The 56,230-nt window shown below is 46.4% G+C and overlaps 4 protein-coding genes across 6 annotated transcripts; 1 reads left to right on the top strand and 3 right to left on the bottom strand.

Annotated features, from left to right (window-relative positions):
* The first annotated feature begins 6,798 nt into the window (after positions 1-6,798).
* On the top strand, positions 6,799-8,229 carry LOC120643622 (transcription repressor OFP8-like). Of its 2 annotated transcripts, XM_039920031.1 has the most exons (2): positions 6,799-7,364; positions 7,401-8,229. In XM_039920031.1, the coding sequence occupies exons 1-2, from the start codon at positions 6,987-6,989 to the stop codon at positions 7,815-7,817; spliced, it is 795 nt and encodes a 264-aa protein (XP_039775965.1). In that variant the 5' UTR covers positions 6,799-6,986; the 3' UTR covers positions 7,818-8,229. The 2 variants fall into 2 exon arrangements, with proteins under 2 accessions (XP_039775965.1, XP_039775964.1); XM_039920030.1 differs by having other exon boundaries at positions 6,799-8,229.
* A 3,138-nt stretch (positions 8,230-11,367) lies between these two features.
* On the bottom strand, positions 11,368-17,367 carry LOC120645336 (hsp70-Hsp90 organizing protein-like). The gene is made up of 6 exons (XM_039922137.1): positions 17,287-17,367; positions 13,044-13,169; positions 12,344-12,445; positions 11,964-12,140; positions 11,806-11,885; positions 11,368-11,532 (listed from the first exon to the last, which is right to left on the bottom strand). Exons 1-6 carry the CDS (start codon positions 17,365-17,367, stop codon positions 11,445-11,447), a joined length of 654 nt encoding a protein of 217 aa, XP_039778071.1. The 3' UTR covers positions 11,368-11,444.
* An 854-nt stretch (positions 17,368-18,221) lies between these two features.
* On the bottom strand, positions 18,222-23,567 carry LOC120643621 (protein CHAPERONE-LIKE PROTEIN OF POR1, chloroplastic-like). 2 transcript variants are annotated; one of them, XM_039920028.1, is made up of 5 exons: positions 23,274-23,567; positions 22,418-22,612; positions 22,213-22,313; positions 20,706-21,150; positions 18,222-18,630 (listed from the first exon to the last, which is right to left on the bottom strand). In XM_039920028.1, exons 2-5 carry the CDS (start codon positions 22,567-22,569, stop codon positions 18,480-18,482), a joined length of 849 nt encoding a protein of 282 aa, XP_039775962.1. In that variant the 5' UTR covers positions 22,570-22,612; positions 23,274-23,567; the 3' UTR covers positions 18,222-18,479. The 2 variants fall into 2 exon arrangements, with proteins under 2 accessions (XP_039775962.1, XP_039775963.1); XM_039920029.1 differs by having other exon boundaries at positions 22,418-22,571.
* A 13,699-nt stretch (positions 23,568-37,266) lies between these two features.
* Positions 37,267-39,083, bottom strand: LOC120643620 (transcription repressor OFP13-like). The gene has a single exon (XM_039920027.1). The coding sequence runs from the start codon at positions 38,715-38,717 to the stop codon at positions 37,539-37,541; it is 1,179 nt and encodes a 392-aa protein (XP_039775961.1). The 5' UTR covers positions 38,718-39,083; the 3' UTR covers positions 37,267-37,538.
* Positions 39,084-56,230: the final 17,147 nt, after the last annotated feature.

The raw sequence follows: 56,230 nt of genomic DNA, 5'->3' as shown, positions 1-56,230 counted from the left end.
AGCCTGCCTGAAGAGAAGTGAAGAAGATGCTTTTTCCGAGCTGCATCGGCCAACGGCCACCTCCTCCTCCTCCTCCTCCTTGCACAGTTGCACTGCACCCGGCTCCCAGAGTCACAGTAGAAGGCCCGGAATCTTTGGGCGAATTCCACACCCTGCTCTGCGACTGCGAGCCCCTGCTCACCCACTGACCCTCTGCTTGCGCTGCACATTTCTCCTCCGCTCGACCCGCCTCTATCATACGTGTACCTGCCTGCTCTCGAAATCTCACGATCCCTGCGTGGTAGATCTCGTGTTTTTGGCTGCCACGGCGTTAGCATGCATGCTCACCTGACCTGAGGCATCAGCAATTCAGCATCGCTCATGGCGCCGCCGATCAGGGAGAGACACCCATGACTTCTGCAGGCTCACATTGCTTTTATCTCTCTCCAGAAAGAAAAAAAAAACTCTCCAGGTTGAGCATCAGAAAGTTACCGTGTGTTTGGTTGTGGGATCAATAGATTGGGTTGGATCCAACTCGGATTTTGGGGACGGAGCCGACCCATTCATTGTTTGGTTGCACTTTTGATTTTGGGGACGGAGTGAACCCATTTCATGTTTGGTTGAAGGAATTGGGAATACGGGTTGGATGGCATGATAACACCGTTAATGAGAGTCCCACTTGCCACCAATGGACCCCACCTGTCAATCTCTCACATTTTTCTTTTTCTTTTTTTTTCTAACCCTTATCTTCTTCCTCCTGGGGGCACCGCGCCCGGACCCCTGTGCCCCCGGCCGGCCCCCCTCCGGCGGCCTGCGCCCGACCCCCCCCTCCCCCGCCGGCCGAGCTGCACGCCCCCGCCGAAGCCGGCCGCCTGCGCCCGGCCCCCCGCCGCCGGCCGGGCTGCGCGGCCCCTGCCGGCCGAGCTCGCCCCGACCCTCCGCCTCGCCCCGACCTGCGCGGCCCTCACCGGACTCGCCGGCCTGCGCCCGGGCCCCCGCCGCTGGCCTGCGCGGCCCCCGCCGAAGCCGCCCCCGCCAGAGCCGCCGTCCGAGCCGCCTCCCTCGCCGCGGAATCGGTCGTCGCCGGTGGAGGCATGGACACGGTGGAGTGCGTGGTCCACGCCGGCGGAGGCCGTCCAGCGCGGCGGCACGGCCTGCTGGGCGGCGAGGCCTATGCGTGGCGCGGCCGGGTCGCGGCGGCGGCCATGGGCGAGCGCAGTGCGAGCGGCGGCGGCCATGGACGAGCGCCGCGCCGGGGCACTCCCTCGTCGCGCCCCCGTGCAGCCCCCTCGCCGTGCTCCCTCGCCGCGCCGGCCAAGCTGCTGGATGTCTGTTGGACGGCGGGGCAGGAGGGCGAGGTGGAGCTCGAGGGCCGGGCACGGGAAGGAGACGGAGACCGATGGTTGAGCGACGGAGAAAATGGGGTTCGCTCCGTCCGCCAGATTTTGGCGGATGGAGCCGACCCGCGTATTAGAAGAATATTCGGTTGCTAGGTTGGCTCCAACCTCTCTCACTCTCATCCAAACATCATAAAAAGGGGTTGGCTCCATTCAGGTTGGACTCCACCACCCAACCAAACAGACGGTTATTGCGCCTCTGAACCTCTCCTCAATCCCCCATCTACTGGACCCATCTACTACCTGCATTGCGACTGTGTTGCTGCCAGGCTCTCACTCCGGGGAGGATGTCCGTAGATCCCTTGCCCTCGTCACACGCATGGCGTGGGCTTTGTGATCTGGGAAACCTCATGATTTCAGGGTCAGGAGCACGGTCACGCGGGCAGATCTCGCCATGCTTATCACTACCGCGGGCAAGCTTTGCCCGGAGCCCCGGAGCAGAGCAGAGCGCGCGGGTCCGTACAGACTTTTACTTTTCCTTTTCCTTTTCCTTTCCCTAAGGCAAGAGCTGAAGCTTGCTTGAGTGTTTGAGTATGAAACGGAGCCGCAGCATGCATGCAGCTCCCTCCTCCATCAGCAAATCAAAACACATCCGCTCAGAGTCACAGCCTCTCAAGATCTAGGCTAGGAAAGGCCAATGATGCTGCCGGCCAGGCCGGACGACTCCCGGCGAGGTCGGTCGAGCGCGGAACGTTCGTTTCAGCTAGCGATGGACCCCCTTCTTCTCCCGGGGAATGTCCAGCGCGTCCGTACGGCGGGCGGCCGCCGGTCGAGCTCGAGCTAGCCCCTGCAGTGTTCACATGTGACGGCCGACCGAGGCGATCCATCGAGCTGACGTACGTCGTTGTCGTCGTCTTCTCCGGCAGCAATCATCATCATGCGGTGGGCGGCTCAATTAGGGCGGCGGACCGGATTGAACGGCCGGACCGCCTAGCTTCTCACCGTCATGATTCCGGTCGAGCACGGTTACTTTTTTTTTTATTGAATGGACCACGGTTAAATGTTGCCGCGACTATTATTTGTAAAATTTAATCCTGTGGGTGAGGGGTGGTTGGTTACGGTGAAAACAGGCAGTGGCGGAGCTTGACCTTGAATTTTTGATAAATGAGGGGGGCACTCTTTTGCTACAGTAATGAACAGTAGCAATTTTACTATTCACGTAGTGGGAATTTTCATTGGCCGGGGGGCCCAAGGCCCCCCTTAGCCCCAATGAAGCTCCGCCAGTGAAAACAGGAGTTTCACCGAGAGGAGGGAGCGTCTTTTTTATTTTTCAAAAACATTTTTTACAGAAATATATTTTCGATTTCACAATTTACAGTTTTATATCTCTACAGCCCGGCAGGGACTTATATGTAAATAAAAATAATTTTTATTTACGTGGAGGCCCTTCATACCATAATTAATTGAAATTAAGATATGGACTATATGTCTACCGAAAAGTCGTGGTGGTGTCTGTGTTGGTTGAAATGACATCCCTGCAGCTGGTGCCATAGTACTAAACTGAGTCCCTCCGTGAGGTTGATAAGGTGGGTGTGCATCACCTGTATGGACTGAGAATTAATTGTTGGCTTCAAAGTAGGGCCAAGGGTCTACGCTTCAAATCGAAAATATATTTCTGTAAAAAATGTTTTTAAAAAATATAAAAATAAAAAAGACGCGAGGAGGGATGGGTGGGCTTGGGCCGGCGGCTGGCCCACTGCACCAGCTCGTGCAACACACGCACAACTCGAGTGGGCCCCGGTGGCCCGGCGATGACGGAGTTGGAGGCCGCTGCCAAAATCCTGCGCTGCTGGCCTGCTGCTGCGCTGAGCCTGCATCTGAATCCGATGATGAATGCGGCAGTCAGGAAGGACTCATTCTTTTTTTTGGCCGTGTTTGGTTAGTTTGCGCGAAACTACTGTAGCATCTTTGACCGTTAATTTAGAGTATAAAATGAAGTCTAATTACAAAACCACCTCCACAACCCCCGTGTAAATTGCGAGACGAATCTAATGAGGCTTTTGACCGCGTGATTAGAGAATGATTACTGTAGCATCATTGTAGCAAATCATCAATTAATTACCGCCATTAGATTCGTCTCGAAAAGTTACACCCATCCCTGAAAGGATAATGCAAATAGACTTCATTTAGTACTCCACGCATACGAGATTCTCTTTTCGAAAAACGTGAGCGAAAAATTTTCAATGTAACCAAACAAGGCCTTTACTAGAAAAAAGGACTCAGGTCAGGCAGCAGCTAGACTCTGGCCCCACACTGCGGCATTGCAGGCCCGGGCCCACCTCCTGGCAGCGCTTTGACTGCCGGTCCGGAACCTGTGCTACGTGCGTCAGCGTACGCAGTGCTAGCTGCTGCTCACCATGGCCGTCGAGCGTACGTACAGCCAACCGTAGCTTATCCGGAGCCCAGAAGAGCTTGGCGTGGCGAGATTACTGGTAGTAGATCTTTTCACTTCCCAAAGAAAAAAGAATTATTATATGTCTATCATGGTGTAGAACCACAAGGGTCGCAATACACCTAACAAAAATTAAAACACTTGTTGCAATTAAATTTTCACCACTTATACACCCTCTAAATTAGAACACATGCATCCTTTAGAGCAACCTATAGCTAACGGGGCAACCCCTCATGTTCGCTCTAGCTTCGCCCTGGTCTATTGGAGTTTGCGACCTCACCGGCGGGTCCGTCAAAAATTGTAGTTTTACTCTGTCAAGCCCGCAGCAAGCAGTCCGTGAGCCTAGGATTAGGATGGATCATCCTATCCGTCCGTTGGAGACTTGGAGAGTTGGAGTACACGATGATGAGCCGCCCTCAGCCCGAGAGTGGGGACCGGACCGGATGCGGATTCGATCCCCGCCGCGACCTCGGATCCCGACGCGGGATTAAACGCGCTCGCCAGGCTGGCCCTTGTTCCTCGCCGCCGCGCGCCCATGACTCGATCTCCCCGCCGGCGACCAGCCTGCCTGCCTGCATGCCTTGAGCTCCGGGCCCGCCGGCCGCCTAGCAAGGTTTGCGTGCGTTCGTACGCCTACGGACGGACGGCGCCGCCCTGCATCTCGCTATATAGTGCCCCCTGCCGGCGTGGTACACAGATACATACGGCCTCGAGTAGTACACACACAGTGCGTTGTGTCTCATTGTCTGGTACTCTGGCCTACTCCGATTATCAATCACCTACTGCCTGCTGCACATGCATACAACGCCTGCAGGTGCTGACGGACGGCATGATTATTGGTCTCTCTAACCTTGCTAGCTACACCGGCGGCCCCTGAGATCCCTGAAATTTCCGGCCGGCGGTGGACCGTCGCCGGGGAGAGAATTAACGATCGTGATTAAGAGCGCCGATCGGTGGCGGCACCGTCGAACACGATCTACCAAGTCAGCAAGCTAGCTAGAGCAGCAGTCAAGAAACGTGATGCTAATTAATTAATCAGCGTAGAAACATGGTATATACGATCGTAAATCAGCTCGCTTTGCGTAGAAACATGGCAAGCAACAGTCAGTGGATGCCATAAAATCATCAGCGATCGATCGAGTACGCGCACGTTCGTATACGTACGTAGGTATATACGACGATAATAGTATAATAAATCGTACGGGCAATGGCTTGGCTTGCAATAAAAACTCCTGATCCGGCTGTCATCCCTGCTGTCCAATGCCCATCAACCATCATCTCGCGATCTCTCTCCGTACACGTGTACCGATCGGTCGATCCCTTGGCTTGCGGGTCTCGGGGCCGTAACGCATGTGTGCAGGCCTCGACGGCCATTACAAGTTTACCGATCACCATCATCGCCACGTACGCGCTCGATGTGATGGGATATAGCCAAGTTAAACTAGTAACCAGCAGCCAGCAGCACTAGCGGCTGATCGAGCTAGCTAGTAGTAGCTACTACCTGCTGCTCTGTGCCCTCCCGGCCCCTGATGTATGATCAACTCGTGGAAGGAAACAAAAACACGGTCGCCGTCGAGGCAAGATTCATTTACTAGTCGCAGCTAGTTTTCTTTATTTCAAAAAAAAAAAGAATCCCCTTCCGCTAGCTACTAGTTTATTTGTGGCCCTACCGATTCATCGCCGATGTGGCGAGATATATATATGATCGCCCAATGCGAGCTTGCATTATTGCAGTGTATTTCCTTCCCAAAGAGTTGACGAATTTTTTTTTCGTACTACTCCGTAGCATGTACGAAGAGAAGGTACACGCGAGAGGATCAGCATGATACATTGACCACAGCCGTGCATCGAGTTATTTTGTAGTATATAAAATGTCCGGAATTAAAATGCCGGCACATTCATGTGCTGATGTGATAACACACAGGCATATATATAGTGTCTCCTCATCAGCTGATTGATATATTGTTATCTGTCAATCACCCGGTTCTCATTTTTTTTAATTTCGCCGGGCGTCGCGCCTGCGTTGCGCCGAGCAGGAAGCTGCGCGCGCCGGGCGTGGAGCCACACGCCCGCATCGCGCCGGGCAGGAAGCTGCGCCCCCGGCGGCCACGCTCGCTGCTCGCCTGGCATGGAAACACCGAGACCCTCGCTCACGGTCACGGGCATACAAAATATCTGTTGCGTGAACCCGTTTGATCTACTAACACATGGGATGTTCTTGTGCGTTGATTCTCAATCCAACAAGCCACGATGTCGACTGATGGATAAACAAAATTTCAATCGTTTGACAACAAGCAAATCTGATATATAATTGCGCAAACTTATTATAAAGCATGCACGATTTGTTTCCTTTTTTTGGTTTCCTCAAAAAAAATTTAAAAAAATTTCTCTTGTGTATCTAGTGCCCTTATTAAAAAGGAAATAAATTAAATTATAGCGTGCATCCATAGTTGGTTCAACCGAAAAATTACCTAGCTGTGTCATTTTTCTTTTAAAAAAAAGGTTATGCAACCCGAGTAGTTTTTCGTGTTCAACTTCCAAGTAGCCCATGTTCCACATGGTTCACTTGTTGCAAAAGTAAAAAAAATCGTTGGGAAATATAGTGGCCTTAACTTCCTATTTAATTTTCACATGACTTCAAGCAACTACGACTCCTAACAGTCTTGTCCTTTCTTTCTTTTTTTGAAATCAAGTCTTGTCCTTTCTAGGTTTTACAACTTTGTAAGCATTGGCGGGAGCAACAATTAGCTAGAGAGAGGACGAGGACGGTCAAAGTCAAGCCATTGGCATGGCAGGCAGGCAGGCAGCCGGGGTGAAGAATGATGAGGCCCACACATGGACACGGCTCACACACCCCACAAGCATGCCCCAGCTAAACCCCCACCAATAATCCACTCTTTAATTAGTCTTTATCTTAACCCACCTTGTCAAATCAACCATATATATATATATATATATATATATATATATATATATATATATATATATATATATATATATATATATATATATATATATAATCGCACACGGCCCTCCCCTTGCCTCATCGCCATCGCACACTTGCACCGTTGCATGCGAGGCAGGCAGCGGCCACATCTCAAGTTGCAGCAGCTCCACACACACACCGTGCAAGCAGCGGCTAGCGCGCGCAGGTAGAGCACGCACGCCATCGAATCCTCATCTCATCTCCCGGCGTTTATTACCGGCCGGCCGGCGAGATGTCAGCCAGAGCGCGCGGCGGCGAGGGCGGCGGGATCCAGTTCCCGGTGGGGCGGCGCGGCCGGTACGTGCCGGTGGTGGACGCCGGGTGCGGGTGCCGCCCGCGCCGGCCGAGGCTGCTCAGCCTGCCGTCGTTCCTCAAGCCGTGCCACCAGCTGGAGGGCGGCGGCGGCAAGGCGGCGGGGCCGAGGCGCGGCGGCGGCGAGCGGTACTCGTGCGCGTCCACCTCCACGGCCTCCTTCTCCTCCTCGTCCGCCGCCACGCACAGCACCGGGTACTCGTCGGCCTGCTCCTCCGACTACTACTGCCACCACCCGCCGCGCGTCGTCTACGGAGCCGCCGCCGCCGCCGCCGCCGCGACCAAGCATCAGCAACAGGCGCCGCCGTCTCCGCCGCTCCCCAAGCATCAGCAGGCGGCGGCGTCCAAGACGAGCTCGCCGCAGCCGAAGGCGAAGAAGGCGAAGAAGAAGAGGCGCGAGAGGACGACGGGGCCCGCGGCGGCGGCGGCGGCGGCGGCGGGGGGAGGCAAGGACAGCGAGGCGGACGGCGCGGGCGTGGGCGTGGCGGTGGAGAAGGAGTCGGCGGACCCGCGCGCGGACTTCCGGGACAGCATGGTTGCGATGGTGGTGGAGATGGGGCTGTGCGACTGGGACGGCCTCCGCGGCATGCTCCGGCGCCTGCTCGCCCTCAACGCGCCGCGCCACCACGCCGCCATCCTCGCCGCCTTCGCCGAGGTCTGCACGCAGCTCGCCGGCGCCGCGGCGGCCGCGGCCGGGCCTCCTCGTACTCCACAGCGGTCGCCGACGGCGTACCACCAGCACCGGCGCTGACCCCCCGCGTCGACGTCGACCACGCGCCCAGCTATGCCGGCTTGAGGTCATCCCGGCACCACGCCATCAACCTGCTTCCTGATGCTGCTGTAATGGGCCTGGTGGTGACACGATCTCATCGCACAGGAAGCTAAGTTACAACTTACTACAAGGGACAGCAGCTGCAAGTGCAAATTGACTGGTTGTTATAATCAGTAAACTAATTAAGCTAAGCATATATATAGTAGTAACAATAAAGTAAGAGGTGTGCTAGTGTCAGACTACCATGTGGCTGATTTCAGTATGTACTTGATGAGTGAGTTGTTGCTTTTGGTTTCCTAGCTAGCTTAGCGTCTGTAATCTTGCAGAGTAATGCTCCCTAATTTACAGTCAGTAGAATTCCAGTGAGAGGTTGTGCTTGCTTGTGTGTTGTGTGGCCTTTGGTCTTGCATGAATGTGATCCATCCATCCATGTGTGTGAGGTAGGATTAGTCGAGTCGTGTACCACTACCAATCTGTAGCTGTACTCTGTACACGTATGTGCGTGCGTGTGACTTGTTGAATTTGTACGCGTATGATGTTACGTGTTTAAAACTAGACCTGGTTTTGATGTACGGTGCTAGTCAATGAGACTCGCTAGCTGCAGCGAGCCACCACAATTATTAATTTAATTTAATTTAATTTACACGAGAACGAACTCTTCTCTTCCACGGAACGGAACGCGAAGATGGCGTAGTTGAGAGGGGGAGTCCATCGTCGTTGCGTGGTGCGCATGTGCAGATGCTGAAATTGCTGATGAGGTGCCTGTTCACACGCCACGCTCATCAGTAACAGTAAGGTTGTAGACTTGTAGTACGTAGTGTTTCAGACCAAATCTTAAGGTAACATTCATAGAACTTTCTTCCTTAGGCTAGTTTCAAACTTCAAAATTTCAATTTTTTTGTAAATCGCTTATATGATGTATTAAATGTAGTCGGAAAAAAAAATCGCATTACACAAAAAGACGGTAAATCGCGAGACGAATCTAATGAACCTAATTATGCCGTGATTAGATACTAAATTACTACAGTAAAGCTACAGTAAACATACTCTAATGATGAATTAATTAGACTCATTAGATTTGTCTCATAGTTTACAGACGAGTTCTATAACTAATTTTGTGATTAGTTTATATTTAGTACTTCAAATATGAAAAAAATTCCTTTCATAATTCAAAAAAAGGGGAACTAAACACGGTCTTAATTAGAAAAGTTGAATGAAAACCTGAGCTCGTTTTTAAAAGTTCAGTCGAAGCATCCGAAGAGATACTAATACCTAGTTTTTTTTCCTTTTTCCGGAAGACCCGGAAATTTTTTTTTCCCTGGGCCGCCCCTCTGGGCCGTGCAAAAGCCTCCGGCCCAACCTCTTTGAAATCGCTGATCTCGAGCAAACCCAGTTCCGTTTTGGGCCCGAGGGCCTTAAATATGCGCCGGGCCTGCTGCTGCTGACAGCCTTCCTGTGTTTTCCCCCACAACAGCAAGCGTACATATGACTGTGTTTAGTTCATTTTTTTTGGATTTTTAGTACTGTAGCATATTTCGTTATTATTTGACAATTAATATCTAATTATGAACTAATTAGGCTTAAAATATTTATCTCGTGTGAAACAATTATACCATTTAATTAGTTATTTTTCAACTGTATTTAATGCTTCATGCATGTATTAAAAAATTCGATGTGACGGGTACTATAGAAATTTTTTTGAGAACTAAACATGACCTCCTCGTCAGTTTCCTGGTCTCTGGTATGCGAAATCACTCATATTCCCCGTTTAAATCAAACTAATTTAAGCGGAACCAAATTTAAATTTGGTACCACCGCAGCAGTACTCCCAATCTAAATCAATCCAGCGATCGGTATATGCAGATGATGTGATCCTTTTCTCTTCTCCCAATGAAAAGGACCTTGCCGCCACTGTCACCATCCTTGAGATCTTTGCTCAGGCGTCAGGAGTACGTATCAACCCCCATAAATGTGCCATCACTCCAATCCAATGTGGTCTAGCTGAGACAACCGAGTTGCTAAAATTCCTACCGGGCTCCTTGCAGGCTTTTCCTATCCGATACTTGGGTATCCCTCTTTCTGTTCACAAACTGAAGAAGAGGGATCTCCAACCTTTGGTTGATAGGGTTGTGGCTGGGCTGCCAACTTGGAAAGCGGGGCTAATGACAAAGGCTGGTCGTGCAGTGCTTGTGAAGGTCAAAATGTCAGCGGTGCCGGTTCACACAGCTATAGCCATCTCTATTTCGCCATGGGTGATAAAATGCATCGACAAGCGTCGTCGTCCCTTCCTTTGGAGAGGCACGGAAACGGTGTCTGGTGGTCACTGTGCCCTGTCATGGCCGAAAGTGGTTCGTCCAACCGAGCTTGGTGGTCTGGGGCTGCCTGATCTGCAGCTGCAAGGGTTTGCCCTCCGCATGCGCTGGCTTTGGCATCAACGCACCGATCCCAATCGCCCCTGGTCACTATTGCCTGAGCGTCCTGAAAAATTGGTTCAAGCCATGTTTCATGCTTCCACTTCGGTACAAGTTGGAAACGGGCTGCGCACTCTCTTTTGGACAGATCGGTGGATTCAGGGTCGCTCTATTGCAGAGACTGCTCCAGCGTTCTGGAATGCAGTCCGCCCTGCGGCTCGCAATCGCCGCACGGTTGCGCAAGGATCGCTAAACAGAGCATGGGTACGTGACATCACAGGAGCACTCACAGTCCAAGTGCTCATCGAATATCTGCAGGTTTGGAATTTGGTGCAAACCAAACCTTGTACGATCCGGTAGAGGACCATTTCCTTTGGAAATGGACGGCTGATCACCAATTTACCACTGCCTCGGCATACCAGGCCTTTTTTATTGGTCAACATGCCATCCAGGGAGCGAAGCTGCTCATGAAAACCAAGGCACCAGGACGATGTAAATTCTTTATTTGGTTGGTTTTACATGATCGATGTTGGACAGCGAAGAGAAGAAAGGGACACAATCTTCAGGTTGATGACTCTTGCTCGGCCTGTTTGCAACTCTCCGAGACGATCTCTCATATATTGATAGGTTGTGTATTTGCAAGAGAAGTTTGGTTGACCCTGCTGCGCAGATGGAATCTAAACAGACTCACTCCTCAACCAGCTCAAGATGAGTTTGTAAATTAGTGGCAGCAGTCACGGAAACAAATCCGGCGTGAAGACAGGAAGGCCTTTGACACCTTAGTTGTTCTGACTTCCTGGTTATTGTGGAAAGCAAGGAATAATCGAATTTTCCAACAAAAAGCTGCTTCGGTTCATGAGATGGTCGCACAAGTGCTAGAAGAAGGAAGTGCTTGGGCTAGAACTGGTTTTATTTGTTTACAAAGAATGTTTCCGTTGGCAGTCGTTTCTAGGTCGCTAGATATTCCAAATGTAATAGTCTAAACTTTTTCTTCGTGTTGCGGGGGAGCTCGCTACTACCGCGATCCTCCTCTTGTACTTGAAAATTCTTCTTCTCCTCTTAATGAAAAACATGCTTAGGCACGGTCGCTAAAAAAAAGTAATCAGAATATAATGTTCAGAACCAACTGATAGCTAATGCAGAGAAATATTTGGTGATTATTGCAGATTAGGCGGGACACCGAAGCAGGTGGGGCCTAGTCTTGCATAATGTTCTTGTGGGCGAGGGACAACTCCAAGAGATTTGTTGTTGCGCGAGATATCTTCAAGGAGTTCAAAGACTCTCTGCATAATCAAATTAGGTCAATTACAGTATGCACATAAAGTGGACCGACTTTGCAATAACAAAAAAATAACAACTTCAGCTCCTCTTAATTCAACTAACAATGACCCACCATCCATATGAATTTAACCTAACCGATTTGAATTTATTCATATGCATGTTCCTATTAAAATAAAACTACAGATGACATGAGCTACGACATTTACATGGGGGGTAATTAATTAAAAACAAATGAGGTTAAATCGAATAAACAGAGCTGGGGATAGGTACGGTACTTGAGTGCCTCCTTCATTTCAGCATTTGCCGGGTCCAACTTCAGGCCATCAAGAAATGCATCACATGCTTTTTCATAGTCCTGAAAGGTGTGGTTTGCTAAGTCATAAGGATTACTAAAGCAACACAAGCGTCATAACATATGTTATGCTTAACTCACCTTCAAGAGCATATGAGCAGCCCCTTTCCGGTAGTAAGCTTTTGGCCAATAAGGCTGCATAACCCAACATGCTTCAGCGTGAAGCAGAGCCTTCTCTCCTTCACCCATTTTAATCAGGCAGAGACTCCTATTGGAGAACAATGTTGCATCAGGTGGACCGGCACTCTTCATTATAGCCTACACCATATCAAACCAACAATTAACACATAAATATATGCTAATTCTACCAATAAACATGCATCGCTGCACTTTTTCCTAATGTCACTACTACAGAAATTGGCACAGTAATGCTGGTACATTATTCCCCATTTTTAATTCTTAGTATAGTTTCAAAATGTTCCAAAGAGTGGGGATAAATGAGCGCATGGTGCAGCATATACCACGGAGTAGAGTTTTTCTGCAGTAGAATAATCTTTGTTCTTGTATGCCTTGTTTCCTTCTAGCTTCAAATCAGCCAGATTCATTTTGTACACAGGGTCATCCTGAAACAAAGAAGAGGAGCTTGTGACCAGATCACATCTTACTTGTAGATCCACACTGTTGCAAATTACACGAAGGCATATTACTTGTAGAGCAGAGCCAATAGGCACAACATATGAACCTGTAGCAAATGCTCTACGGAAAATGGAGACATCGATATTACAGTTACAGCATGCGGAAGAACCCTTAATATGCCATCTTTGCCTCCCAAAAAAAAAATAACCCAAGGAATAACAAAAGCCTGTTAAGTGAATTGGAGTTGGCTAGAGATGAAATAAGATAGTAGGTTTAAAAAAGAAGGCAACTGTAGCTATAAGTACGTTTAAATTCTGATTAAAATTGAAGACAATAATGGACAATAGCAACACATTTCACTGGATTAAAGTCCAGGTGAGCTGGAGATTAAGAGGAAGTAACACATAAAAAACATTAACAGTATCAGCCCCACAATTTCCCCATTGTTATGCACAACCAAGTCTAGTGTGAACAACAATATAAAAGAAAACTTTAATTCTAAAGCCAGCGAACAGACCCAAGATATGTGCACATGTCTCCATGTAATCTAATAAGTCAAATGAAAAATAAAAAACTAAGACTTACCTCTTCAGGAATGTTAGGATCACCACCAGCCTCAATTAAACACTCATAAAAATCTGTCAAGCCCTCATTTGCAGCAAGTATTAAGGGGGTGAACTTACAAATGCCTTTCGTCACATCAGCACCAGCCTGATACAGAAAATATCACAGATGCATCAACCCAATGCAAGAGTTCATTTGTATAGGGACTTGCTAAGGTACAACCTTAGGAGGTAAGATCTCAAATAAATCACTACTACAGAAATCTTAACCGAGACAGTCAAAAAGCATTAACTGAGGCAATTTTTACAAATGCCTCGGAGCGAAGGTCATGATTAATCATGGCATTAACCGAGGGGATTTTCGTGCCCGCCTCGGTTAATCCTTTAACCAAAGCAGTTTTTCTTAATTTAACCGCCTCGGATAATCAAATAAAAAAATAAACAAAAAATAAAAATCCGCCGAGCCCATCATGGGCCCATCGCCGTGCCTGGCCCCGCCCAGCCACCGCCGGGCGTCCTCCGCGCCGCTGTCCTTCGCGCCGCCGCGGCTGCCCCGCTTGCCGCAAGGACTGCCGCTCCGGGCCGCGGCTGCCCCCGCTCGCCGGCTCTTGATGTCGCAAGGGCCGCTGCACACGCTGGTCACCCCTGCTCGCCAGCCCCAGACGCCGGATCCGGCCACCAGATCCGTCGCTTGCCCACCGCAAGGTCCGCCAAAGAGGGAGAGGGAGACGGGCGCATGAGAGGGAGAGGGGAAGGAGAGAGAGAGGGGCGCCGGAGATTGTATGGTGGGGAGAGGGAGAATGGAGAGAAATCTAAGAGGAGCGAGATATCAAGCCGAGATGGACTGTTTGGGCTTCAAGTTGGACCTATATTTTCTAAGACGGGCCTTATAGTGTGCCCGCCTCGGTTAATCAATATTAATAGTTATTTTAAAACTGCCCACCTCGATTAATCCATTTTGTGAGGCAGTTTTTCAACCACCTCGGTTAATGAAGAATGACCGCCTCGGTTAATGCTGGTCATTAATCGAGGCGGTTATTTTTCCTGCCCGCATCCGTGGGCTTTTTTAAATGTCACGGTTAATATTTTTTTTGTAGTAGTGAACCTAGGCTTGATTTTTGAAGTGCGAGCAATAATTAATTAATCATTAATTAATATTTAGAAAAAATAAAACAAAAAACTAACAAACTAAAATTGTGCTTACTTTCCTATTTCTCCAATAAATAAATATATTTGGAGGTACCATAGCAAGGCTCTCATTTGTAAAATTACAACCTTGGCCGACATTAATCCCAAGAGGAATTAGTAAACTCAAATCATTTTAAGAAAAATGTTTATTACCTTAATCAAATGCTTGACGCAGTTCATTGAGCGAGCGTAAAGAGCAGTGAACAAAGGAGTAAACATGGCGGAAAATTCTTTGTTGCACTATCAATAGATTTACGAATATTATTACTTTTACAGAGAAAGTTTGCATTCAAGTTGTAAGCAACGAAAGAAAATAGTGGTTTGAGCCACGGTATGAAACTTCTTTAAGTGGTACATGCCAATGCGGCACAACAGTCAGTCATCAGTGAGGAGCAAATATCATGCAGAAATCAAAGAACAGTCCATTGTGTGCTGTGGAAGAAAGAAAGTTGGCAGTGTGTGCTGGAGGAAATAACAAGAAAAACGCTGCCAGTTACCACGTGTTCAGTAGCTAACGTCGAGTAGTTATTCATACTTGAGACTTAGCTCAGATAAATTCAGTTTGTGTTGTCCTGGTCCCCAGAATTGTCCTGGTTACCAGGTTGATACAGTTCATTAGTTAGTGGGCCAGTTACCTATTAGTCGTGAGCAAGAATCTAGGTGCAGTTAAGCTAGCTGCTAATTACTCGGCATGATTTTTCCTTTGTAAACACTCATTTATGAATAACAGGAAATATACACAGAAAGCTGCATCCTTTGCAGCACCAAACACTTGCGTGTTTGTGTGTACTTGGGAGTGTGTTCCTGTGATTAATAAACTACAAGCAGCAGCAGTGAGTGGAGAAGCTTACGAGGCACATGCCGATAACAAATTAAACACTCTCCAAATCACATAACAAGTTCTTAGAAAATTGGACCGGAAAAGGGGGTGGGGGGGTGGGGTTGTATACTATGCTCATGTTCTGTTTGACTTAGCAAATAACTCTTGAACCCAAGAAAATACAAAACGGAGTGAATATACTATCATTTTAATTTTCGACCGATAACAAGGATAAAATGGCAAGATTTGTTATATCAAAAGTAACCACCTCTATTTCACAATGTTCAGTTTTTTTACATAAGAGGGGCAAAAGCTAAGGAAGCTTGACTGAAATGGATCATGTTATGTTTATTAGATGTGTTATTGTTTTATTCAAGGTGTACAAGTTTCATACAATTTCATTAATGTTTCTCAAATATTGCCGCATAGCCATGCGAACCAGACAAGCATTGTGAAATGGATGGAGTACTAGATTTGTATTCCGAAATCTTATTATGAAAATATCAATTTATTAGTATATATGTATTGGTACAAACATATAGAAGTTAGTGGCAAGAGTTTAATTCTACTTTCTAGAAAACCAATAGAAAATAAAAAAACTAATAGGTAGTGCCAGTTTTACAGAAAATAAAGATAAAGGGGTATTAAAAACAGATTAATTAGTCAAACCAAATGGTCAAAACATATCAATAGTACTAAGAAATTGCTGACAAAATGTTAGTAACATTTCTTTCATGAACAAGGACAAAACAATAGCAGACATGGGTAACTGTATCAGCTCATGAGAACAAGAAATGTGCTTGTCATGTTTAAACCTTACACAACAGTTATTTTTCTGAACTTAAGTCACTTTCACGGGGTATCTACCTAAATAACAACCTGCCTCAATTGGTTGTGCAACCTCCCGCGTCATTTTGCATTCGACCCATGTGACTTTCTGAGCACTAACACTACCACAAAATGACACTAATAGTCTTCCATTTGAACAATCTATGCTCAAAACGTATATAGCTGGATTGGATATAGTAGATACCATAAAGACATTAAATAATTCAAAAATATATTAGAAAATTTTTATATTCATTCATGGGAATCTTTCTCAGAAAAAATTGGAACCAACAAAAGTATATCGTGAATGTGACATATCACATGCATTTCTTGCTTTAGGGTCCATGATGGAAAATCAGACAAGTCGTGTAGCATATTTCATGATCCTTGTAGAAGAAATTAATTAAGAAAAAATATATTAAATAAGTATTGGTGTAACCACATACTTCCTATATATATAATACATAAGAACAATGAGATGCATGCATGCACGATGTACACCCATGACCCGCAGGCTTATTTGGATCGGCATCATGATCAAGAAGATATCTCACAGCCTCCACGTTATTTTTGGAACGAACTGCACAGCTAAGAGGTGTATCACCTACGAAATCATCAAAATAAAGTTCAATAAATCAAATCTTCTCATAAGAAACATCAACGGTGAGTTGTTCTATGACAACATGCTTGTAAACAAATAAAATCTCTACTACTAAAAAGAACGATTGGGAGAAAAAAATTTGGTGCGACCCTAAACCCCTCCCCCTGGTGGCTCTGCCGTGCGACGATTGTATCCGTCTGATCGCTTCGTCCGATTCTAGTTAATTTGAATCCCAAGTTTTCACGCACGCACAACAAATTCAAAACGATTTTGACCTTTCCTAATGAGGACGACATGTTGTACTCGTGGGTGCATTGCACATCATGGTACTTTGTCTTCGTACGTACCACACGCTAGCAACACATCATGGTACCGGACATGCATTGGATGCGTGGATAGATCCTCTTGATGTTCAATTTCAAAAGTTGGAAATTCAAGACGCATGCATCTGGACAAATAGTATTTAATATTGCTTTAATTAGATGAATTTTACTACAATCTAAACAAATAGTTTTTGTGGGATAAAATTTAAAAGCTAAATGAACAATCTTTGCGGGACGGAGGGAGTACGTGGCCGCCAGTGCATGCATGTGGTGCAGCGTGGACTTGCCACCTCCTCGCGAGGATCTGAAGATGCACGCGCAGTACTTTAATTTGACGAGAGAGATCAAGGTTGAGAGACCCTAATCATGAAGTACTACATAAATAATGCCTATACGTTGGAACTATATATAACTTGGGGAATTATTATGGATGGTAGGAACAACTGCATGGAACAAGTCAGGACAGTCCCAAACAAGAACGCAACACCGACACTAGCTGCATAACGATGCGCCGTGCGTCCCCGTCGAAGAAGAAGCTGCCCGAGTCGGCGGCGTCGAAGTAGACCGAGTTGATCGTCTTGGACATCTCGTTGCCGCCCCGCCGCCGCCCGCCGCTGCTGATCGAGGACGAACATGTGCCGGCCGCTCTCCGGAATTGAGCCGGAGTACATACAGTATGTAGGAGCTTGTCCCGTCGCCGGGAAAGGGAGGGACGGACGGACGGCGGATCCGCGTGCGTGCAGCTACCTACAGGCTGGTCGCTTCTCAAGTCCCAACTCGGTGGATGTCGCTGACAAACACTAATTTCGGTTCCTACAGCTACGGCCTACGGTGCCGCACCACTGGTGCTCGACGCAGCGCGGCGAGGAGCAAAGCTGGAGTGGTCGGCCGGAGAACAAAAGGGTGCGACACTCGTCATCGGCAGCATGTGTAATACTCCGTTATAGCAGCCGTATACCACCAGCCACATCCAGTCAAGTGATGTAATGGCAATGGCCTGATGAGTACACCGGTGATCTGATACTAGGCCGGATCAGGCCACTTATTTATTAATAGTCTAATAACAAAGCCCCACCAGTACGACCTTTCAGAATGATCGCTGATTTGCTCCAGACATTATTGGCTCTGGGTCACGGGCTTGGCAACTCTGGCCGATTCCCCAGTAGCCAGTAGAGAGTGGATAGCCGGCTACGGATGACGATTCGCCTATCACCGATGCACTAATGAGCACATTGGTAGACGATAAAGCCGGCACAACAGCTCGAGAGACGCTGAAATCAGATCAGGCCTGGCAACCTATAAGATATTCCTCCAGTTCCCATCTTGCAAACGCAATCAGGCCAGTTGAGCAGGAGAATCCAGTGAGATTGGGTTGCAAGGCACCGAGGGGACGCGAGGTCCGTCCAAAGACGACGGTCGGGACAGAAGCTAACGCCAGCATTTCAATTCGGATGGATACTATCTTCTCGTGTGATCTAATCCAAAACCAAACCTTGTTTAATACACCGACCAAAAATGCCTACAGGAGGTTAACTGCTTAAGGAAGGGGCAGGGCGAAACAGTTTTGCATCTCAAATTACAACCTGACAACCGCTATCAACTCGCCAAAGAACAAGTATTTGCAACTCTGGGAAGAAACAGTGAAGGACCAGATGATTGTGGAGTTATCAGAAGTAGGATACCATGCTGATGACTCTCTTACTTCAGGAAGGTTGATGAGATGAAAAGGAGGGCATATGTAACACATGCCGTGCTCACTTCCAAGTTTCTCGGACCTGACAGTATTGGTGGAATTACAGATACCATCAAGAAGGTGCCAAGGAACCACGAAGCAAAGAAAGATCCAAACCTGAAAAAAACCACAGAAAAGTCCATTGACGAAAGCTAATAAACACCAAAAGAACCGAGAACAGTAAATGTTAATCTCAATAATAGCCATTATACTTAATTCACAAGAAATGTAGACGTGCCCACTTAGAACATGCTATTATCAGTCAACACTGCTACATTTCTACTGCTTGCATATCAATTATCAGTTCAAAAGGTTGTGATAATAACCTTAAAATGACCAAACCAAATTGAATGAGCGCTAAAATGTGCAAGCTGTTGCAGTGATCAATCACATATGACTAGCCTCTGGCCCACCCTGCTAGTCGTCTCAGAATGCATGAGCTGCATCTGCAAGCATTTGCCCACAACTTTTATATGCTTATGCTAAGTATTGTGATTTATCAATTGAACTACGAACTGGCATTATTGGCATCAGCAAGTAGATAGTCCTACAAACACTCCTGAGCAACCAGCACTAACCAGGCAGGCGGTTCTTAATGAGATGATCTACGTAGAAACATCATATGATATATGGGCAAAGAGACTTTCTGGGATCACAGAGATGATAAAACAAGTCCTCACGAATATTCTGGTTAAGCAAACTTTCATAATAGTATCTGATTAAAGTGGGAGAAATATGTTTACACCACAAGGTCACAGAGTTTGTGGTTTGCTTCAAATTATATATTACAAGGGAAAATTACCTGTTTCTACTCCATAGAATGGTCATTTAGGAATTGCAACTACCACAGTTGGAATCTATATTTTCCACTCCAAGCATTAGCCTCTTAGTTTCTATTGCTCAGCTAAAATCTTTACTCTTACAACACATATGTTAATTTAGCAATAGCAATCTACTTGATCAAAAGGAAGCATAGACGAGCCAATTTAGAACATGCTCTCATCAACCAACACCGTTATTCTGCCACTTAATCTCTATTATCAGGTCCATAAAAAATGTAAGCTGTTACAAGTATCACTCAAAGTTGGCAGTTTTCAATTCACCCGGGATGATGTAACAATCAAAACAGGTCTTCAACGAAATTATGGTTAACAAAACTAAAGCATTATAACAGAATTTTGATTAGATGAGGAATTATGCTCACACCACAGGGCAGATATAGTATATTCTATTAGGGATACTCAACCACTTGCCACTCAATAAAACGACCAATTAGGATTTGCAACTACTCCTATTGTGAACTATATTTGCCACTTCATAATTAGTGACATAACTTTCTATTTCACACCATCTTTACTTTAATTTGTAAATATCAAGATTGATCTGCAGTACAACCTACAATGCTAAAATGTATATGTTACCCTTTACTCAAAATGTTAGATGTGTTATAAGTTAACCAAGAAACCCATATTAAATATAGCAATTATTACACTCTAACTCGTAATCCAGACCTCCCCTCCAGTGATCAAGCTCTATCATTGCCCACTGCAATACAGTCTCTACAGATATAAATACAGCTCCCAGCATATTTTTAAGGATGCATGCATGATGTCATTTATCATTGCTATCTGCTAGAAGTTCATGACTCATCAAGCATTGATGAGAGATCATCTGATTTGCATTTGCTTGCCCATGAAAATGAAGAACTGCTTTTGTGTATCACATATATCTGTGGAAAGAAAATATGTGCCACTGCATATCTACCTTGTACAGGCTGGAATGTGAATATAGTCAGTTTATTGGGTGGAAACATTGCCGGGCATAGGATGTTGCTGAAACAGATTTTACTTGTCACAACTAACAGGAGATGCATACCTGTTTGTTGACAGGCCAGTGGTGGGTGGATACTAGGTTGGATTTTTGGGGTTTTGATGAAGAGAAATTTTTTCCAATTGGAATAAGAATGCTAATGCTAATATAGTCTACCTTTGTTCCAATTGGATACTAGGTTGACACTGTACTTGTAGACCAAATTGTGTATATGGTACTGCAAGGAGGTGCCCAAAAATGGTGCGTGAAGCAGGAGCCCAAAAGCAAATGCTGTAGTACTATGAGGAACAAAGGTAGATTAATGCAGCTGCATCCTTAACAGACAAAAGTTATAAACCAATCAATAAACCAGAAGAACATACCCATAAAAGAATGCTCGCCATCCACTTCTGACCCTCTGATAAATGAAATAGATATTTGCTGCACAAGAGATGGCCACCTGAAGGGTTGGCCCTTCTTCAGTAGGAAAAGCAATGGTAAGCGCTCCAAGTAAGATAAAAGTAATTGCTGTCTGCCAAATGACTTTGCTACGTGGTGTTTGAAATCTGCCTCGAATAGCCTTGACTGCACGTGACTGACTAAGTTCTCTAAGTTTTTTGTTGAGGTCCATTTTTGGTTTTTTCCTATCAAAGAAACTCTGCATAATAATCCTGTCATGGGCAGACTCAATTGCATCAACACTCGGCTTATGGCCTGCATACTTGCTTATCAGATAGTTCCTGGCAGCTCGAATCTCTTCTTCAGATGCTTCCCTGCTGATTCCAAGACGCTGATATGGATCCTTCACATGGATTCTAGGAAAGATGGCTGAAATAAAATCAAGTAGTTAAAAAAGAGTTTTCAAGGACTGATAACAAAAGAACGGTTGCCAACAGCACAACTGAAAGGGCAAGTAGAGGTATATGTGATTTATAAAACAAGGCAAAATAAACGTCTAGGTCCCTTGCTTTGTCTCAAGGGTCAAGTTCGTCCCTCAACTTTTAAAATGGAAAATCTAATCCCTCAACTTTTATTTTTGGGTCAAACTTGTCCTTGTACTTATGTAACGCTTCACATCGGTATGAGACTAATGCAAAAAGTCATTTTTGCCCCTGCCTTCTTTCTCTCCTAAAATAACGGCATCACCGTTTGCGCTGGACCAACTGATAGAGCAGACCTAGATGTCCTACCAAATCCACAACTACCTAGCTCTCTACTCCTCCTTGCTCGAGTAGAGGAGCAACCAGTGCTTATTGTTTTATCCGTTTCTAGCACAGTAGCACCATCGAGCCAGCGAGCTAACATAGACATGTAGGTCTCTCTCCTCAGCTCCAATCAGCAAGCAACATGCAGATGCCTGCTACTGTGCTCCAATTTCTCTCCAGCATTACCAAGTCAATCCAACCGCATTGAGGGGAAGAAACTAAGAGTAAAATGGACTTTTCACATTAGTCTCATTCTAAAATGAAGCATCATGTCAGCAAAAGGATGAATTTGACCTAAAAATAGAAGTTGAGGGACTAAATTGGCCAATCTAATAGTTAAGGGATGAAGTTGACCCTCTGAGCAAAGTTGAAGGACTAAAATGTCTGTTTTGCCATAAAACAAGGTCGGGACAAATAGGTGATATTGATTACCGAAATTTCATGTTCTCGACATATACAACATGTTGAATGTGGTGCAGTTGGCAACGATAACATTCAAGGTTTATTTTTAACACGTAAGATCAATTTTATTCTCTAAAACAAATTACTCGACCAACTGTTCCTTAGTATGCCATACCTCAGGGTTTCTGAATTTCAATATGAAAAAACAAATGCTACACCATCTCATTGTACGAACTGATTACGTAAGATCTTCCTGTCATAGACATGGTTAGCAAATACTCACGAGTCGAAGAATCAGCCATGTCCCCAAACGATGCAGTTGCCAGAGGTACGATTCTGGCATTTCTCTGTGCATAACAGAAAGGAGTGCCGTACTTTGTGTACCTGCATTGAAGCATTTGGTTGAGAAATTCAATTTATCAAAGCAGGAACTAGAGTAAAGCTTTGAAAAAAAAGGCAGTTGTCACACGAACAGTAAGACACCAAACCTATCCGCATTGATGAAGATTTTGTTCTTTTCCTTGCATCCTTTGTTGAAACTCAGCGAAGAGACAAGTCCCAAGGGTGCGGTCGATACCCTTGAAGTAGCTGGACATCGCAAAGTCCTCGAGGGGTCGGTCGCTAGACCATGAGCCAACATCCCTAGAAATATCTGAATAGCTTAGACTCTGAGTGATTTTTTTCTGCGAAGCAAAACAATACTACATCAAGGGCAAGTAAAAACAAATACGGCAATGCCCAATATCAGCATAATTGTCACCACTCGGAAAAAGACATATATGACATAGTTTATGTCGCCGAATGTCCACCAGCTTAGTAGGTTGCTGACTGACTGAATGCACCTTTTTTCCCCCTATTCTAAGGATATTGGGGCTTAAACCATGACCACAAATATCAAATGTTGTACCCCTAGGCCACATGGTTGCTCCCGAGTGCACATCCATTATGCAGTATGATCCTTAAATCTATTTCATCAATGCAACAGACAAGCGGTGACTTCATAATAACCTGAAATGAACAGGGGAATAGGGGTTCAGTTGAACCCCCCTCCCCCCTCCCCCCACCCCCCGCCCCCGTTTTTTTTTTCTAGAAATTAGAGTTCGCCCGCACCCAAAGCGCCATGGCATCAACTGAGAGGACCTAACGCGCGCCGAAGAAGTTAATCGAACCCAGCCAGAACCGTGGACGGATTGATTGCCGGATTGGTACTCCACCGCGCAACAAATAAACTCCTAGGAACCGATAGAGAGAAACAAACGCAGCAGCGAACAATCTCGCGGGGGGGGGGGGGGACAAAAACGAAACTCGGGCACAAATCCGCCGAAGCAAGTTAGGGTTTCTCACCACCGAGCGGCACCAGTCCCGCGCGCGGACGATCCTCCTACGCTCCGCGCCGGGGCCGGAGGCGGAGGGCGACGGCGACGGCGACGGCGTCGGCGACGAGTGCTACGGGCGAGTCCCTTCGGGGGCGGCTCGGCGGATGGCGTGCCGGGTGGTGGTTCGCTGGGATGAGGCAGGCAGGCAGGGGCCGCGGGGGTGGCGGGCCTCGCGCACACCGGAAACAAAAAGGCCGTACGCTGCCCAGCCGATGGCCCACCCAGGCGGCCCGCGATTGAAGGCTGCGCCTGCGCTCCGGCGAGCGGCCGCCGGAGTCTCGGTAGCTCGATTCCCTAAAAGCGAATATTTTGGGATTTAACAATATTATACATTCAGTGGTAACCGTTGTTCTCGTCGACAGCGAGGTGTTTGCGGTGACTTCGTCAATCTCGAGGATTTACCGGCTCAGTCTTTGAAGATACTCATAGAGGTAGGGTTTGTATACGTGTATTCATAGGGGTGTGAGTGTGCGTGTGTATTCATAGGAGTGTGAGTGTGCGTGCGTTGTGAGTGTCTATGTTGTACAGTGTAATTAAAAAAATGCAGCGACGCCGGCGAATGGGGACGGGATGGAAGAGAGAAGAGAGAGACTGAGGCCTTATTTGGTTGCACACGGTTTCATTCCGGGCCAGGAATGATAGAAACAATAAGAAATATAATAACAGGTCCAAATCTATTCCGGGTCGAAAACTATTTGCAATAAAATAAGCTTATAATAGATACAACAAAAAAACCCGGATTCATTCCGCATCTCTAGACTTATGGATTGATTCCGGGTCTCTTGTTGTATCTATTGTGAGTTTATTTTGTTGCAAGTAGTTTTTAACCCGGAATAAATCCGGATATCTTGTTATATCTCTTATTATTTCTATCGTTTCGGGCCCAAAATAAAACCGTGTGCAACCGAACAAAAATCCTGAGTCAGAGGCGGATGTCCCTAGCCTCCCGCCCCGGCTCAATTTTGGACGTCTCGCTTCGGCCTCCCCACAGAGGAAACCGATCCATGCCCCGTTGTTAACGGGGCGGGTCCCCTACGGAGTTCCGCTAATTTGAAAAATTTTGCGAGCTTGATCCGTTTCCTGTCACTCTCCCTGTAAGCGGGCCCATGCTGCTAACGTCAGCGTCGGGACCCCGCCTCACCACGACTCATTTATCCACTTGGCCAGACACGGCTACGCCACTTGACCCAAGATGGGTACACGTACCTCCCGCGTCTCCTTTCGCGCCTCCTTGACATCGCCGCCCTCCGCCCCCGCACGCACGCGCGGCTCTCCAACGTCTGTTTTGTGCCGCGGAGATCCGGCCTCATCCGCCCCGCCTCCGCCCTCGTCGTCTCCTCCCCGCTCCCGTCTCGTCCGCTTTCTTTAACAAACCTTGAGCTTTTCTACTGGTCCTACCCGAAACACAGTGTTATGGGTAGATCGATGGACGAATGCTTTATTAACACTAGTAGGATGCACGTGCGGCACACACGTGTTTGAAGAACAATGTTGCGAGCAAACTTTTAAAAACTAATTATATGGTGAAATAAAGCAATGAGATTTTAGTATTGGTTGAAAATAAAAATATATATTATTTCTAATATAAAAAATAGCAGGCTTCAATTATTAATGGTGATAATTGGGCAATCAGTTGGTTCATCTACTGATTACCATTCCGATTATTAGCCACACATGATTTTGAAACCAAAACTATTAATTTTAATACCAACAATTTTTTCATAAAGTGTGAAGACATGCATGATGGGGCTGAATGTCAGAGCAGTCTTGGTAGGCATGACATCAGCAATTATTACAAGATCTTATATTATCAATTATTACAATGAAGTAGTATAGATCTAAAGAAAAGATCAAACATTCGTAGTGACCATTTTTTATCATCCAGATCATTCAAATGATGTACGCTTAGCAACACCTTGTCGTATGAGATGCACACCCACCGAGATTTGATAATGATCGGCCAACTGGTAGGCTGCAAAGTTTAAGCATAATTAAGTTAGAAAGCTTCATGAAACCATAATATCATAACCATTATCAAAAAGACAGACACCTTGCCTCCTAATATTATACTTGTAGCACATCCCTGTACACGATGTTTTTAGTTCTTTTTCTAGTTGGGTCCAAATCTTCATTAGGCTTTGACAAGACCCATGTTGTGTTGCGTGATAGACCTCTAGACAAAGCAACATATAGTTGTCCATGCGAAAACACAGGGTAAGGAGGTATATCCCAACATTATGAATAGTTTGCCCCTGTGCTTTGTTGATCGTCATTGCAAAACTTAATCTAATTGGAAATTGTTTCCTCTTAAATCTGAATGGAAGTGTAATGTTCTCTGACGGAGATAGTGGGATCCTTGGTATAAAAACCCTTTCCCCAGAATGTTGGCCATTGACAATTTCAGCATCAATTGCATTATCCTCAAAACCTCTCACCACCAGACGAGTTCCATTGCAAAGGCCGTTGTGAGGATCTAGATTACGAAGCAAAATTATAGGACAATTCTTCTTGACCCTGAGTTCATGAGGAGGCAATCCATTTGGTGTAGTTGAGTTAAGAAAATCAATCGGGTAGGTATTCTGTGAATTGTCATCAACACAGTCAAAACTGTAGTACACCTTTTCTTCACCTGGGAACATATCAATCATCCTTGCATTAAGTCGGTCTACATACTCATTCCTAGTTGAGAGGATAGCACGCTCACGCATGTACCCATCATTGTTATAGTTAACCTTAAGATCTGGAAACACGTGTTCAATGAGGATGTCAATTGACTGCTCAGATTCATACTCGATCACTATGTCATTAGGAAGTTGAACATAGTCATTTCCGTACATTTTCTCGGTCCCATTACTTATCCTTAATAAGAACTCCGAGTACCACTTGTCATTTTGTGCTCTCATGTTTTGCTTAAGACGGATCTTGATAACCTTTTCCCATATATACGAACACAGAAGGGTTGCATCAGTTATCTGAGCCCTTGTTCCACGTGGAACAACAGGAAGGACCTGCCGAAAGTCACCTCCAAACACCATCACTTTACCACCAAAAGGTTCTGAAGATTCCATTATATCTTGCAATGACCTATCAAGGGTTTCAACTGCTTCGCTTCGTGTCATGGCAACTTCGTCCCAAATTATCATAGCTGCTTTACGTAGCAACACGGCTGTCCCGTTTTTTTTTGTAAAATTGCATATTGAGTTATCACCAAGTTTAATTGGAATCTTGAACCTTGAATGTGCTGTACGACCACCGGGCATGATAGAAGCGCAATGCCAGACGTTCCAGTTGCAACTGCAATGAGATTCATTGACCGCACTTTAGCCAGCAATGCTCTATAAAGATATGTCTTGCCGGTTCCACCAGGACCATCAACAAAGAAGACCTGACCTTTACCACTATTAACATGAGACATAATTTTATCGAAACCTGCCTTTTGTTCTGCATTTAAACTGTCTACAAGTGCCAAATCTACCTCATCAAAACCAATTTTCTGCTCCTCAGTTAGCTCCCTAAAGTAATCTCTTGATGCAACATCTGTTAATTCAGAACACATAGCAGTTAGCAAAACAAATAAAAAAATATTCATGTCATGCAAAGCAAATAGAATAACATAATTATGATTGTAATAATCATTCACAAATCACCGAACCAATAATTATTATATGGCGATATATATATATATATATATATATATATATATATATATATATATATATATAATACCACATAATTTTATAAATTTAAATACGCTCTATGTATGAAGCTATTACCTGACTCATCCAGATCAGGTAGGCCATAAGCTCTTATATCTTTTCCCATTGATCCAATGATATCTGCAATATTTCTTAGCACCATCTGAACAAATGAACTTGAAGATCCATGAGTACGTCGAAAATCTTCTGACATCGCTTCAAAATGTTTATCCCATAAACCACGTATATTCGTGTACTCACAAAAAACAATAATTGTGGCAAACAATCTTCTTAAAGCACGTGGCATCTTAAATGTTGTAGCTTTAGTCATTGCGTTGTCGAGCGACTTATCAGTCTCCACCAGCCCCAATGCCTCACATGCTTCACCAGCCCAATGCCTCACATGCTTCTCTAAAGCTTGAATATTGGACACCATGGACAAGCCGAAGGAAACCATACGATGTGGCACCTCTAACATGATTTAGAGGTACTCGTAAATAATACCTTTCACCTTCAAAAGGTGTTGCGTAAACCAACCTTCCAATCTGAAACCTCCTTTCCCTAGGCTTCCAACACATTTTTGATTTATTCCACGTGTAATGCTCGGGGAACTCCCTATATAAATATTTTCTAGCAGTGGGATCAACACCGTTAGTCTTGAAGTATTCTGTAAGCATTGACTTCTGTGATCGTGCGCATTGCACAACATCATCTAGATTATCATTTCCACTGAACGGGACCATGTGCATTCCAGGGAGATGCACTTGCATCTGAAGAACACGAGGTGACATTGAATAAAGCGGAACTATACAACCAGTATATGGCCTCAATAGCAGTAATACATCGAGCCTTCCTGCATTGTTTGATCTCATTTATTTCAATTTGAGCACTATCATTGGGACCAATTGAGAAGGAAGCACAATCATGACCCTTGTAAATATACTTGTATAGGTACTTCACCAATTTAATATTGCAACAAACCTCAACATTAATGTGACAATTATACCTCATTAGCAACACAGGATTATATGGTACAACCCATCTATTATCCAACCATTTATTTATGATAAATACCTTCCGACCATTTTGACGCCTTCTATACACTGGATATGCATCCTTCCCCTGCTGAGTGGCCTCACAAAACTGATGTGGATATTTAAAGCGACATGCTCCATCTACCATGCATCCACACTTCTGATTAAGAGTACCACAGGGATCATGCATCATATGCTTGCAAACAAGCTTATGTAGAATAGGGTATTTTTCCGGATCAGGAAGCTCAGCAGATATGTACTTGTCGAAATCATCCGGACCACTTAACTTCGAATCTTTATCCATAATCAAAAGAAAATGCTCATGTGGCAGCCCCCTTTTCTGAAACTCTATCACATGAGCCCAAGCTTTAACCTTACCAAAGTGACGCTTATTTATCAGGAAATCTTGCAAGTCAAGAAGTTTTGCATGGTAGATCCTTGCAACAATATCGGGTCTGTCTTGAGGTTTTTGTCCAGGCAACAATTGTTCAGTAATCTCAGGCCAATATGGGTTGCAAGTCATGGTGACGAAATAATCTGGCCGTCCATACCTAGCAACCAAAGCCATTCCATCCATAAACCTTGCCTGCACATCACGATCACTACCAGAAAAACTTTTAGATAAGACAACCCTTTTTCCAGCACGTAAACCAGTAACCTCTCCAGCGGCAAGCGTGTCCATTATGCCCTGATGCCATAAATTATTCATATTATATTAGTACAATCGCAGAATCTGCATATAATAATAGCTACATAGCTCATAGCTTGACTACAAAAAAATCAAAGAAAACAATATATTCATTTATCAATCTTTACCTGGTAAAGATCAGCTCGGATAATGGCTTGATTTTCTCGTATTGAATGCCAATCAAGACGCATAGATTCTACTTTGATATAGATATCAACTATCCACTGTTGAAAAAGCCTACCACCATAAAACATTATCACAAACACCCCATTTCGTATCTGCATTATATAGCAATAATACTCCCACACACTAACGTGAAGCCTTGATCCAGTACGTTCTGAAATGCATATTTAAACCTTAATCAAAATATATCTTAAAAATTATGAACTAAACCCAAGTGATGAGGCAAAGAGTGTAAAATATACCATCATCACCAGCTTCACCTGTATCTTCATCACAATCGTCGTTGTCCCCTTCACGTTTTTCTGAGTATGAAGCATTGAGTTATATTTAATTTTATTTATACTCATAAACAGACCAAAGAATTCTTCTTAATTACAAGTGGTCCAATATAGATGCTCACCAATAGAATTATGATATGCAATGTCGGCCAGATTAGCTTTAATCTTACGTGTACTCAAACTGGCTACTGACTTTGGCATCTGCACACTATTCTCTGCAAAACATTGGCAAAGAAGATTAGTTAAACATCATTTAGTTTAATATACATTATGTACATTACATGCTGAGTATAAACGATTGAATCATATAGTAGTCTGACAATACCTGGTTTTTTACGTCTCGTGTACTTCCTTTTTACCCTTGGAAAACGTTTCACAGGAAATTCTTCCAATAGCACCTTCTTATCTTCCCAACCAGTTTCACCACCAGGATAAAAAAATGGGTATGCCAAAGGATCATGACACCCATAATATAATCTAATGTAGCATGGTTCTCCGGATTTACCGTGCAACAAAATACTCCGATCAAATTTACACTTAATGTCACTTCCATGAACCCATATAGCTGCCACTTGCTCCATTGCAGGTGCATTATATCTTCTCTGGTCCACAGAAATACTCGTGTTCAACTCAATTGCATATTCATCAAAAGCCTTAGTTTCACCTAAACACCTGAACGTATGTACATATGGATTGTCTTTCAGTATAGACAACACATTCGTCATTACCCTTGTATCCAGATGAGGGGATCTTTTTTTTCTATGAGCCATAGTTTCATCCGTGTCGTAAAAATATAATTGCATATGACGAGGTCCGTTACCCCCAGGAACTAATTGATCCAGTTTGTGATATATCTGTCCGTGAACCTTAAAGGTATAAATGCCAGAACCTTAAAACATAAATGACAACCGTAAGATATATACACTTTTAAAACAACCAAACAAATCACTATAAATGTGTATTTTGGAAAATACCTGCTGCGGTAGCAAGTCGACGATCAACACTAGCTCCAAAACTGGTGAATGAGAAATGTGCATTGAAATAGTGGACGTTGTTTCTAAAATACAGAGCATCTTTATCTGTCTGGCTCGTAAACAATCGACGAAGCTCCATGGGCACCTCTGGTATGAAAATATTGACCTTCCCTTGCCGGCAACAGAAACCAAGACCTTCTCCAGGAAACTTTAGGGCACCGCAATACTCACAACCGGGGACCTTACGTAATACATGGTGCTCAGATGGCAAATTTTTGTATACTTCGTCGTACGGATCATGATCTGGCACCACAATGTCAGGATCTACCGCCGTCTCATAATGAGTTTCTGTGTACATTGCAAATTCACAAAAATAATTAACTACGAAGTATTAAATTAGAATTCAAAGTAAATATATTGCAAAGCCATATTTCTGAATTTATAAATACCTGCATCATTGAAAACTCTCGCCTCATCATCTTCATAAAGTTCTGGTCCACCTTTGTTTGGCAAGAAACAATCCAGGTCTTCCTCTATTATGCAGTAATATTATATATCAACAACCTCATGGTGCACAATAGATTAAGTTGACATAATATATATATATCACAATAGATTAAAGGGTTAATTGGATCTATACCATTACAATTGTGCAACTTCTGAGTTATACCACTACAATTCACCTATTCCGAACGATGCCATTACAATTCGTTTGAACCCTCAAACATGCCATTTTCTACGTCTTCGACAACCTTGGGCCCACAAGCAGACGTCCGTATTATCGTATAGACCAAAATGCCCTTATTGTAATCCTCTCTCTCTCCACTCACTGACATCGGGACCCCACATGTTATCCCCTTCCCCCATCCATTCTTCTCCTTCCTCTGCTCTTCTTCATACCCACGCCGGCACCTGCACCTGCCTCCTGGGGCGGCGAGCCCGCGCCCTCAACCTCCCCGACGCCGGTGAGTCCTCCCTCCGCGCGCCTGCTCCCTCCTCCCTCCTCCACGAGCGCCTCCCTGCCGGCACCGCCCTCCTCTGCTCGCCCGCCGGACTCGCCCTCCTCTGCTCGCGGCGGGCGCGGTGCCGGCGAGCGCGAGCGCCGGAGGGAGGAGCGGGCGAGTCCGCAGCGCCGGCGAGCGTGAGGCCACGACGCCGGCGAGCGCGGACGGATTTGGGAGGGGCCCCGCATGGGCGAGCTCGGCGCGGCGGGGCGGAGGGGCGCTGGCGATGGAGGACGCCGAGCTTGGGCGTGGACCCCGAACGGCGCGATGGAGCGCGGGCGTGGACCCCGAACGGCGTGGCCCCGGGGCTCGCCTGCGCTGCCGAGGGAGCTCGCACGCTCCGCCTCCGCTGGAACTGGCCGGAGCCGCCGTGCCATGGTGGCGCTGGAGGCGACCATGAGGTCCGTGTTCGGCAAGCCCAACCCAAATGTTCTGGTTCGGCAAGTAGCTCATCCCGCGAGACACCATCAAGCTCGTGATTATCTCCTCCTCGAGCTCTCTGGCTCCGCGCTGGTCCTGCGCCATTGCTGCTTCACGCGGCCTCGCCATTCCGCGCTTGCCCCGTGCGCCGCCGCTCCGCTCCGCGCTCGCCTACCCTGCTCGGCCGCGACAGTCCCGCCGGCCCCGCCCCGCTCGGCCGCGACGAAGCAGGCGACGCGGCCGGATCCCACGAACCGGCGAGCGAGCTCGAAGAGTGGCGTGACAGTGACACAGAAAGCGGAGAGGAAGTAGCCGCTGCCTCCAAGGGTGGCGAAGATCACCGCGAGCTCCCGTAGCTTCCGTTGGTGCACGGCGATGGAGGCGCGACAGTGGTCAAGTACCCGCGCCACCTCGCGCGCGAGGCGGGCGGACTCTCCGGCGCCGGCGCCGGTGCCGCTCCGACGACCGCCGTCTTCTCCACCTCTGATGACGCGGCCGGGGCGCGCGCACAGGGCCGGGGGGTGCGCGCTGGGGGTGGAGGGCGGCGACAGCGGCTGGGGAAGAAAGGAAAGAAGAAGAAGAAGCTGACATGTGGGGCCCATAAGTAAGTGAGTGGAGGGTGGAGAGGCAGCAGGGGCATTTTGGTCCATACGAAAATACCAGAGCCTGCACGTGGGTCCAGGAGAATCAAATACGTATAAAATGGCATGTTTGAGGGTTCAAACGAATTATAATGGTATCGTTCGGAATAGGTGAATTGTAGTGGTATAACTAAGAAGTTGCAAAATTGTAATGGTATGGATCCAATTAACCCTAGATTAAATTACCTTCTAATAGTGCAGTTGCATCATCTGGCTCCCAAAGCCCCGATGAGAAAATACCAGTATTCCTTTCATCGACACTGATCATAGGCCTAGCTGATTTCGATCTTGTAATGACATTTGTCAAACAAGATTGTCGAGACCCGACAATAGGTGTATGTTCTGTTTCAACTGCGTGAAGTAAGCCAGATGTAATTTTATAATAATAATTTCATAATAATTGACGTAATGGCATGTGAAATAATGGTTTACATAGCTGCTCACCTCGTATATTCACTTTATTTTTCCTTAATTCATGTTCCCCTGTAATCTTCTTTTGCTTCTCGCTGTCCGGCAAATTGGCATACCGTTTCCTTTCCCTTATGCGCTTTGGCTCTTCTGGGGTATCGTCTTCATGAATCCAAACTACAACACATGCATATCAGTTCACCAACAATTGTCACCTATATGCGTCTTGAATAAAAATGATTTCAACTACCTCCACTATATGTTTGTGTCTCAAGCACTAAAGGTGTAGGGCTGTTCAACGCTGTAGATCGAGCTTTTCTAAGGTGATAATTTTCCCTCGCCCTAGCACGCCTTCTCTCCTTTATCTCTTCAGACTGCTCATTTGGAAAACAAAAACAAGTTAAGATATAGCAACTAAGATAACTACCCTAAACCCTAAAACATATTACTACAAACCAGGGTCATATGTACTTTTCCTCATGAAATTATCATTTCTATGGAGCCACGCGTCGCCATCCTTGGAGGCAACACCAATATCATTTATATCGCTAAAATTGATACTGGACATCATGTTTTCATCATGAACAGAAGCTGGTATCACTGAAACAGATATATATACTCTGAGTAAAATATAAAAATACACTATCCAGATGATATTCAAGCCTTAAAAAATAATATTACCACATGGCCCCATATCTCCAGGATGATTATCTGTTTGAGCAAGTGTTGCTTCAGTTGTTATGACAACGGAAGTAGGCGTTGGGGCCAAGCAACGTTCACGATCTGCATCCATTTTCATAAATGTATCTAATTTGACACGATCATATTTCTGAATGTCAAATTCTAAATTTTGTGTTTTACCCTTCCGACATTTATAGTTCTCTCTCGCCATTGCACGCCTCCTCTCCTTCTCCTCCTCAGGTAAACTGGCGTATTTCTGACGCCTCTTCTGACGCGCTTGTTCAGTAGGATCAATATTCTCTTCACCTACATTGAAAGTAAAATAATGAGTACACGTAAAACCAATCATATATAGCCACATATGCATATTACCTGTACCAATTGGATAAGTATTGGATCGGCCACGTTTTCCTGTTTTTGTTTGGTTAGTAACATTAGCAAGGGGAGTCGATCGATCCATCTTAACACGAGGCCGGAACTACTCGGCCAACCTACGACAACAAGCACCTTGAATAATTATTGATGCAAACATAATAATATAGCAAAGACATAGCCAATTTACGTTAATGCACACACTTTTTGGATTTTTTTTGCTGTACAGTGGGATATCTGAGCTTGGATGAAAATGTAAAGAAAAGACCCCTTCTGCCCCTAGATACGATGATCCCTGTGATAAAGACAATTACTGCTGAAGTATGTTAAAGACAATCCCTGTGATAAAGCAAAAGTATGTAAACATCTATTCTCACAAACCTAAAGTTGTATGTTAAAATTGGATAATTGGATAACTAATTAAAATATTAAAAAAATCTGCATATTGCATATGCAAATCAGCACTATAGGAATCACTGAATATGGAGAAAGAAAGAACCTCTTGCATACTGTAATTTTAGAAACCTAGAGATCCAAGACAAATTAATATTGAAAGAGTAATCTAAGCGGAACTGAATCTGCAGGTTTGCAAATCATACTTGACTGTGGCTTGCCAACTCTGCTATAACCCGCTCCTGATGGATGATTGGACCCTGCTCAATGCCAGCGATCAATATGGCGTGTGTCTACTGTCAAGCATTGTCGCTGCACCCTTCACATGTCACACCAGCACGTATCCTGCATCCATGCATGCCAGGGTGCCATGAAGACAGCAGTTAGGGGTTGCAAGAACAAAAAAATGAATTTGATCTCTACATCGATGGAAATGCAAATGAAAAGGGCAACAACCCGCAACCAACCTGAGAGAGGACGCGAGGGAATAAATCTCTGTCAATTGGAAACAGGAGATCGGGGAGGATGCCCTTGGGCAATCAGGGAGACCACTGCACATCAATCGCAGGCGCGGCAAGGTCGGCGTCCAGGTGCTATATGGTAGGAAGGACATGGCGCGGCGGCCGTCGGCTTCGTGGCGGCGGTGACGGCGAGAAGGACCCCGATACCGTCGCGGCGGCCGTCGGCGAAGGGCGAAGAGGACCCGAGGGGGCGTGGGTTCTCCCGTCCCTGTGCAGGTGCGCAGCATACGCCGCGGAATAGTTTCCTTGTTTGCTTGTCCGTTGATTGCTTGAATGGAATGAAAGAATTAATGGGCTGGTAATCGGGAACTAAAGAAGGAAATAATTGTGGGTATAGGTGGGCGGGTAAGCAATAGGTTTGGTGAAAAAAGTTGTGTTAAAAAGGCAGAAACATTTTAGAAATGGTGGTTTTCATCAACATCTCAAAACTTTTGCATTGAACGACCTGGCAAGCGGACCCGGCTGTGAGGGGTATGGGGGAATATTTGAAGTGAATGTGACTTTCAATTGTCTAGGATCCTTATAGTATAGATATACTCCCTCCTTCCCCGTTTATAAGGCATGGTGGAACATGACACGGTCTTCTAAATAACACTTTGACCATTTATTTATCATATATTATATCACTTTTGATTATAAACTTATAATCATTGTAAAATATATTTGATTATGAATCCAATCATATGAAATTTGCATTATAAAAATAAAATTTTAATAGTCAAATTATTGGTCAAAGATGACAAGGTTTGAATCTTGATATACGTGTATGCCTTATAAACAGGGAAGGAGGGAGTAATTAACACCCCCAAAATGTAAGGAGAAAGTAGTCGACAAAATTAAAGCGTGGTACATGTATGTGCATTGTTCTTTAATAAGCTAGCTACCACTAAAATGAAGTGTCAACTGTCGACCGCCTGCCTCTCACAGTCACAACGTTACAGTTAATTAGATCCATCCAACCTACTGCAGTACTACTACTCTGAAACAAAGGAAAAAGGAAAGAAAAGTTTAACCTGGGAAAGAAAACGACAAAATGTAGTCGTAACGCAAGATGAAATTGCTGAGTTAATTTGAAACAATCTCACACCGTACCGACCTAAATTTATTGGATGCTTGTATAGTTTTATCTGGCTCCTGGTTGATCCGAGCTAGCACTTGCCTTGTCGTCCTCCTGTTCCAGATCAGACGAGGCGGAGGAGCACGACGCACCGGCGCTAGCTCCCGCCGCCGCATTGCTCGGGCATGGGCATGCTGGTCGCAGCGGCAGCGGTAGCGCCAGCGGCAGTAACATCAAGCATGGTACATTGTCGTTAACATCTATCGCGGCCGATTCGAAAACGTACGGTTCTGATGACCTTTGTTGTTAACATCTGGACCATGCTGCATCATCCATCATATCCATCCATCCGTTCATTGCTGATGTTATTAACCAGTAGTACTACTTTGTGTCTTTGTCCTATACTAATAAAATTAAGGGACCGCACCGTGCGCGGACGACATGCATTGGATGCGTGGATATAGATCCTCTTGATGTTCAATTTGAAAAGTTGGAAATTCAAAACGCATGCATCTGGACCATCCAATCAATACAGTGGTACGTGCTGCGCCGGCATTGCAACGCAACAAAAGATGGAGTCGTCGCCTGCACGCCGTACCACTCCTGCGTGGCTTCCAATCCATGCGCGAGCAGCATGCAAGAAAAGAAACAAACGCTAGCGCTGGACTGATCGATCGATCGATCACCTCCTCCTGCTGCTGCTGCCGAGCATTTATGATGAGCCGATCAGATTTCAGATCGGAGGAGCGGGCCGGGGGTCCCCGCCGGCCGGTGAGCCCGGCCTCGGCCTCACGAGGACGGCGCTTCAAAGAGGACCAGGCCTGCCTGCCTGCCCTGCCACGGTAACGCCGGTCGTCGGCGTGTCCTCCTCCCCGCGCCTACCACGTCGCCGACGCGTACATCCCATGGTACGGCCGGGGACGGCGGCGCCGGGCGGCCGGCCTCGTCAGGGTACACGCAGAGCCCGTGTTGAGCTGCAGGGGAGGGGGGCCCCGGCCGGACGGTCGTCTGAGATGGACGGCGACGGCGCGGCCCAGCGGCCGGCCGGTGAGGCACGTACGGGGCTGACGACGCTGCATGCTGCTGCTGGTACATCGTCATCTATCCAACAGTTCCGATGTCATCCAGCAGGGATGATGGTACGTTTCAGTTCCGATGCACCACCCACCTGTCGATGCTCGATGATCAAAAACGAAAATGCGGCGGTCAGTGCAGTGCGTGTGGGGCAGCGTGGACTTGCCACAGCTGCAAGCTGGTCCGATCCGCCACCTCCTCTCCTCGTGCGGATCTCAAGATGCACGCGTGCAATCCTTCGATGAGAGGGATCAAGGTTAACTTGAGACTAGCTCCGTCCCAGAATATATAGCTATTTTTTAAATTTTCTGCAAGTCAAACATTTCAAACCTTGACAGTAGATGGTTAAAAAAAAACTGACAACATAAAAGTGGTATCAATTTATGAAACCAACTATCATCACAGCACGTAACATTTTCTATTTAAAATCAATTATTTTTTGAGATATTACTGGTCAAAGATGGAAAATATTTGACTTTGACCAAGTATAAAAATTGTTATATTTTGGAACGAAGGTAGTACATAAATAATGCCTATATACGTTGGAACTTTTGGGGAATTATTATGGATGGTACCAACAACTGCATGGAACAAGTTGATTAGTCAAGACAGTGGATCCCAAACAAGAACGCAACACCGACACTAGCTACATAAACATGAAATAGAAAATATTTATGTTTGGTAAGGGAGCCGATTGCTTGCACAGGTTTACGCAGAGAGATCTACACTCCGTAGTATAGAGATGCCATGGCCCATGGGCGACACAACGAGCCGACAGGTTAGCTAGTGCGGCGACAAGAGCAGCCAAAGCTAGCATGCACTTGTTGCCTTCTCGTCGTCCTCCTCTTCCAGATCAGACGACGCGGCGGAGGAGCACGACGCCCCGGCGCTCCCGCCGCCGCATTGCTCCCACAGGGGCACGCTGCTGGTCGCAGCGGCAGCGGCAGTAACATCGCCGCCGCCGCTGCTGCTAGCACTGGAGCTGCTGCTGGTGCTGGTGCTGGTGCTGCACGCCGACGTCGTCGTGGTCGTCATTGTCGCCGTCGTGGTGGTTGCGGTCGTTGCCGCGGCGTGGGAGCGGGACGCGCACGCGCCGCCGCTGCTGGTGGCGAGGCCGACGAGCAGGTCGACGAAGGCGCCGACGATGAGCGCGTGGTGGCGCTTGCCGTTGATCCGGAGGTACCAGAGCAGCATCTCCTGGAGCTGCGCCCAGTCGCGGAGCCCGTGCGCGGCCACCATCTCCTCCATGGACGCGCGGAAGTCGCGGAACGGGTCCTCCGAGTCCAGCGCCACCGCCACGCTCTCCTCCACCAGCGACGTCGACGGCGGCGGCTCGTCCTCCTCCGAGTCGGAGTCCGCGCCGTGGTCGCCGGACGGTGCCGGCGCCTCCGCGGACGCCAGCACCTGCAGCTTGGTGGGCGCCTCGGGCGGCGGGGCCAGTGCCCGGGCCGTCGTCCGGCCGGGAGACGGCGAGGCGGCGAGGATGGAGTTGGACGCCGGCCCCGCGGGGCCCGCGTCGAAGAAGAAGCGGTCGGTGGAGGTCCGCCCGAGGCTGCGGATGACGGCCTCCGACCACTCCTCCGACGCAGTGGTCATGGAGAAGCTCCCGTCGTCCAGGTCCAGGTCCAGATCATCCACCGCCGCGTCCTCGCCCACGCCGTCCCAGGCGTCGTCGTCAAAGAAGAAGCTGCAGGAGTCGGCGGCGTCGTCGAAGTAGACCGAGTTGACCGTCTTGTACATCTCGTCGCCGCCCGCCGCCGCCGCGGCCTTGCGCGGCGGCCGGAGCCTCCCGGCGGCGGGCTCGGAGGAGCCCGTGGTGCAGGGCCGGTCGTCGTCGTCGCCGCCGTGGCGGCGCCGCCTAGGGCCGCGGAAGGAGGCGGTCTGCGGGGTCGCCGCGCAGGAGGGCCATGGCCACGGCGCCGAGGGCGAGTCGTCGGGCTGCTTGGGCTTGGAGGAGAAGATGGAGGCGAGGCCGCCCTTCCTCCCCATCGCCGCCCGCCCGCTTCGGCGAAGTATTGAACCGACGGATCGGTCAGTGGCGAGCTGGTGACTGCCCGACTTGTGCAGAGTGAATGAGAGCGAGCTTGGATGGTTGAGAGAGAGAGAGAGGGCGGTGCGGTGCCGGTGGACGGTGGCGCTGCAGGCAGGCAATTACTCAGTGGAGTGGAGGGGGAGAGAAGGGAGGGAGGGAAGGGAAGAACAGGAACATGGGGGGATGGGGGCGGGGGTCATGTGTGCCCGGCAGTATTTATGTATTCTCTCTTGCCACCTCAGCAGGGCACGGAGGAAGGAGGAGAGTTCCATTCACTCCTCATGTCATGGGCATCGAGCAGGTGGTTGGCCCGGGCGGCGCCCTGGGCGGCCGTGTGGAAGAAGCTCGAGAGGACCATCGCCCATCAGAGACCGTCACGCGATGCCCGACCTACCTACAGCTCCATCACGTAGGCAGAGTAATTGATTGGCCTGGAATTACAGGATCAACGGATCCATGCCTCTTTCCGTGCAGAGCTTAGTTGCGTGATTAAACTAGGGGGTGGCTCTCCTGCGTTTCATCAGAACGGTAAAAGACCGCGACTGAAAACTAGCCTGCACACGAACAGCCTGAAACAACATGCAGCTAACGCCTGCTGCTGCTGAAGGTTCAGTCCGCTGTTTCGTCCCGGACAGCCGGACTCTCAGGGCAGAGGCGCCGGGAGGAGCAGGGGTTGCAAGCGCACGTACGTAGCCAAGACAACAAAAAAAAAAGTCGTCGCAAGCGTGCTTAATTTGAAGCGGCGCGATCATGTGGATGAAGAAGCACTGTACTATATTTTATTCATTTTAAAGGTTTGACTTGGCCCATGTGGGCATGTGGGGGTGATCGAGTAGAGTAACCTATCCAGCGACCTTCGCAAACTCTGAGAAATTCCATTTGGGTTGTCCCTTTCGTATCCTATCCCGTGGTGTGCCAGTGTTGAGCATCTTTTATAGAGAAGAAAACATTGGAAACTCTGAATTCGTTTTGACTGTCACCGTTGCAGTGTATAATGTAACCGTGCGACGAGGCAGCAACGGCTAGTTAACAGGGGCAGCATTTATGGACAAGATACCGTGCGAGAGAACCATAGACGGCTAGCTTTCTCTCGTTTGAATGTTTCGGCTTCGTCAGACTTGGAACAAAACAGCTATGGATTATCAATTCGCTTGTGTGTATATCCATGGCAATGAGAACGACCAAGGAGCTACAGTAGTATAACTACTTGCCAGTGCTATCGCAACTCAGAAAAAGTGGCTTGCTGCATTGTACTATTAGGTGCCACTTGAGCATCAGAGAGTTAATGGGAATCTAGAACCATCCCCCACAATCACGTTGATCAGCTACATACTCGATGTCATCTTGAGCAGAGCAGCAATAAAAAGCCAAAAAAAAAAACGCATGCACTGATGATTAGTGCTCGCTCCTGGTACTACCGTACTAGTACGCTGTACGCCGATACGTACAGCCGTGGGCGCGAGAGATCCATGTCTCGCGTTCCATGCGTTCCCCTGAATTTCCGGCACGAGCTACGTACTGCGAACAGACAAGGTCTCCATCACATCACAGTGTGCAGGCTTGACTTATCGATCAAGCTGCAACCAGCAGGCTGATGCCTCTGGCATCCGATCGACAACCGAAATCGCCCGTCGCCGTGATTGATCGTACGTGCCAACCGCCGCCGGCGCGGCACGCGGCCACATGGACACGGTAGTTGACCGCAATCTGTTCCAACCCTACTAATACCTCTGTTCCAAATTATAATTCGTTTGACTTTTCTAACTTCAAATTTTATCATTCGTCTTATTTAAAAAATTTGCAAGTATATAATTTGTAAAGGTGGCGCAATAAAGGAAACCGATGAAAAGTCCAAAGGGAAGCTCATGGTCAAAACAGTCAGAAACTCTGATCAAAGATAACGTGGATCCGGTCAAAGGTGTTGCCAACTAGTACAATACGAATACCACTAGGATGATAATGTTAGCAGAAGATTCTACGCGAGTTGGTTTTTTTAACACTTTTACAAATATAGTAATGTTTCTTTTTTTTTGTCAATTCCAACCTGTTTGGCTGCTCAGAATTGGCTGAGCTGGATTGGCTGGGGGAGCCGCTGGTGAAGCCAGGTAACAAGCTCCACGCAGCATCCTGCCTGCCCAACCAGAAGCCCAGCCGAACAAGCTGTTCATTTTTAGCTCTACCTCCTATCAATGAATCGACTCTCCAGCCGATGACCCACTCACGGTATCAGACTTCATGGCCGATACACTTTCTGAAACTCCTCGGAATCACAACTGATGTGTTCCTTGTTATTTATGGGTAAAATTCATTTCCCTTATCAAATTAATTGACTGGCACGCTCCGAACCTCGATAGCAGGATCTGCACTGGAGATAAGCGGGGATCCCACCTTGCTCCATGAAGGTCACAGTTCGATTTTTGCAGCAACAGATTTCAAGCTACAGCATCTGGAGTTGCGCAAAATAAGTGAAACCAAAGCCGGCGTAAACCCTCACCGTGGCGGAGGCACGAGGGCAAAAGTGTCGGTTGGGTGTTGGATACTTGCTGTGGAGATCAATGGCTACATTGCAAGAGGACGCCCGCGTGTGGGACATTGACCTCCTTGCTTGTACGTTCATGCACGTAGTTTCTTTTTTCTTTGGGCGTAGATTGATACGGTTTTAATTTTGAAGAGGACCATTCCATACACGTACGTACGTGGCGGCGCCAAAGGGCGCGGGGATCGTGGGCCAATTTAGGCCCAACGAACAACACTCGCTCGCTCATGTCGTATTCAGATCGCCGCCGCGCGGTCGCTACACGGGGAACCGAACCGCAACCGGTGGTGCCTTTGTCGGGACGTTGGATCGAGACGTCACGCGGCAGGTGCAGGCAGCGAATATAACGATCCTTCTAGATGTACAATACTTTTTCCGTTTTAAATTATAGATCATTTGATTTTTTTACTTCAAATTTAACTACTCATTTTATTTAAAAATTTGTCGGAATGTTTTAGCTTGGATAACTAAGTTGGAGCGAGACTGTGACGCTTTTCTTTTCGGGCGGCAACATGCATGTGTAACCGAACATGGACTCGCGTGCTCGCCTCGTTCGTGTCTAAGCAAAGCCAAATTAACCCAGGCAGGCTCACTTGTTTGTAGCCGGGGCCCGGGGCCTAGGGTCCGATTAGTTGTCGCTTCAGGCGACATATGCGGGAGCCGTCGCCTGAAGCGGCGTCTGTTTCCGCGCGGGAGCACGAGTTCCCCGGCCCATTAGACTGTTTCCGCGATGCGGCCCATATTGGCGGATTGACATATTCGCTGATTGACATATTAACTGTTGATTGACATTAACCGCTTGTGTCTTTGACATATTCTATTTGACATATTCGTTGACTGACATATTCGCCGATTGACATTAATCGCGATTCACCAACTGCATCGCGTGTGTCTTTGACATGTTATATTTGACATATTAACGTATTTAACTGTTTGTAAAAAAATTGAGAATTCTCATGAAAAACTAATTAATATTCACAGTTTAACATTCTTTGTTGAACCGAATCTCTTCAAAAAAAACAATTAACAATCTTTGTTTAACATTCTCAGTTTAAAATCTGATTCCTTAGGATCTGGAGCAATGATATCCTTTTCATTTGTCTCATGAGGAACAAAACAGTGCAGTGAAACAGCACCCGTAGAATAACAATCCTTTCATGTATGCTTATTGAGCAAATTATAAAAGGCAATTCTTACCGAACAAACAAACTATCTTAGTTTTGTACAATATCTCACCTGAAATTGTACTTTTTCATAAACAGAGTACTTCTCAGATACCAAGTGCTGAAAAATCTTTGTCCTTTAGAAAAGAAATTTCAAGTCATTAAGAGAAAATGAGTAGTTCTGAGCATAGATTTTTTATTCACAACCGTAAAAAATTTGTTCGATCATAATCGTTTCAATGTTCTGATGCATAAACAGAACATTGTTATGGGTTCGAGAAACTCACATGTCTCTGACGAAAGTCTTTCATAAATTCTGACTCGACCTTGTTAAACCTGCTTGTTAATAATTGAAAGAGGAATTTTGCACGAAGATTATTGACATCTGATTGCAAGAATAGATTATATATATAGAATATGTTATGCTGTGAGCTGTTACATCATAGTATAAGTAGATCTTATAGGATACATCATGGAGTGAGCTGTTAGGTAATAGTATAACTTACATTTGAGAAGAGGTCAATGCTTGAACCATTAAATGTTTGCATGAATTGGATGACAAAGATTCCAGAATCATATCTAAGCATGTTAGTAAACATCTGTTAGGGCATTTTGAACAAATTTTTTGAAAATGGATGGAATCAATGTAAAATAAAACTTACCTGAAAATATGTTTTGGAACTGGAATGTAACTTACACCAAACTCATTTATATTGTAGCTAACAGAGGTAGCAAAGTTGTTGTTGAAGAATTTTCTAAAGTTATAAATTACTGAATGCACAATTGGTTTTGCAGTTTCAGAATTCAAATCGGAGTCGAGGACATTTGTCGGGTGGTAAACCCAGTCAGGTGACAGAATGCACCCGCCTAAGCCCTGAGGGAGAATGAACTCGGGGGGTAGCTAGGATTAGTCCGATCTAGATGCAAGAACACGATGAACACAGAAAGTTTAGAGTGGTTCGGGCCACCGGAGCGTAATACCCTACTTCCACTGTGTGTTGTATTGCTTGTGCTCACAAGAGATTGCTCGAGAGTGGTTCCAGCTGGTGAGCTGAGAGTGTGAGGTAGAGTGTGAGTCCATTTGTCCTGAGACTAGCGTGTGCTCCCCTTTCATAGTCAAAGGGAGGCACGTACATAGCTGTTGGGACCCCGACAGGTGGGCCCAACGTGGATGTATTTAAATAACATAATGCCTAGCGCTATTATGGTGCTACGCCTGGGGAAGATCTTATTCCGGGATTTCGCTGCCTCGTCCGTATGGATGTACTGACCGGCGCAGACCCTCTGACCGGCGTGGTCTTGCCCTGTAATGTTGGTGCGGCGCTTGCAACTAGCCGGGTAGGCTGCGCCACGCATGTTGTTCATGCCGCGTAGCTTGCGGCGTAGGCGGCATGATGGAAAGGGTCGTGCCGTCGCATCCATTTAATGTGGCAGACTAACGTGCACCGCGCGGGCGGCGCCTGCGGCTGCACTGTGCACCTTGGTAATACGCGACCAATAGTGGAGTCTGGCAAAAGCTGCCCCGTGCTCTGCGGCGACAGAGCTCGCCTCATCCTCCCGCATTAAACGCGGTGGGTGGGAGAGTCTTCCGGCGGAAGACTCGTGCCCGCGCCTGCAGACACATGGCGGCTCCGGACTCCTCCTGGGTGAAATGCTTGTTCCCCGCGTGCCGGGGGGTCCGGTGAAGCGTCCCCTCATAAGAGAGAACTTAAATGTGATACAAACATCAGTCCCAGGAGGCTGATGCCACATTTATTACATCAGATGGTTCATTACCATACAAACCTCCGAGGAGGACACTCGATACAGATGATAATAAAAAGTAACCAAGCTACGACATAACACCAGACCGCAACCCACATGGGGTCTAGCTCGGGCTCAGAGTACTGCGTCAGCGAAAACATCTCGAACAGGGCCGGTTCCACAGGCAAGGTTGGGTGTAGAACGATAACCCTACTCGGCGTCGTCTGGTACGAAGTCTGGGTCTTCTTCTGTAAAAAGTAAGAATGGGGTGAGTACAAACGTACTCAGCAAGTCCAACCACACCCACGGAGGGGGTTATATCAGAATAATATGCATAGTTAAATCAAGGGTAAGGTTACGGTTTAATTTGCAGAAAGCTAACTTTTATGCAGGGGTTTATTTAGCAGAAAAACATTTCAGAAACCAGTTTTTTTGTATTGAGTAACACGGAGTTCAGGTTTAAAACTACTACCAGACTCCCCGTCCGTCGTAGCACACGGCACAACTGCCGGACACATTTTCAAAACAACTCACGCTAGCCCATCCCAAGGTAAACACTAGTAGTGAGACCACACCTTAACTCGCCCAATACCGTGGGCACGGACTATTCGAATAGATTCTTAACTCTGCAGAGGTGTGCAACTTTAACCACAAGCGGGTACCACAACACGAGCACCGAAGTGTCGGTGTAGATCCCGACATAGCCATTACCCACCTTAGCTAGACCTGATTCGCCATCACGGGATTCACCAAGGGGTCATCGGCCTATCTCTGAGGTACGACCGGGGTATAAGCCACACTGAACATATCCCTTTTCCTTGGTCACCCGTTGCTCTCAGCCCTCCTGATGGCTATCACATCAACTAGTGGGATTTATGCTAAGCCGTTGCCCATTCAACGGTCGAGTGGTTTGCACGATAGTGGAGTTAGGTGAGATGTAACACCAACTCGGTCCTTAGGGGTGACAAGATGGATATCTCCCTTCCTTGCCCTGCCACAACGGCATGAGCACACCAAAATGCAAATCCGTAGAAATGCCATCCATCCCGTCTAAACTTTCTTTACAAAAACACCACATTTATCCCATCCCACATACACACACATTTTCTTTATAAAATAAATCGTATTATGAGAAAAGTCCTAAGCGTTCTAATATCGATTAACGTCCAAGCAAAATCAGACATTAATCTAGGTGGTCAAGGAATGGTCATCACAAATCAAGGGGTGGCTATCCAACCGTGTTTTCATGCAAGCAAAACATATGCAATTTTATAAATCAGGCCATTGGGTTGTGTTTATAAAAACTAGGACAAAAGCATGCATCAAAGGATGGGATTGAACTTGCCGTCTTCGTAGCCTTCGGGGAGGTCCTGTCCTTCGGGCTCGGGGTCGCGGAACAGGTCCTCGTTCACCTGCTCACAGTACTGCTCGTTGACGGGCTCTTCTTCGTTCACTCCATGGTCTACAGCGCACACAAACAGGCACACAATCAATACACAGAAAAACAAAGATCTATCGTTGAGCTCGAATCGGGAACACATAAGACATGGGGTACGGAGTAATATTTTTGGGTGGATTACTAATGGCATGGTCAAAACTATGTTATGAGAGGCGTGGTAAAGTTTTAGGTTGATCCGAGGTCATTTGGCGCATGAAATGATAGGTTACATAAAGGGTTAGGGGTTAAATCAGGGTCCAGGGACTTAGTTGTAATTAATGAAAGAGCTTAATTAGAATTTTTGGAAAGGTTTGGGTTATTTGGGAAAAGGATAGGGTCTTATTTCTAATCAAATTTATGTAGTGTAGGCTTTGTTTGTGATTTCCATAAAGGACAGGGTTTTATTTGAAAGAAACCAAGTGTGGGAGGGCTCTTAAATAAATAGAAAGGAATGGAGGGGGTTAAGGGCTAAAATGCCCTGTCTTCATCCTCCCCCTCGCGCTGGAAAGCAGGGGAGGCGGGGGTACGCCGGCGGCGGCCCTGGGCCGGCGGTCAGGGGGCTCGAGGGCGGTCGGGACCATGGGGGAAAGGGTAATAGGGCCCTGGAGGCTCGATTCCCTTTTCCAATTTCGGAGAAGGGGCCTGCAGGGGTGGGAGCAGCGGCCATAGCCGCGGCGGGCGCTCTGCGGCCCTGGGCGGCGCGAGCAGGGCGGCTCGGGACGGGTTGGCGGGGGTAGGGGAAGAGGGGAAAGGGAGGAACTCCTCGCGCCCCTACCTTGGGCCGAGGCGACGCGAGGAGGCAGGGCGACGGAAGCGGCGGCGGCGGCCTGCAGAGTGTGCGGCGGCGGTGCTGCGGAATGGGAGAGAAGGGCGGGAGGTGGTGGTAGGCAGTTGTGGAGTGGAGGGGCGGCGTGGGTGGCCTTTTTATAGGGCGAGAAAGGCGGTGGCGACGCTGGGGTAGGTGGCCGACGGGGAAACTCCGAGGACGGCCATTAATGGCACTCGGGGCGGCGCTAGAGGCGAGGCGGGATGGGATGTTTCGGGCAGCGCTGCGCGGTGCTGTGCAGGCGTCAACGGCGGATGGCGGTGTGGTTGGCAAGGCGTGCACTGGTGACGAAATGCCTCGGCGCAGGCGGCGCTGTGCGGGCGTCAACGGCGAGCGGCGGTGGCGTGCGCGTGCACGCGCGGTCGGCTCGGTACGGCTGCGTGCGGGCGGCCGATGTCGCGGCTCGGTGTGCCGAGCGCTGCGTGCGCGTGCGCGCGCGCGTGCGCACGGGCTGGTCGGGCGGCGTGCGTAGGGGCGGCCGGTGGCGGCCCGAGCATCGTCGCGGCGTGGCGCGCCGAGTGCCGCGGCGTGCACGCGAGCGAGCGGGCTGGGCAGGCAGGGTGTGCGCGCGCGCGTGGGCGGCGTGGGCGGAATGCGCGGGAGCGGGCCAGGGCTCGGGTGCAGTGGGGGCGCGGGCACGCGGCGGCGGGGCGAGCTGCTCAGCACGCGGGGAAGGAGAGAGGGGAGTTAGCCCCGGGTGCGCGCGGCAGAGGGAGAGAGAGAAGGAAGGAAAAGAAAGAAAAGGAAGATAAATAGGAAAAAGAAAAAAAAGAAAAGGAGGGGAGAGAGAGAAAGAAGAGAGAGAGATTCGCACCGGGTCCGCCTTCCAAATGTCGGGTGGTAAACCCAGCCGGGGTGGCAGAATGCACCCGCTTAAGCCCTGAGGGAGAATGAACTCGGGGGGTAGCTAGGATTAGTCCGATCTAGATGCAAGAACACGATGAACACAAAAGGTTTAGAGTGGTTCGGGCCGCCGGAGCGTAATACCCTACTTCCACTGTGTGTTGTATTGCCTGTGCTCACAAGAGATTATTAGAGAGTGGTTCCAGCTGGTGAGCTGAGAATGTGAGGGAGAGAGTGTGAGTCCACTTGTCCTGAGACTAGCGTGTGCTCCCCTTTCATAGTCAAAGGGAGGCACATACATAGCCGTTGGGACCCCGACAGGTGGGCCCAATGTGGATGTATTTAAATAACATAACGCCTAGCACTATTATGGTGCTACGCCTGGGGAGGATCTTATTCCGGGATTTCGCTGCCTCGTCCGCATGGATGTACTGACCGGTGCAGACCCTCTGACCGGCGTGGTCTTGCCCTGTCATGTTGGTGCGGCGCTTGCAGCTAGCTGGGTAGGCTGTGCCACGCATGCTGTTCATGCCGCGTAGCTTGCGGCGTAGGCGGCATGATGGAAAGGGCCGTACCGTCGCATCCATTTAATGCGGCAGACTAACGTGCACCTTGCGGGTGGCGCCTGAGGCTGCATTGTGCACCTTGGTAATACGCGACCAATAGTGGAGTCTGGCAAAAGCTGCCCCGTGCTCTGCGGCGACAGAGCTCGTCTCATCCTCCCGCATTAAACGCGGTGGGTGGGCGAGTCTTCCAGCGGAAGACTCGTGCCTGCGCCCGCGGACACGTGGCGGCTCCGGACCCCTCCTGGGTGAAATGCTGGTTCCCCGCGTGCCGGGGGGGGGGGGCGGATGGCATGGGGGTCCGGGGACCCCCGGCTATCTTCGCCGGGCGCTGCCTTCTCTGGGACACGTGGCGTCACCGGACCTTCCCCCGAGCAGAGAGCAGGCCGGGGCTGCTGGCCCGGCGAGGTGGGCTCCGGACCGTAGGGGTCCGGTTGCTCTGCTCTTCAGCACATAGTTTAGAATAACTACGCGAATCCTTGCCCAGACGCAGTAGGAGGGGGTACCCCGGTCCCGGGGTACCGACAACATTGAAGTTCTTGGTCAAGAAATTGATAACAATCAACACCCACTGATTGTTAAAATGACAAGGAATGTGCACCTAGAAAAAAAACATAAATATTCAGTAGTTTGCTGTAATCCAACAGTTTGTGTATCTGATATCAATGAGTAGAAATAAGAACAAAACTAAATTACTAGTCCAACTTTGTGTATCTGAAATCCAACAATTTCAAGGTAGTTGAACTTGTAAAAATTAAAATCTAAGTCTTGTTTCATGAGAGTAGACTGCAATAATAAAAGAAAAAAAAGAATTATATTCCAAGAGTGATTAAAAAAACAAAAAACAATAATGTGTGATAATCACAGAATACTTACCACTACATTCTACTCAAAGTAATATTGAAAGATGTGCCCTTCAACATTTGCAATTAGTTTTTGATGAGAAGAAAGCATTTTTGAAAAGCAATCCATGACATGGAAGTGTATCCAGCCACCTTTCATTATTGACAAAGATAATTTATACTTATCTACCCAACAATAACTATTCTGGAAAACTCTTTCACTTCTTCCATGAAAACAAAATGCATATTTTAGAGTGGAGGAAAACATTTGAGAACTTGAAAAAATAATACTGAAGCATGTTTTGTACAGCGGGAGAAATATAAGGGTAATCATACCTGTTCTCTTTTTGAATATTGTTAGTCATTGCAAGATAAAGTTGAATTTCTAGCTGACTGATTTCAATCATTTGGATTTTGTCATTCTATGTTTGTTGCTGAGCTTCATCTTCAATCATATCTGCACATTTCTGAAAACCACTCTCCAAACTTTTCATCAGGGAATCATTCATGACTTCAATTTGTGCAGTAACTGTGTTCTTTTCTACATGTGCAGTTGCTGGGTTTTCCTTAAACTTGTCAGCATCCAAATCTTGAAACAGATCAAAACTTGGGAATTCATTATCATTTTTTGAATTACCATGTGCTGATAAAGATCTCTCATAAAAACGTTCATTCAGTGATAGTCCGAAATATTTGTTTGGTAATGTTAAACTATGCTCATGAAGCTTTGAGGCTGGCTGGCTCGAACTGGTTGTATCTTTATGCTGAGCATTGTGGGAAGTTGTAGGCAACTGTGATGCTGTAATCTTCATTTCCAGAGGCATAATCAGTGTTTCTTTTTGTTCTTTATTGGTCACTGCAGGTATTTCTTTATTCTCTGAACCTTGGGAGGAAAAAACATATATTCTGATTTAGTAGTTTGCTTAAATAAAGAAATAGTACACTTTAACAATATAAACTACTGATAATAAAATAGATGCAGAACATAATGTAAGACAAAACAAAATCTTTGACTTTGTTCAAAAGAAAATCAATAATAACAAGTATGCATAACATAGTGTTTGTGAAAGAAAGTGCATAAACTATAACATTGACTGATTATTCATTTCTACAATGAATAATGAGGAGGAAACTCTGAAGTCCAAGGCATAACTACTGAGAACATAGCAAATACAGAGCACAATATGAAACAAATAGAACTTAATATATCCACAGAAGAACAAATTGTAAACCAAATCGAACAAAACCTATCTTCAGAAGAACAAACAGTTGTACTCATTAAAGCACATAGCTTGAGTACAATGAAAGCACATTATAGTTACAGTTGTATACTGAGTACATACCTTGAGCAAGCTCTAGTACATCTATTTTCTTTTCAGTTTCAAGTGACTTCAGAAACTTGTCACACTACTAGAAAACAGGCCAAATATCCTGGCCAAAATTACCAGTTGTTGTTTCAACCGGTACCAATGTGAGGCATCAGCACCGGCTGCAACAGCAGCCTGTACTAGTGGCCTGTACGAGCCCGGCACTAGACATTGGGTGCCGGGTCGTGGCATGACCCGGTTCCAATGCTTCAACATGGGCACCGGGTCGTGCCACAAACCGGTAACAAATGGAGAAGACGACAAAGGCACCGGTTTGTGACATTGACCGGTGCCTATTTTATCGTCATTGGCACCAGGTGAATGAATGCACCGGGACCAAAAAATGGTTGCCCCTTCCTTCTCGATATTTTTAAACCTGGCCGGCCATGGCCAATGAAAGAGATGCTTTTTAGTCCCAAGTCATTTCACAGCCCGGTACTAAAAGCTGATTTTCGGCACCGGTGGAAAGTATCAACCGGTACCAAAGATGGACGACCACTCCATGCTAGATATTTTTAACTCGCCGGCAGCCGACTCCTCTCTCTTATCCTCTACCTCTCATCTCTCTAGCTACCTTATCCTCTAGAGCTGGCCATTGTAGGGCGCGCGGGCCGCTGCGCCGTCGTCGCTTCCCTTGTCGGCTCCAAGGCGGCGAGCCTCAGCGGGTACGACGTCCTCTTCACGCTCGCAGAGTCTGGCCGCCTCCCGCACCTGCCGGCGGGCCGCATCTCCACTCTCTCCGACAACGACCATGCCAACCTCGTCTGCTCCGTGCTCCACCAGGCCGCCGACCTCCGCTCCTCCAAGATCCTCGCCGCGCTTCATTTCTTCCGCCACTACCGTGGGGTGCGCGGGCGGGAACCGGCTGCCCCCAAATCCGGAGCTCTTTCCCCACCATGGCATCTCTCTCCCCGGCCACTGCTGCTGCCTAGTCGAAGAGACTAAAGGTCTACTCGTCGCCTGCCAACGGTGCGGGGAGCGGCATGCGAGTCGGGACCCACAACTGCAGCTTCCACTGCGATGAGGCGCTCGGCTGCTTCCTTATCCACCTCACCTCCCAGTTCGCCGGCGCCGATGTCGTCCGCACCCGCGACTCCCAGGTCCCTTCCTCGCTTCCCTACTATTTTTTCCTTAAATAATTTTGGGTTGTTGAGGACTGGGGAAGTGAAGGTTGTTTGTGTCTGGACTCTTGCTGCTGGCTTATAGGTTAGTGTGCGGACACTTCACCGACAGTGGGAGTCGCCGTGGGGCGCAGGCACGCCGGCCGCCGCCGCAGGACCGGCCTTGGGTGTTTTTTTCTTCTTTTTTGAATTTTTTCTGAAATAGAGATGTATGTGGGATTGTATTGAATGTATCAATCTTGTAATCGATTCTTTGAATGATTTGTGAGATTTATGGAATCTGTATCGGTCGATTTAATATTTTGTGGTTGATTCTTGGAATGATTGTTGGCATAAGAACGGGAGAGGATAACAAGAATGGGAGAGGATAACAGGGAACGGGAGAGATGTGAGCGAACGGGCACCGGAGCCATTGGTACCGGTTGGTAACAAACCAGTACCAAAAAGACCTTAGGCACCGGGTGATTTACCCGGTGTTCTAGATGGTCACATTGGTTCCGGTTTCGGGGTACCAGTTGCAAAACCGGTACCTAAGCACATTTTTAACCGGCACCGACGGCTCTTTTTCTAGTAGTTTTAGTATCATCATTATTAATAATGAGATGGAGCAAGTCTTCAAAACTTATATTCTGGCCAAGAAAATCCAAACATTAAGTATTATTGTTCATGAAATCCATATTAGCAGCTTCAAATACTGATGAATATCCATCTTCATGTACATTAGAAACTATATTGGGGACTTGTAGCACAGGAAATACTGGAAATCCTCTTCAGTAATAGTTGATTCCTTCAAAACTTGGCTTTTCTCAACAAGTCTTGGCAACAAACTTCTTCTTCTGAATCGGTTTCTTGAAGAAAAGTACAATCCTTTGTAGAGTTTACTTTTGCAGATATATATAACAGAACATTATGTAGTGAGGAGCAAATAGCAGGGATGGAATTTGGCATACATGAATGTTTAAGTTGGGTAGACAAATCTGAGAGAAGGTCTTGAATCTGAAAAATGTAAGACAAGTTTGAAACAAATTCGGCAAAAAGAAAGAAAAACATTTATTGACTTGCACAACTTACACTTTCTTCATTTGTAGATGGGGAAATTCGGTTCACAATATTCTTCACGTCATTGTGTATAGTTGTAAAACACTCTTCTACTGAGAAACAATCTTTAAAAGGTGTACAACATATATATTTCATCTGGATGGAAACATTTATAATTAGTTACAAAAACTAATTATAAGCTACAGAAACTTATTCTTTAGTTACAAAAAGTGTTGTTACAGTTTTTCCATGAACTCTAAACAATGATACAACTCTTATAAGCTACAACTCTGTAGGATGTTGTTACAGTTTTTCCATGAACTTGTTCTTCAGTTACAGAAACTTGTTCATGTAGTGAATCAACTTTGTTCTGAAACATAACTTTGTTGTTCTAGTTATAATAAGTTATTGATATCTAATAGTAAAACATGTACTGAATGAAGTACAGAATGTATTAAAATGAACTGAAAAGATAACTATGTAAGCATCATAAAGTATAATTCTATACAGTTCAATTAAACACTTACTTGTAATGCACCAAAACTTCCATCCAGAGAATCAACTTAATCGAGTACTGAGATTGCATTGACAACCTTCTGAGACCAAAGATGTAAACGAGGGCATTGCAGTCCTAAGTCAAATGCTGGACTAATGAGGAATTCGAAATAGCAAATTTGAAAAACAAAATAAAATTAGCCAATCCATAAATGTAAAAAAAACAAGTTAGAAACATGGAAGCTAATAAATTAAGTAATCCAACAATGACATTTGTCATACCAAAAGTATGTGTAAGCATCTAGCAATGTCATTTCCTTGAATTTTGTCACGATGCTTTTGAAACTTTTCGATATATGATATTAACCAGTCCAAGACAAAGAAACACCAATCTTTATATCTAACAGTTGCAATGTTCAATAAATCTGAGTAATATCTGCTGCTGCAAGTTCCTCTTGAATTTGGACAAAGAAATGCAGCCAAAGCCAGCAGGAGAAAAGTTCTTCCAAAATCGCAAGGAGATAACTGAGAAGATATTAGACTTGACCATTCTATGACTGTTGGATTCCGTCCCTTACAAGGGATATGATTCTTAAACCACTGATAGGCTTCTAGAGTACCTTTCTTCTGAATAGGTATTGGGCCATCTGGAATTCCCAATATCCTTTGCACACACATAGCATTAATTGTGAATGAGAACCCATTTGGAAGTTGAATTGTTCTTGTAGCAGAATCAAAATGATTTATTAGCCAATGAACTAGTTGCAAAGGAATTATAGGACAAGACAATCCTAGTATATTGCTGAAACCTAGATCATTGACCACTGATTTCTGCTCAGGATTTAGATTGGAGATAGCATCAATAAAGATTTCAATTGAATTTTCTTGAGAGAACACCTGAAATATATGAAAAAAAATCATTAAAATCTTCAATGACAAGGTTCAATTTGTTTGAAAAAAGAATAAATAGAAAAGCTTAAAATTACCTTAGATCTTTTGATTGCAGTACCATCTTTACTCACTGTTTCAGGCAAACATCTTTTAGTATTGACATCCATCTTGTAGTTTGAATTCAAAAGAACAAAGATAACATTAAAAAAGAATTTGAATCTCGTAATGAGCAAATAGTCCACATTACTAATGTAAACTATTGAAAATAGATCCTTGGTTGTAAACTAATGTAAACTATTGAAAAAAGGCTCTGTATACAGAAGATTGAAAAATAGTGATACAGGTGATACATAACATACATTTGTACCTGTGAATAGGTGTTGACATTGAAAGAAAGTGGACAAAAGTATGATATGCACTAATTCAAAAAAAAGGAGGAAATTGTGAATAATGAGGAGGGAACTGAGAAAAAAGAATTGATGAATAAGGAACTAACAAGGTATAACTATTGAAAAAACAATTGTCGCCATTAAAAATATACACTTATGTTCATTGGAAAACACTAAATAAAAGCAAATAGTTATCATCAGTGCAAGCAAACAAGTTAACTGTGTATTTTCAATAAAATATTACAGAGATGTCATTGACTAAGTGAATCACTAACTTGCAAAATTGAACATGCAAAATTAACAAAATCATTAAACAGAATAGAATTAATCCTAACATCAGTGACTATTACATAGATGTCATTAACTAACTGAGTCACTATTACAGAGATGCCAAGAAGGGCACCTGAATTCCAAGAAGGGCACCTGAATTCGAAGAAGGGCACAGATGAATCCCCCTGATGAATCAATCAGCCGAAGCATCGGAAAATCGCCAAAAAAACCTCTTACCTGACGAAGTAGAACGGACACAGATGTAAGACGAAATCAGCAAGATCATGAGTAGATGGATTAATCATATATTACAGTGAAAAGTCAAAAAACAAAGGAAATTTCTTATGCACTTGCCTTTTCTCCATTTTTAGTGATGAGTTGTTTGCGTGAGACTGAGATGGGTTGTCTGTTCAAGCACGAGAAAGGGGAAAGCTAAAAATATCTGTTGGGGCACAGGGAATTACTGATATACCCTTAGCAATTGCTGATTCAGTCCTCTGCTCCGCTATCATAGTAGAACTGCATGGTTTCGTAGGTCAATATTGAAAAACTGTAACGGAAAACCAGATGCCTCTACTGCAACAAATTAAAATCCAGTAGCGGAACTGGATGATTGAGCAAATTGTGAATTGTTTTACATATTACATTCTTAATGAACAAGCCTAGCTAATCAAAGCAGATCGAACCTAGCGTGGCATAAGAGAAGTAGCTCATGAAGCGGAACGAATTGAAGCGAGCTAAATGAATCGAAATGGGCACATCTAGAGGAAACGAAAACGAACCTTGGATGGAGCTCAGAAGCAATCAAACAACTGCATGTGCGCGTAAAAGAAACAAGTGGAAAAGGATAAAATCTCCTCCTGAAACCCTAGAAAAGGAACAAGGGGATGCAAAAGGGAAAAAATGTCGCGGATAAAAGAAGATCCAGGGGAACGGGACAAAAAGGAGTATATGGACAACTTGGTCGGCTCACGCGAAGTTACAAAGATACCCTCAAGATACTCTCCATGTTTTCCCTTCCATTAGATTAATAGAATCTGAAGACCATTACAAGTGCGAACAAAATTTTTCCATATACTGAACAACATATGTGAAAAGAACGAACAAAAGATATGAGATCAAAGAACAAACATTGTGACAAAGACATATACATGGTACATCAACGAATGTAGTGTCTATTTAAGTGTCAAACAAATAAGAAATAAACTTTGATAGATAATGAAAAAATTTATTTGTTTAGGAGAAATGTGTCATTAGTCTATTTAAGTGTCAAACAAATAAGAAATAAACTTTGTTAATTTTAGGTTTAACTCGCTAATCTCAAGCCTAAATGTGTCATTAGTGTTAACCGAGTTGGAATGGTGTACTCCACTTTAGCTAGGTTCAATCGTGTTTTTCTCCCTAATCTAAGCTTCAAATCAAGTTTTGCCCAAAGCAAAAGTTGTAGATTTTCTCTTCCTCTACAACTTCTATTTTGGCCAAATTTCAAGTTCCAATATAAATTTTTGAGTTTTGGATCGTCAAATTCGGGTCAAAATCATTCAAATGTATTCACTGTGCTCCCCTGACCAATGGGCCCGCTTGTCATCTCCTTGTTTCCTCTGGAAGCTCCCGGAATCGCTTCTGTCCTCAAATCGTCCACGGCACCGCTCTCGCTCACTGCCTCGCCTCTCTCTCGCGCGCGTGTGCCGCCATGGTCGTCGCGGCCACGAGCCGAGCCGCGCCGTTACCGCTCAGATCACGCCGGCCTCCCATGCTCGTTCACGAACGTCGTTGCCACGCGCTCGCCGCACACCTGCGCACAGTGCCGCTGCCGCCGGTCGTGTACGTCGCACCCTCGCCCCTCAACCGCAGGCCCTTCCCTCGAGCCCAGGCGCTCGCTCTCCCTTCCTTTTCCCCTCTCCACTTCTCCCAGAGCCGGGCCGAGCCCCTACTCGCGCGCCAG

This window comes from Panicum virgatum, chromosome 8K, assembly GCF_016808335.1.
Source record: "Panicum virgatum strain AP13 chromosome 8K, P.virgatum_v5, whole genome shotgun sequence".
Lineage (NCBI taxonomy): Eukaryota > Viridiplantae > Streptophyta > Magnoliopsida > Poales > Poaceae > Panicum > Panicum virgatum.
The sequence above is the reverse complement of the archived record's forward strand: the minus strand, read 5'-3'. Positions and strand labels throughout refer to the sequence as shown.

What these genes read in the sequence shown, in the direction of transcription:
- LOC120643622 (XM_039920030.1), top strand. Translation starts at nt 6,987, where the DNA reads ATGTCAGCCAGAGCGCGCGGCGGCGAGGGCGGCGGGATCCAGTTCCCG.
- LOC120643621 (XM_039920028.1), bottom strand. Translation starts at nt 22,569, where the DNA reads ATGTTGGCTCATGGTCTAGCGACCGACCCCTCGAGGACTTTGCGATGT. An exon ending in CATGGCTGATTCTTCGACTC is followed by an intron (nt 21,151 to 22,212) that starts GTGAGTATTTGC and finishes ATTTTATTTCAG; the next exon opens with CCATCTTTCCTAGAATCCAT. An exon ending in TGGCGAGCATTCTTTTATGG is followed by an intron (nt 18,631 to 20,705) that starts GTATGTTCTTCT and finishes GGTTTTTTTCAG; the next exon opens with GTTTGGATCTTTCTTTGCTT.
- LOC120645336 (XM_039922137.1), bottom strand. Translation starts at nt 17,367, where the DNA reads ATGTCCAAGACGATCAACTCGGTCTACTTCGACGCCGCCGACTCGGGC. An exon ending in CAGAAAAACTCTACTCCGTG is followed by an intron (nt 12,141 to 12,343) that starts GTATATGCTGCA and finishes GATATGGTGTAG; the next exon opens with GCTATAATGAAGAGTGCCGG. An exon ending in CTGCTCATATGCTCTTGAAG is followed by an intron (nt 11,886 to 11,963) that starts GTGAGTTAAGCA and finishes CACACCTTTCAG; the next exon opens with GACTATGAAAAAGCATGTGA.
- LOC120643620 (XM_039920027.1), bottom strand. Translation starts at nt 38,717, where the DNA reads ATGGGGAGGAAGGGCGGCCTCGCCTCCATCTTCTCCTCCAAGCCCAAG.